The sequence below is a fragment of the Brachyistius frenatus genome, unplaced genomic scaffold (genome assembly GCF_029030835.1).
Source record: "Brachyistius frenatus isolate BFR_SWC_R1_liver_20210118 unplaced genomic scaffold, ASM2903083v1 Contig_30, whole genome shotgun sequence".
NCBI lineage: Eukaryota > Metazoa > Chordata > Actinopteri > Embiotocidae > Brachyistius > Brachyistius frenatus.
The window spans coordinates 2,798,786-2,870,874 of NW_027210629.1; the positions used below are offsets into that span (position 1 = coordinate 2,798,786).

At 40.3% G+C, this 72,089-nt stretch overlaps 5 protein-coding genes across 8 annotated transcripts in view; 2 read left to right on the top strand and 3 right to left on the bottom strand.

The window, feature by feature from the left end:
* The first annotated feature begins 5,255 nt into the window (after positions 1-5,255).
* On the top strand, positions 5,256-6,148 carry LOC138621354 (transmembrane protein 252-like). Its single transcript, XM_069699342.1, has 2 exons — positions 5,256-5,512; positions 5,902-6,148. Exons 1-2 carry the CDS (start codon positions 5,256-5,258, stop codon positions 6,146-6,148), a joined length of 504 nt encoding a protein of 167 aa, XP_069555443.1.
* Positions 6,149-8,338: 2,190 nt separating this feature from the next.
* pgm5 (phosphoglucomutase 5) lies at positions 8,339-35,174 on the bottom strand. The gene is made up of 11 exons (XM_069699519.1): positions 34,577-35,174; positions 32,754-32,916; positions 32,454-32,600; positions 32,041-32,166; positions 31,628-31,818; positions 29,179-29,333; positions 22,263-22,378; positions 19,065-19,200; positions 18,049-18,232; positions 13,173-13,310; positions 8,339-9,301 (listed from the first exon to the last, which is right to left on the bottom strand). The coding sequence occupies exons 1-11, from the start codon at positions 34,832-34,834 to the stop codon at positions 9,212-9,214; spliced, it is 1,704 nt and encodes a 567-aa protein (XP_069555620.1). The 5' UTR covers positions 34,835-35,174; the 3' UTR covers positions 8,339-9,211.
* A 1,023-nt stretch (positions 35,175-36,197) lies between these two features.
* Positions 36,198-37,691, bottom strand: foxd5 (forkhead box D5). Its single transcript, XM_069699356.1, has one exon. The coding sequence runs from the start codon at positions 37,453-37,455 to the stop codon at positions 36,412-36,414; it is 1,044 nt and encodes a 347-aa protein (XP_069555457.1). The 5' UTR covers positions 37,456-37,691; the 3' UTR covers positions 36,198-36,411.
* Positions 37,692-38,640: 949 nt separating this feature from the next.
* cbwd (COBW domain containing) lies at positions 38,641-56,398 on the bottom strand. 2 transcript variants are annotated; one of them, XM_069699539.1, is made up of 16 exons: positions 56,234-56,398; positions 55,286-55,418; positions 55,040-55,126; positions 54,486-54,582; positions 53,791-53,882; positions 51,295-51,354; positions 50,344-50,381; positions 48,447-48,493; positions 47,745-47,831; positions 47,308-47,352; positions 46,695-46,751; positions 44,456-44,507; positions 40,143-40,211; positions 39,974-40,039; positions 39,714-39,840; positions 38,641-39,238 (listed from the first exon to the last, which is right to left on the bottom strand). In XM_069699539.1, exons 2-16 carry the CDS (start codon positions 55,398-55,400, stop codon positions 39,165-39,167), a joined length of 1,113 nt encoding a protein of 370 aa, XP_069555640.1. In that variant the 5' UTR covers positions 55,401-55,418; positions 56,234-56,398; the 3' UTR covers positions 38,641-39,164. The 2 variants fall into 2 exon arrangements, with proteins under 2 accessions (XP_069555640.1, XP_069555641.1); XM_069699540.1 differs by having other exon boundaries at positions 55,286-55,454.
* A 2,471-nt stretch (positions 56,399-58,869) lies between these two features.
* Positions 58,870-72,089, top strand: part of dock8 (dedicator of cytokinesis 8) — a 54,309-nt gene continuing 41,089 nt past the window's right edge. For 2 of the 3 annotated variants that reach the window (XM_069699520.1, XM_069699521.1), the window contains exons 1-2: positions 58,870-59,130; positions 67,864-67,963. In XM_069699520.1, the coding sequence (XP_069555621.1) occupies positions 59,078-59,130; positions 67,864-67,963 (153 nt within the window). In that variant the 5' untranslated portion in view covers positions 58,870-59,077. Of the gene's footprint in view, positions 59,131-67,863; positions 67,964-69,719; positions 69,740-72,089 lie in introns of those variants that run through there. The other variant, XM_069699522.1, reaches the window with a different exon arrangement.

Below are 72,089 nucleotides of genomic sequence, written 5' to 3' on the forward strand. Positions count from 1 at the left end.
TGTGTGTGTGTGTGTGTGTGTGTGTGTGTGCGCCTCAGTGAAAGAGAGAGAGAGAAAGAGAGTGAGTGCTTGATTTGGACAGCATGTTTATCAGCTGTTTACATGTGCAAAGCCTCGTGATGGTGGATTAAACCTGATTCACTTTCTCAATACTTAAGTACAAATCTGATGTACAAATGATATACAGGACCTAATTTCAAGTGAATTTTACTTCAACTCCACTAAAATGTGTAAAGAAATACCCCACTATGGTTACTTTACACATTAAGATTTGACACACAAAACATGTAATGAATAAATAGGATCAGAGTTACTGTTACAGATTGAACACCCAACAGTATAAATAAGTTTAAATTGGTTTATAATTCCTGTCCATCAATGGATCAGTAATAATTACCAATTAATATATAATGTAATGGGGTGATACACACAGGGGACACTTTTCTGTATAATAAGTACTTTCACCACTTGAAGTACATTTTGCTGTGAGAACCTTTGTGTAATTTTACACACATCTGAAAGTTGACATGATGCAGCTTTATACTGCAGAATCAGTTCTTTTACTTAAACAAAGTATCTGACCTTTAAAGGCTCAGTTCATCCACAGTAGAAAAATGCTGTGAAACACCTTTATTTTTCCTGAACTAAAAGTCTACATAAAAACTGAACTATGTTTTATTGATTGTTCAAAATAAAGGAGGCACTGTGTAGAGACAGACGTGTTTTTATTGAGTATTCTGAAATTTAATGCTGTAACATTCATAAAAAACTATATTGACTCAACTGAATTGAGGTTAAGGAAAGAAATTTCCATACTTGATCGATGTTTTATTAGGAGTGGACAGATCATAAGAAAAGAGAGAGTTGGGGGACAACAAATGCCCACAGCTGGACCAAGACTGGGGCTACCAAATGGAATGAAATTGTTAATCAAAACTACCAAACAGGAGGCAAAGACAAAACTTAAGTAAAAACACTGAGAATCATTACTGATATAAAAGTTCCTGTACAGGGCACGAGGGACCACTGAAACCTCTGATTAGTATGAAAATGAATCAACGTGCTACAACCTTTGAAGTCATCGGATCTCAACCTGCTTCCACACATAACACTAATTATAATAGACGATCCTCTCTATTTCCACCATTATATTGAAATAAATATCTGTTGGAAGAATGGTGTTCATTTAACTTCACAGACTCACAATCTTCCAAAGAACATTGGAGCTGTTCAGGAGGTGTTTTCTTTGCCTTTTATTTTATCGCCAATCAGAATCGTCATTGTTCGTTGCTATTAGTAAGTGAGAAAATATGCTTTCTTGTCATGCCGGTGAACCAAACATTACATTTTAACGATTTATGTGGCTGAGACAGATGAGCATGTGAAAAACATTCACTGTAATCTTTTAGCTACCATATGGAGCAGCTGTAAACCTTTAATAATACTCAAGATAATGTCAACTAATCTGTTAATGATAGGGGCCCCTCGCTGTTGCGTTGTGTCTGATTAGGAGGGTCCCTATCAGTTTGTTGTTGTTGTTTTTCCCTTGTGGTCTGCTGCAGTGGGCTGAACAGCTACATATCGGGCACCTGTGGCTGCATCCAAAGTACCAATCAAAGGCAACGAAACACATACGCAGTGATTTCATACAAATCAAACAAGTCACCAGAGGAAAGCAGGAAAACACTTTGAGATAGGATTTCTCACCTACAGTGTCTCTGTTGTAATGACACAGACACTGACACCCCCTCCCCCCTGGGCAATGCACCATTCCCAGATGAAATTTACACACAGCACTGCAGAGCACTTGTTTGTGATTATTTGCTGACTAGCTGATATATGGAGGCAGCAAATCGTAGTGTCAGTCTGCGGGGTTTTTTTTTTAGACTTCAGTTTATTTCCTCTTACAGGTCAGCTCATTCATGCTATCACTCCAGACAATTTGCGTTAACAGTACTGAAGATAAAGTTGTCCGAAAATACACTTCAGTCATCATTATCATCTTGAAAACAAGAGTAAAGTCCCTTTCCTGTTGAAAGCACCACCGTTTGACATTTCACAGAGCTTTACATATTACATCAGGCTGCTGAACGTGGGGATCAGCCAGAGATTTACAGTCTGCTTAACGTGTATAAACGCCACCATTTAGTCTCATTACTTGGTGTTTCCTGCATATTAAGAAGCTGATACTGTATATGACGTGAGCATCAGACACAGGGGTGTGTCAACCTGTCAAAAAAAACACATCGCCATGGTGCAATGTCTAGACACTACCCAAACTGAGTTCAGGAGATTAACGTCACACTGATAAGACTGATAAGATTCATAAAACCATGATACTCTCAGAGTGCCAAAACGAGCTCCGATGACTTTATAAGAAGAGCGGGGTGTGTGTGTGTGTGTGTGTGTGTGTGTGTGTGTGTGTGTGTGTGTGTGTGTGTGTGTGTGTGTGTGTGTGTGTGTGTGTGTGTGTGTGTGTGTATGGACAGATTTCATTCACAATACGATTCAAGAATAGCCTTCTGTGCCATGCATAGTGAAGCGTAATTAAGTGATGACTTATGATGATGTTGACCAATAAACAAAGCTTCATGGAAGAGGCTGTAGATCAGGGGCAAACAGAAAGGAGAAATAGTCACGACTGCCACATGACAGAACATATTTTATTTAGCTCAGTATAAAGCTGTAAAAAAAAAAAAAAAAAAAAAAAAAAAAAATCCGTTAAATTCTGCTGTAGATATTTGGAGGGATGTCTGCACAATATTTGCTATCATAAGGCAGTTCACGATAGATACGTTTGTTCCTCCTCCTTCCCCTGACATGACGGGCTGCTTGTTATTAAATATAGAGGTTAGATTGGTTCACGAACCTGACACGATCACGCAGGAGAAACAACGAGACTTGACGGGAGTTAGTTAGAGAGTCTTTTTTTTTTTTTTTTTTTTTTTTAATTTTTTTTTTAGGTTGAATGGTGATCACGGCTCATCGGGTGGACAGTGCAAACTGCTGTCCCGTGCGCGAGCTAAAGTCCACCACCCAGTACCACCGCTGGGCCTGATGCGAACAGCTGTATGTTCTGTACTCACCTGCTGCAAGTTCAGTAAAGTTCCATTGTTCCTTGTCGTGTGAAAGTAATTTCCACCCGCGCGCATCCAGACGAAGCAGCCTGGCGTCCCACAAACAGCGAACAAGACGACCCTGTATTTGTTCGCTATCTTCCCAAAACTTGAATATCGGTGCGTTTAAAGAGCAATTTCCTAAAATATTGTGAATTACAAATAGCCCTACGATTTGTCTGCTATCTTCGATACAACTCTTTGCACAATTTTTTTTTTTTTGCAGGTTATAGACCTATTTTGTTGCACTGAAAATACAAATAGTCAAAGTGTGCAAAGTATTGTACTGCAGAGGACCGTAAAGAAAAATATGTGACTTAGAAAATGATTTTTGAGCCCCTGACCTTGGTTCAGGTCTGGCCACTTGACCCATAGTTTATTATTCTTCGTTATATAACAAGGCAGTCATATTTTCACTGTAAAGGATGTTTGAACATTGCAGTTTGTTATAAGAATCAAGGCCAAAGTACATGCAGAGCATTCAAGGATTTTATTCACTGAGTATGATTTAATCAAATCCAAAAAAGAAAATGTTATTATGTTACTGAGTTTATATTATATATTAATATAATATATCTTAATACATTATATTAAGAGTTTATTTCTAATTCAATGGTGCAAATTATTCCAACTACATGTAACTTTATCTTCTCCATTTAAAAAAAAAAAAAAAAAAAAAGAATAGAATTTGTTCACAATGGTATGAGAAGCTGAAAAAAACCCGTTTCAATTCAAACTGCTAATTTATCTTTTTTTATGCACTACAGCAACCTGAAAACAGGTTTGTGGAAAAAAATACCTCAACTTTTTCAGCGTTTTGTCAAAGCTCAAACGGTTTTGAGAAAAATGTTGTGCAATACTGTAAAATTTTACAGCACTGACTGTCTCATGTGGTGGGCTCACTGCCAGAAATACAAATGTTTCCGTGTATGGATACATCACTAGCTTTAAATCTATTACAACACATACAGCCGTCTGTTACATGCAGATCATCTGCTTCATTCAAGTGGGTGACATTTCACAAAAACTGTTAGACTGTAGGTAGAAATGAAACCAGTGGTTGAAATGACTAAACTAGAGGAAACAAAACCATTTTTAAAAGAATACAAAAATAAAAGAAGACATTTGAGTAACTGGCCCGTACTGTTTGTACCATGGTTTGTAATAGTGTTGTAGGTTTGTGCTGAATAATTGAAAAAACTTTAAATCTAATTCATCAAACATGTAAGTTTAAACTGCCTTTCTGTTTGCAGCATCATAAATAAACTCAGCATGGTTATTTGTGTGCAGTTTGGTTGACAGTAGGTCAACTTTGACACACCTTACAGAACAATTTATTGCTCCAAGTGACCTCAGCCATACACGTTATGGACATGAATTGTGATCAGTTCTACGGAATGTCTTTGTCTTGAGTCTATTTTGAGAGATTTTCTGGGACCTGAAGATGTTAAATCTAGTATTTCAGAGGAATAAAACAATAAATATAAATAATATGTGTAACAGATTATTTCATTTTAATACTCATACATCTGGAGACCCTGCAGATTCACACCATATTACCATGCTGGTAACCACTGACCTATAGTCTTCACCACCAGCAAATTAAATCAGTTCACAAATTGAGAATCAAAATCAAATCCATCATTACGAAATCTATGGAACATGTGGATTTTAAAGTCGATGCTTCTCTACTAAGTTTAGTCTGTTGTTGTCTTATCAGCTCTCAGCCTGAAGGATTCTCTCTGGTTGTTTTTCCCTCACCACCAGGGCTATCTCTCATTCTTCTGACCCCAGATTAATAGTGTTAATATACAACCAGGAGGCAGGAACATCTCAGACACATCCCCTTCTGTCTAAAGAGGCAGGACAGCTCACACACACCCATCGCTGCAGACGCTTTTGTTGGTAGTCAAACTTGGTGTGGGTATTCATTTATATTACAGCTGAGTGCAGCACTATCTCATCCTGAATAGACACCAAAGAGATACTACAAGACTCTTCCAATAAATTCTGAAATAAGTACCTCTTGTCTGATATTCGTGTCAGGTAAACTTGTGAAGGAACTTCTCTCCATTAGAGGAAACAAAGAAAAGGCACCTGTAAACTCCAGTAAAGAAGCAACAAGTGAGTTAAATGACCATGCATGTGAAGAAGCAGCTGTGGTCCCTGGTCCGTATGGTTCTGCCTGCTGTGGGATTTGCATTGACATTTATGGGGGCCTACTTGGTGTCCCAGCAGACCAAGTACGCTCTGGGGAACAGTCCTGTCTACATCACGATTGTCTTCGGCTTGCTGGTGATGCTTGTCTGGGTCTTCTGGAGCATCTGCCACAGCATGAAGAGCAAGATGTACCAGAGAGGAGGACGTGAGCACATCCAAGTCTTCACAGTAGAAAGGTAAAATCACTTATGAGTGCTGCTTCTAACTCTTTGAAAATGTGTTTGTGAGACGGTGACAAAGGTGATAAAACTTTTTAGTTTGTGTTAAAAATAGAATTTTATAACTCCCAAACAAGCCTACTATTTGTATAATAAAGAACATTTAGGCAGTTTGTTTCTATGTAAATAAAAAAATACTTGTACAAGAAAAATGTTTGAAATATTTCATAATTTTTTTTATAGATGTTACCTCAGCTTTTTGTTGCGTGTGCATTTTTAACAATTGTCCAGGGACAACAGATGACATTTTTCAGCTCTCATTTGTCTGTTGGTAGATGTGGTTTGTCACTTTTAAACAAAACTGAACTAAACTAACATCCCTAATAAATCATGTCTTCCCTCTGCAGACCGAGTTTCTTTCCTCCCTCTTATGAAGAGTCCCAGGGAAACCAGGTCTGTCCTGAGTGTGTGGTCGTAGTCGATGGAGTGGAAATGGTGGTGAGTCTGGCTCCTCCATTGTACAACCATGACAGCTCAGAGGCCCCAAACTGCACGTGGAGCTGGGAACAACCACCACGATACAGTCAGGTTGAGCATATTCAGCAGGGGCAGATGGATGCAGAGGAGCAGACGGAGGTACTGTCTGCATACTGAGGAAAGAACAGCTTTTGCCTCAATGGTTGAGAGAAAATGGAGGAATGTTGACATGTCGTCCAGACTGAGCTCAAAGAGAAAGTTTCAGAAAGACTGTAAATGGCTCGTGAGGTTGGACAACTCGACTGCCAAATGATGGACCACAGAGACGTGTTGGCATCATCTTTGTAACAGGCAGAGGTATGGCCTGTTGGGATGAACTGTATTTTTTTTCTGTGGTCTCACAGGGATTAGCTGCACTTTTGTATGTGACAAACCGAGAGAGTGTTAATCCAGTTGGATCCATGGATGTCGAAATAACAGAGGGAACTTATTTTTATCTGCACTGTAGCTTCAGTTTGTGCACTTTTAAAATCAAACACTCTTGTATGTAAGTATGATGTAGCTGAGTGTATCCAAGTGAATAATGCTACCCCTGCTCTGGGGTGATTTGTGTTATACAGTGAAATTATCATGTTGCTAAACCAGTACTGTGTCATTATATTGCTTTGGTTCTAAATGTTTCTTTCCCCTCGGGGATTAATAAAGTAACTACCTAACCTAACCTAACCTAACCTAACCTTAATATATAGCCAACCTTTGGAGGGCTTGTTTTTTTGCTTTGTAAAATAATGACAATGTCTTTTAAAAAATTGTCAAAATATGTTTCGAAAATGTGGAAAATTCATAGTTATAAAAGTAAATCTTCTTACAAGGAAGAGTGATATCATTTCAGTAGGATGAAAGTCACTCCGGGTTGTAACCAATTAAGCTGACTACGTCATGGCCTTGTCCTTCTGGGAAAAAGTTGTTTTGACAACAATAAAACTGTATTATTACACAACAATGAGTAGAAAGTAGTTTAAGTGAAAAAGAGATGTGAGAGCAGCACACGTTTCATCTGACTTGAACAGAGTACTACTAAACCATACTACTTTTTACTACAGTTTCATGGACAGTATCTGTAAACCTCAGCCCACTACGATTATCTTATATACTTGTAAATTCAATTTGTAATTCTTTTTTGTAATTTAACAGGGAGATTCCCATAAATTTTGAAAAACCTTTCTTGAAAAACACTTGCATAAAAAGTTGAAGATTAAAAACTACAAAATCAGACAAAAGATAAAACAACAGAAAACAGATAGTAATATTAAAATCGGGGTAAAAGGTCAATTTAAATTGATGATGAAGGCTTCCAGTTTCTGTCCACACTGCAGATTGGCATAAAGTGCCCTGTATGTCTTGTGACCTGACAAAGTTAGGGCAAAAAAGAAAATGTATGGCGAGAGAAAGCCAACAAATTATGAATAAGTGGTTTTATTTTGGTTACAAACCTAAATTATTTGGTGATCCATTCAGTATGTTACTGTTATATAGCTGTGTACTGTGGTCCGGTAAAAATGTCCAACAGCTGAGGCAAAAACAAAGTCCCTCCAGGCTGTGCTGAATGTGCACATGCTTGCTGTGTATGACATCATGAGGTGTCCAAACAAACTGTTTTAACAGATATACTCTGTGAAGCACACCTGGCAATAAAAGTGCTAGAGGAGCAGTTACTGCAACGCTGCAGCTTATCCAGTTTCATGCACATTATAAATGAAGTCTGTTGACACTGTTTTAATGATGTACTTTAGTGGAATATATTCATATAATCATGCTCATAGCTATTAGACATTATATCTGTGAAACATAAACAATTTCAGCTAAAACCTAGATCGTCCTCTTAGCAACATATTTAAAGGGGATAAACTGCCACTGATCAGAAGTAACCCCTGACATTACTAAACAGCTGAATGGGGCATTAAGCTGTTATGGCCGACAGGTAATGTCTGGCTGACTGAGTGAACACATCCTTGCGGATATCCACTGGCATATCCTCAACTCATAATGACGGCAATCAGTGTTTTATGAGTTCCTGCTCTCTGTGTCTTATTCTGACAGTGTAAAGATCAACTCTCTTCATTTTTTATCTCAACACAACCGCTTCAACACATTTCAAACTCGGTTCAAAAGCAGGTGCTGTGCTCGACAAACAAAAGCCTTCTTTTTCCTCTTGGACGATCAATCGCCACCTGATGTATGGTATCAGCACAATATGGTACTCTTAATTATGAAGAATTTGTTTAATTAAAATCCAAACATGCTCAAGGGCAACATATCTGACTCTGATGTATTTCTATGTGTTCCCATTAGACCGGTCCAATTCATTTTAAAGAGGCAAACATTACACACAAAAATGTTTATTTGTATTTAAAAAAAAAAAAGATGAAATAATAGATTCAAATATGGTTATACAGCATTACTAGCTGACAAATGAAAGAAAACAAAAGGCCAAAAAGAAATATCAGTTTAGAGTATATTTTTCTTCTTCACTCCTCATCTTGCCAAGGCAGCTTAGTTATTTTACATTTTGAATACCCTGTCCTTAAGTAGTAAACATAAGTGTGATTACTTCCTATTTCTTCATAGAACAAAATTTAACCTCATTTTATATCAAACATTGCTACTCTCTTCACTTTGTTTTATTAATTGTGGTGCAATGCCTGTTATAATTTAGACTTTGATTACTCCTGCATGAAATGGTTGAAAAATATTTTTTGACATCTGAGAGGACAGATAGAAGCAATATGAGAAGTAAAAGGTCCAACCTTTATATAAAGGCAGCATGGTGAATAAAAAAAAATGGACACCACTGTTTGGCTCCCTCATTCAATAGGTCTTTATATGAGTCAGTCTGCTCATTCATCATTTGTTCAATGCTTACATATTTTTTATTATTCATCCATATAGCAAAAAATTAAATAGCCTTCCTGGTTTAGATATATATCCAAAGTTTTAGTAGCTGACAGATGATGGTGGTCAATAAACAACAGAGACAAGTGTGCAACATTAATTTGGTTTTTGAGAGATAAACTCTGTCAGTAAGCAGTTTAATCACCATTTAAAGAAAAGTAAAAAATGAGGCCGAAGCTGCACAGAGATGGGGTTTTATAATTTGCAGAGAAGTACAGGAGTGGATATTTTTCTCTGTGTGAGCAGGTAGATGCATGTTTGTGTGCGAGTGTGTGTTTTCCTGCTCGCTCATGTGATGACATTCGGGCCACGGCGTCCTGTCCTCTCGTGAATGTTTGAGATCTTCAGAGCGATGGCAATGAGAGGACCCAGCACCACCTGCAGAGAGAACGAAAATGGATCACAAACCAAGATGATGCCGATGAGTCGAAACTTCAATTGGTTCACAGTTGTGTTTCTAAACGTTAAAACTAGGCTGGGAGGTAATCTGGAATTTTAAGTGCAATGAGGAAATCAAGCATGCACGTTTGTTGATCTCACCTTAAATATACTTTCCATGAAGAAAACTGGATTTTTCTTCATGGAAAGTTACTGGGAGGCCGAACATTGAGCCTTTCACAATAAATGACTGTGCTTAATAATCATTTCACTGGCCTGGTCTTTGTATGGTTGTTCAACCCAGCACATAACAGATAGAGAAATCATGTGAGTTTCGACACGATGTAGTTAAACAGATACTAAAACAGATTCCAGAGCAGATAACCTAGTTAGACTTATGTCATCCGAGACCTTTAAAAACAGTTTCAACGTGAATGTCAACAGGATTTTTACTGGCTTGTAAAACAGTTCTTGTTACTTGCTGAAGATAATTCATGGAGAAAATGCATACAAAGGGATCATTTGAATGAACCAATTGTGAAGATTTTCGGAGTTGCACAATGTGATGGTTTTAAACTAGATAAGGTACAACAAAATATTTGGAAACATTTAAAATTGTCTTGATAAAAATCTACAAAATCTGAAGAATGAATAAAGACTAAAAACAAAGTGTGCAGCGTGTGCTGTATATGAATATTTTCATTTTGCACGTGCACAACATGCTAGAAATATACAGTGCATCCGGAAAGTATTCACAGCGCTTCACTTTTTACACATTTTGTTATGTTACAGCCTTATTCCAAAATGGATTAATTAAATTTTTTTCCTCAAAATTCTACACACCATACCCCATAATGACAAAGTGAAAAGTTTGTTTAAAATTTTTGCAAATCTATTACAAATAAAGAATGAAAATATAACGCGTACATAAGTATTCACAGCCTTTGTTCAATACTTTGTTGAAGCACCTTTGGCAGCAATTACAGCCTCAAGTCTTTTTGAGTATGATGCTATAAGCTTGGCACCTATTTTTGGGCAGTTTCTCCCATTGTTCTTTGCAGGACCTCTCAAGCTCCATCAGGTTGGATGGGGAGCGTCGGTGCACAGCCATTTTCAGATCTCTCCAGAGATGTTCAATCGGGTTCAAGTCTGGGCTCTGGCTCGGCCACTCGAGGACATTCATAGAGTTGTCCTGAAGCCACTCCTTTGTTATCTTGGCTGTGTGCTTAGGGTCATTGTCCTGTTGGAAGATGAACCTTCGCCCCAGTCTGAGGTCCAGAGTGCTCTGGAGCAGGTTTTCATCAAGGATGTCTCTGTACATTGCTGCATTCATCTTTCCCTCCATCCTGACTAGTCTCCCAGTTCCTGCTGCTGAAAAACATCCCTACAGCATGATGCTGCCACCACCATGCTTCACTGTAGGGATGGTATTGGCCAGGTGATGAGCGGTGCCTGGTTTCCTCCAAACATGACGCTTGGCATTGAGGCCAAAGAGTTCAATCTTTGTTTCATCAGACCAGAGAATTTTGTTTCTCATGGTCTGAGAGTCCTTCAGGTGCCTTTTGGTGAACTCCAGGTGGGCTGTCATGTGCCTTTTACTGAGGAGTGACTTCCGTCTGGTCACTCTACCATACAGGCCTGCTTGGTGGAGTGCTGCAGAGATGGTTGTCCTTCTGGAAGGTTCTCCTCTCTTCACAGAGTAACACTGGAGCTCTGTCAGAGTGACTATCGGGTTCTTGGTCACCTCCCTGACTAAGGCCCTTCTCCCCCGATCGCTCAGTTTGGCCGGGCGGCCGACTCTACGAAGAGTCCTGGTGGTTCCAAACTTCTTCCATTTACAGATGATGGAGGCCACTGTGCTCATTGGGACCTTATATAGACAGGTGTGTGTCTTTCCAAATCATGTCCAATCAACTGAATTTATCACAGGTGGACTCCAATCAAGTTGTAGAAACATCTCAAAGATGATCAGTGGAAACAGGATGCACGTGAGCTCAATTTTGAGTGTCATGGCAAAGACTGTGAATACTTATGTACATTTGATTTTTTTTTCTTTTTTTCTTTTTAATGGATTTGCAAAAATTTCAAAAAACTTTTTTCACGTTATCATTATGGGGTATTGTGTGTATAATTTTGAGGAAAACAATTAATTTAATCCATTTTGGAATAATGATGTTACATAACAAAATGTGGAAAAATTGAAGCGCTGTGAATACTTTCCGGATGCACTGTATATGTAAATATATGATGACATGACTCAGGAGTTTTGTGTTGTGTTATTTTTTAGCACTTGATTGCACAAAGTTGTGAGATGGAATACAATATACATGCACATTATATACAGAAGCATACAAACTCGACTATGATGAAAAGCTACGTGAGAAAAAAAATATATATATATGGATTTTAATGATGGTTGCATTCAAACACAGACAGCCTGTAGTGTTTGTTCTTGGTTTAGGTTGGTGTATATAAAAGTATAAAGAGTCCTTCTAATCTAGCTGAATAACGCGATGTCTAATCATGTATTTCCTCCCTGATAATTCATACGTGTCGGGTAAGGAGAAGAATGATTAGATGCTGAATTTATGATCAAATGATAGCTGATCTACACGTTCAGTCTAGGGTTCACACAGGGGGAATAAGGATATTAATATGACACTGCTAAAAATGACACAACTTTATTGAGGCAAATATAGCAGCTAAAACAGTTCAGGTTTGCTTATTACTCATCATCAGGTCAGCTCAGGTGATGTTAATTCTGTGTCCAAAGAAATTTTGGTCCATTCTTGATTTTCCTGAGATATATTCTTTTTTTTAAGTTAAATTTGAATTTGTGACATCACTTTTATGTTAAATAATAACATAGGTGTTGAATAAACTAATGGCTATGCTGCCCCATAATTTTTTAGATGTTCTACCTGCATTTTACTGACAGATCAGTCAACTTTGATGCTTAAGTTTATTATTTTTATAGCCCTGCCAGCTGAATATATGAATCACTGTCTTTTTTACATGTAGATGTAAAACAATATGGCATGACTGTGGTCAATAATCTGAATTTTTTTTAATTTATTTTCGATGACATTGTCTGGTCAAGATGCCAAAACTTAATGAGGTTGTCAGCAGTGACGGCAGCTTTACAACCCTTGGTATGTTTAAAGTACACTATCTATCCCAACATCCATAACCAACCTGGTGTTCCTAATCACTCCAAAGTCTACAGGTCAATCAACTTTAATAGTATCACTTGAAGTCAAACTCCACAATCATGAAGGGACATTTCACGAGCGCAGGCTGAATGAGCACCATCACTGTGTTTTCTCCTTGCTCTTCAATCCAATACAAAAGTACTAGTAAGATAATTCTGTTGTTGAGTAGACATGAAGGAAAGGAAAAGACAATTTTAGACCAAAATCAAGAGTTTCCCAACACCCAAAAGATAGTCGGAACATTCTATCTATTTTATATATACTGTATATATATATATATATATATATATATATACTGAATAGTTTCACGATAAACCATCATTTCTGTTAGTGTCTGAAATCATGGAATACAGCTCTTTTTAATGGTGGTAAAACTGTCTGAACACTGGATATCAAAGGATTCACGTTGGGTGAGTGTATGAGCGGTTAACAAGTGATAATAACAGAGTACAATTTAGGAAAACATTTTAGGTTTTCCCATGTAAGGTGAGACGTAGGGGAGACATACAAATGCCTGTGCACACACACACACACACACACACACACACACACACACACACACACACACACACACACACACACACACACACACACACACACACACACACACACACACACACACACACACACACACACACACACACACACACCCTCTGTACCTGTGTCTCTCTGCTGTGCCTCTCGGGGTCTCTCTCAAAGCTCTCGGCATAAATGCGGACGGTGGCCCCCATCCCTCCACCGCTCCCGCTCATCCGAAACACCAGGCGGGACGCATCAGAGAAGACGATTCTTAAACCCTAGAAATAAAATTTAAAAACAAATTTTTCTTTATGGAGAAATTTGATTCTTTTTCAATAATTAGGATTTCATTTTATTTTTAAAGTGTCGAAATTTATGACAAACACATATCACAAGTAAACATGGCTGCAAGAGATGCTTTAACAAAGTATTTACTTTATGATAATGTGCGACAGAGAAAGTCTCTCACATTATTCAAATGCCCAAAGCATTTAAATAGAAATGGTATTATTTAAATAATTATATTAGCACCACGTACATAGCCAAGCACAACTTAATTTGACATACCTTGTAAATATAAATCTTAAAGTCTCAAACCTGTAATATAATCCCACTATCAATGTGCAGTAATGGAAAACCTCCACTAGATGTCAGTATCATTGTTGTTTCGTTGGGACTGTGTACAAACTGGATCTCTACTGCATACAGAATACTTCCATCCATCATAAGGTTGACTATATAGTTACAGAACTACTGCTGTGCTGTATGAACTCCAGCCCTAAATTGATTTCAATCATTTTGAAAATCATTTCAAACATTTTGTTCGGTAGCTCGTGCTTCCTCAGTACTCTGAGAGCAGTTGTTTTTTTAAAAGCCTGACTGAATTCTGCTCTTGACTCTTTAAACTTCGCCTGAGCATTTTCAGCAAAAACAGGATATTGTAGCATGGGGGTAACCAACTGCATCTCCTGCTGGCTGACATGAGGAAGATAAGACTCTTTGACTAATGGATGTGTGATGACTCTTATCTGTCCGAAATTCCACTGTGTCTCTTTCCTTATCCCATTAGAGTAAAAGACAAGCTCGGGGGAAAAGACAGCAATATGTTTGGAGAAAAATCAGAATAAGAAAAATGTCCGTGTGGTTTTAATAAAAACTCAACCTAAGTACTTTTTAGAGGATCCAATTACCTCGAATGACTCTGCTGTTATATTTCACAGCAGTGTTGTCACCATATTCCCATGTCAGGCCTAAAAAAATGTCCTATGTGTCTAGATATGGACAAATATGATCTTTTAAGTACAGCCCACATGAGTGGTATGAACAATTACCAAAGTAAAGGTGAAGCAGATGCACTGCCCCAGTAAAACAGTAACCTTGTTTCAGACCAATAACCTCTTCAAACTGTGACTCGGCTTCATTGTTTAAAGCTCTGGACCACTCGCCTCTCTCCTAATCTGACTCTGGCGAGGGAGGATAACATGTCAGAGTCCAAGAGAGGAGAAACAGCGATAATGAGAGATGTCCCTCCGTCCGCCCGGCAGTCTGTCTGTCTTTCTATCTGTGAGTGCGTCAGCTCATCTCTAACAATAGAGAGGCAGTTATCAGAGGGCTGACTAATGCCTGTTAAAAACACCATTGACTGCAGAGCTCAGAGGCCCTGAGCGGAGCACATACCAGCCATGTATGAGTGTGTGCCTGTCTGTATTTATCTATCAATTCATTTATCCATAGGGCTATACCATCTAAAGGTGTTTAGTGATTTTGGAAAGGTCTCTGTGTAAGTGCTAACCTCCATCAACAACTTCCACGCAAACTCTTTTTGCATTCTATAATTGTAAAGGAACAATCTTGGAAGTGCAGAAAAAAGAAAACAAGTTAAAGTACTAATACAGCAATGTAAAAATACTCCATAACAATTAAACGCCTGCATGAAAAACACAACTTTAGGAAAAGTAAATAAGTATTTTCAGCTAAATGTAGTTAAAGTATATTGGTTTGGTCCCTCTGCCTGATATATTATTATAAATGACATCATTAGATTATTAATACTGAAGCATCAGTGTGTTGGCAGCATGTTACCGTTGTAGCAGCTGTAGGTGGAGCTAGTTTGAAATACTTTATATCCAGTTTTACATACAGGGATAGCAGATAAATCTAAGGTGTTGCCAGATGATTACTGGGAGAGGAAAAAAGAAAAAAAAGTTCTGATCCACAAATCTGTTTTCAGTTTTTGGACTTTTTCTCTAATCTTTAAATTTTTAGTGAGATATTAAATCATTTGAACTTGTATTGAAATGAAACGTGAGAAGTTTTGGGAATAAAAATCCCGATTTGTTGAAAGTGTCAACTCAGACATCTGAAATGTGACCCTGACAACACACTGATTTGTGTAAGACAAAAAGGTTTGAGACAACTGGTTTCATCTTCAACAACGTATTGTATTTTAAAAGCTTGTTATTATCCATTGTGTCAAATATTCGTCTTCAAAGTAACTAAAGCTGTCAAATGAATGTAGTGGAGTTGAAAGTATAAAGTAGCATCAAATGGAAATTCTCAAGTAAAGTATAGCGCAGAAAAGTTATTCTTAAATACAGTACTTGAGTATATGTACTTTGTTACTTATCACCACTGTGTGTAAGTAGGCTACACTTTACAGGACAAATTGGTGTGAGATTTGTTGGCGGGTGTTTTATGACAAAAGCATGAGAGTTGGCTAACATGATGCAGCTAATGCTATAGCGCGCTGGAAAGACAGCCACAACTGGCCTTCACCGAAGCTAAATTTACATTATTCCCCCTAAGCTGTCATCTGTATGTACAAAATAGCAATTTCAATGAACTCTTGGTAATTTATTTAGTCATTTATTACACATAACTAAATGAAGCAGTTGCTGAATCCAGCCACCTCAGGCAAAACAGATGCATTTAATTTCTAGATAATACTGTAATAATCATTGCTTACTTCATATATATATATATTTTTTATCCATTATATTAATTATCCAATAGCAGAAAGGAGTATCTACGTTTAGTGCACAAATTCGTCCATGCATCGCTATCTATCTGATACGCAGACAGTGTGGCATGAATTCAGTAGCCGACTACAAAAGGCTGCCATGCCACTGCTGTGTAAATCCCTCAAGCTTTGTCTTGTGTGTTTGAGTGTGTTTGTGTCTGTCTGCCAGCTTCTCCCCCTTCAAACACACTTGTAGAGGAGAGACTGCATATGAGACGACAGCTGATATAATTCTGTCCTGGGAGGAATGTGCGCTGGAATAACACTCACTGGGGTTACTGGGATGCTTAGGATTTACCAGTATTTTGGGGTGACTGACTAACTAGCTGTGGACCTGCTGTATCCGTGGTAACACGGTGGAGTATTCACAGCAGGATGGCGAGAGACATCGTCCCTCCCGTTACGCTCTTTAAAATACGGTCAGGTGAAGTTGATGGAAAAAGGCATCGGCAAACAAGTGTGAAAACGGGCAGGCCAGGAAAGGGTATGCATGTGTTCACGCAAATGCACATGGACAACTGGACGGACGTACACACCAAACTGTGCAGTGAGAGAGTGTGTGTGCGTGTGCGTGTGTGTGTGTGTGTGTGTGTGTGTGTGTGTGTGTGTGTGTGTGTGTGTGTGTGTGTGTGTGTGTGTGTGTGTGTGTGTGTGTGTGTGTGTGTGTGTGTGTGTGTGTCTGCGGTATTAGGTGGGGCATAAGGGAAGGAGTGTCGACGCCAGGGAATGAGTTTCCACACATTTCTGGGAAGAAGAGAGGAATCAGCTGGGTAAACTTCACAGGGAACGAGGGAGAGAGAATGAAGTGAGGTTATACCGACCGAGCGAGTTATCAGTGTTTGTTGGGATATGTGCTTTATGTAACGTGTGTGTGTATACATATGTTTATGATTTGAAATGGAAGACAGCCTTTCAAGTCCAAACACTGAAGATCGGTGGGTGGTCTGGCTCCCCAGACGCTGACTACAGGTGTATGAAAGATAGCAAGAGAGTGTGTGAGTGCGTGACGTCTTCAGGCAGACTTGACCACGTGAACTGAAGTGAAGCAGCTTTTGGGTCATACACCCTAGTCTCAACTCAATCCAATGTTTGGTTTGACCTACATTACCGAATCTTATGGTTCTTCTTTCCTTTCTTTGGGCAAAATGTGACGCAGAGGCAATGTAAACAGTTGTCATCTGCTATCTTGGTTTTTATACTTCAGTTTGAGCCTTTCACAGCCAACTAGATTTTTGCAGCCAATATGATATTTAGTAAAAACAAGAATACAACAAATATTATTTTCTTTTCTTTAAATAGTGATTTGTTTTCTCTTTTTTTTTAAATTGTGACCAGGGATGCAAAACACTGGATTTTTTTTTGACCATATTTTCCAAATCTTTTGGCCGATTGCACATGCAGATAACTACATTGTAAATATGTAAATATGTGCTGGACAAACTATGATCACAATGTTTCAAAACATATGTTTGCATTTCTGTACTGCGGTCTACTGTTATCAATACTGATATCGGTCTAACACTAGGAACATTTCTCGTAGTAATTACCAGTTAATGTGTGAATTGTTTAGAATTTGAAACACTTTGAATTTGCATCATTTTGACACCAGGTGAAAAACCTCTCACAGTGAAGTATACATATACATATACAGTATAGCCCAACAGTAGTATGTTAGCATTGTGTTACAGGAGATACATATTGAAAATATAAATCAAACTCTCATTTAACGTTTTATATTCCTCACTAAGTAATTATACATTTAAAAAGCAGACGATATCTTTTAATTATGGCCTAAGTAGTGATGATGCAGCCAACACCCCAATTAGCAAATGAAAAATTCCCTTTTAAACAAAATCTAGATCTAAGATCTAAAGTCCAGTTACAAAAGAACTGATTGTTCCATCCTCAAATGTTCAAACTAATTATTATGGAAATAATAATGTCTTCTTCAAAACCTGTCATGTAACTTCCTGCATTTACAGTCTTCTCGCACTGACCTGGTTTCGAGCCACCGTTCCATCCACGGGGTCAACGTACTCGAAGTTGTCGGCCCTCTCCACGCTGTACATGTGGTCCCCTACAGCGAACTTCTGGCTGGTGAATGCTTTGTCTGAGATTACTCCCTCTAGATCCCTCATCAGGTAAAAGGCTGCCCGAGGGTCCAGACCTTCATAGTCAAACCTGACGATCACAACACACACACACACACACACACACACACACACACACACACACACACACACACACACACACACACACACACACACACACACACACACACACACACACACACACACACACACACACACACACACACACACAGGCAATGAAACCATGGTTGACATTATAAGGCAGCAAAGGGAAAGCTTGGTGAGGAAGCTTTTTTTTTATTTTTTTTTTTTATTATATTCTAATTGATTTTCTTCTCAAATAACTTTTTAAGCTGGTTGCTCATCAACTTTGATAAGTCATTAAAGCCAGTTTATGGTATTACCACGCTACTTAAAAGGGCCCTAAACTGCGAGAGAGCAGCTTTGCCAGTGTAACTGATGTATTTTTTTTTCAAACGATGACACGTGTTTGTGTTTTGCAGACTTTTTGAGGGTCTGGTCCGTGATGTCCTTTCCGTCTACGTGTTGTGGGAAATGTGCGTCAGTTTAGAAAAGCTCTCTGTGGGAACATAAAAAGCTGCAGCAACTATCAGTGGGAATATTAACTGCAGCAACTATCTCTGCGTGTCACAGGGGAGAGGTTATGTAAAATATTTAAATAAGAACAAGTGACAACCAATGAGAAGGGCTGGAGGAGAGATGGATGAAAGTTGAAGGCCGGGGAGACATATTTGGAAGAGAAATGAGGGAGTGCTATCGAGTGACATGATGTGTTCACTCAAACATGGAAAAAGCCATGATGAAAACAGGAAAACTGGGACACAGGTGGTCAGATCAATGGGCAGACACATGGATGGAACAGCTGTCTGATTGTATTTCAGAAAGATTGCTTGTCTGGTTACCTGCAGAAGTAGTTGCGTCCAAACTTTGCCCAGTGCTCTCTGACAATCTGCTCCACACTTTGTTTCCTGGCTGCCATGATGGACAACCACACCAACACCGACCACAGGCCGTCTTTCTCACGGCTGTGGTCCGAACCTGGAGGAGAAAGAAAACACGCAAAACACCACAACTCTTGATAAATTGAACCCCAAACATAGATCTGCTAATTTGATTTTGGTGCCGTGCAAGATGTCCAAAAAGTTTTAGGAATCATGAGAAATACATTGGCAGCCTTTCAGCTTAGCTTAGCACAAAAGCTGGAAACAAGTGGAAGCAATTAGCCTGGCTCTGTCAAGAAATCGTCCAACATTTAAATTTCCGTAAGATGAACAAGACATAATGCAGCAGTTAGTGATCTTAACAGATGGTTGTCTGTGGTATGTTTTATCTTTGGACAGCGTCAGGCTAGCTGTTTCTCCCACTTCCAGTCTTTGAGCTAAACTAATCTAACTGTCTCCCAGCTCCACCCATGTTGAAGTTGTATTGATCATCTAACTTTCAACAAGACTATTTGCCAAGATGTCAAACTGTTGCGTTAAATGTCAAATAAATAAATTCGAGCTGGAGACTTTCTTCAGAAACCTACATTGTACTTTAAAATACTTAATTGTCAATTTTACTAATAATGTAAGAACAATAATGTAAAAATTAAAAAATGTAGTTTATATTAGTGTTTGAATCTACTGCATGTAACAGAAGATCAGGAGGAGTGTTTCGGGTTGTAGAGGTATCAAACTTCCACACGCGCACGCACGCACGCACGCACGCACGCACGCACGCACACACACACACACACACACACACACACACACACACACACACACACACACACACACACACACACACACACACACACAGAGGACCAGATCTCACCCCTAAGTCTTCACTGGGGATCCATCAGGCTGTTCACAAAGACAGCTGCATGCATAGTAAAAGTATCTTTTAAAGTTAAGAATGTGTTGGTGATGTTTGTACAACAAGAGCTTAAAGTGGAAAATGGACTGAGCTAGTAGAGTATAATTTAAGTTGTATCCACACATATTTTATAGAACAGAGAGAAAGAAAAATCTGAAAATACCCTGATGTCTTTATATTGTTTTTCTCAGCAAACACTGAATCTAATAAGTGTATTTTGGAGCTCTGTGTCCGGCTTCTGCAGTATTCCAGCTGCTTGGAAACTGACACCTGTCATCAACTAATCCCTGCTTCACTGTCTGGCTCTTTTTGTCTGTCTGTTACTTACCCTGAGAGAGAGAGAGAGAGAGAGAGAGAGAGAGAGAGAGAGAGGAGGCGACTGAATTGGTCACCTAATAAAATAGATCTAAGAGTTGTACCAACACAACACAACCAGGCCTCATTCATAAACTCTCAGTGCTCCAATCTGTCACTCTACAAACTGTTGGCATGATTTAAAAGTGACCACCACAAGATTATTTAGGTGCAAAATTATATAACAAGGACATGCTATGAAGTCAATGCTATACATATGTGTAGGTGTCCCAAGGACTTATGTTTTCTGACATTGTTGGGGAAAATATAAAAAAAATTACAAGTAGAAAATCCCTCGAACATTTCTTACATTCATTTGTTTTTTTTAATGTTGCTAAACACAGATATCTATGAAATATGTCTCGTGTACAAAGCAACACAAACACAACCTGCAAAGTTTGACTCAACTGGCTAAATTAACACTGTTGGTTGTGAGACTTAGTAAAGTGCAGGAGTGGTGTACAGCTCTGATGATTTATAATGCAAGGCTCCCTCTGAGCTTTTTGCCTTACATGGATAGACAACTAGTAAGCTCCCATAGTCCTCTGTGCTCCCTCAGTCTCTGCTCCTTCCCTTTCTCTCGTCCTCGTCAATACCTCTCATATTTGGACTCTCACACCATCCTCTGCTCTCTTTCCTACAATGTTCTTTTCTCTCCCGTTCAAATCCACTCACACTTTCTCTTTCCTGTGTTGCTGTGTTTCTAAAAAAGTTAGCGATATCCTCACCAATAAAGATAGTGATTCACTCAGGTGAAAAAAGTAGAGAGGAAAAGAGGCAGAAAAGTTCACAGCTAAATAATGACTAAACTTCGGGTGAGATCAGATCTGTGACGAGACGGACAGAAAAAGTGAACGTCAGGGAGTGGGAGGGTGAATATACAGACGCAGAGAGAGGGAGAGACAGCAAAGACAAATGAGCGTGTATCATTTGTGCATGCACATTATTTATATTTTCTGACCATGTATGTGCTTGTCTGTGTTTGCATTCATAGAAAATATCGCCACTGGAGGCCTGTCGGCATGTTGCAGTGGTTCAGGGAGCCCCTGTCTCCTTTTATAGCAGAAGAATGGGGATTATTTACACATGCAGTCAGGGTCACAGCCCTCTCATCTATTAGTCGACTCTGACTGGAACTACAGGCAGTCAGGATGCACTGCTTACAAATCTAGAGCTGGAATAGACTGGAAGATAAAGCAATAGGGAAATTGTGAAAAGGTTTTCACCTTTAAAGTAAAATGAGGATTCTACAAAAAGATTTGTTGTCACTCCCATCAGTATTACCCCATTAATTTTTATTTTTTATTTTTTTAACAATGTTGGGACACGTTCATTTTTAAGATCTAGTTAAGATAAAGGTCCTATATTGTACACTTTTCCTGTTTTATATTTAGTCTCGATAACCAGGAGAAAATATTTTAGTGTTTTTTAGCAACATGTTCCCAGATTTCAGTGATTATATTAGAGATTACCATAATTATGTTGGACAACCCTAGAAAAATAAGCCCTAAATTGTGATAAAAGCTATTTTCCCTTTACTGTTTGAGGGAAGGTTGACTGGACAAACTTGATATTTAAGTGTTACAGCCAGTCCTTATTCACAGCTACAACAACAGCTGGCTGGTGCAGTCCTCCAGCGATGGCCTTGATTGAAGGCACCTCAACAACAGTTGCGGCTGACTGGAGGGGATTTCTCAGTAACACATGCACTAAAAGTTTCCAAGCCAGTCCAGAGATCCAAATCAGTGACCTTCTCTTCACAATCTACCAACCTGTACCCCTTTAACTTGTATTCATTAGATTTAAGTATTAATGGCATTCAGCAATCACATATATGTTTTTATGAGCGGAGTGTTTGGTTTTTGGATTGTGAGTGACTTATATCATACCTGTCCCAAAGCTCTCCTCCCCGCAGAGAGAACAACGGCCAGAATCCATCAGGTTCCCAAAGTACCTCCAGCCTGTGGGAGCCTCATACAGCGCCAGTTTCATGGCTTTAGCCACCCTACAGACACACAGAGCAGGAAAGAGAGAAACAAAAACAGAGTTTTTACTTTTTGCTCACAAACACACTTTGTATTTATCTCTTTCTAAAATCTAACATCAGCCTTTTCCAGTTCTGATATAGAGATAAGCTTACACACAAATACTCTGACCTTTGAAATAAAGCAAACCAAATGCTGTATGACAAGCGTAATCTGCCAGCAGCTCATCCAATAACTTAATAAGGCAAAGGCAGCAGGAACAAAGTGAGTTAACCTTTTAGTTGATGCTCGCTTTGAACCTGAGCCATGTACTCGCATAGTGAGAGGAGGAGAGGGAGTGTGTGTGAGTGTGTACGTACGTGAATGCATGTTGGGGTCGTGGGCAAGAATAAAGGTGCAGACAGTACAATATGTGGGAAGTGAGGGAGCATAAAGACAACATACAAGAGTGGAAAAGAGCAAAGAGAAATTCTTATAAAACTTTTCAGTGCAGTTACAGAAGAGTAATTACAGTGATGTAATAATAAAGCAGCACATTTGGACAAAAATAAAACTGAACATAAAAATCAGCAGCTATTAAAATCATCCGACTCGGCATTTCCCCTCAGCGCTATGGAGCAACTTTTGGTTTTATGGCCCACAACTGCTTTAGTTCGCTCACATTGCTCAGGCTGCAGTTTCCAGTATGGAAGCCACCTGTTGTCTGCAAAGAAGCTCTGATAAACACTGTAGACTACTTGTCCAGCACCGAACAACAGACAGACAAAGATAGCTGGAGCAACTAAAGAGCTATCTATTTCCTTTAGGAGTAGGTGGAGGCCGTGAAAAAGCAAAAACTACGACGCAATCATTAGGTTTAGTTTGTAGTAAGAGCAATAAAAGATTTCGTATTTTTCTACAAGAATTATACTCACAAAAGTGAGGAAAATAAAATGAATTGGAGAATGTTGTTTGTAGTGAATTTGTTGGCGGTGGACTGTACTCAGTACTTCTAAAATCCTGATAAATGGCCCTGCTGCTCCTGGAGCAGGAGTTGTGTACAAAATAAGTTTGTTTTTGATTTTGACCCAACAAATACTTGTTTCTTACAAATTTTTTCTGCATCCAAATGAGTTTTTAGAATTTCTCCATCATCTATTGCTATTTTGTTCCATTATCCTCACATGAACATGGAAAAGCTGTACCAAGGAAAGTGGAGACTTGTTTGTTGAAAGACAATTGCTGGTCACTAAAGGGGGACGTTCCCGAGAACAAATACAGCCAAAATCATACACATGTACATTTTAGAAGTAAGTTTGTACATATCTTAAGAGTAACAGCCACATTTAGGATTAACTAATATTCACTCTATTAGTCAAATACGTATGTATTTTCATTATTTATTCATTTTTCAATTAAATTAAAAAATAATAATTCTAAAACCAGATTCAAATTCAGTGTAAAAAGAATAATAAGGTCCACCTATTTTGCTTTGAGAGACAGGTAAAAAGTAAAAATGTTGTTGCCCATATGATCATTGCCACATCCTTAAAATCATCAAGTTCTAACATTTTCTGTGCATTACAGTGTAAGATACCCATTTAGCTCTAAGGCAATAAACAAAAAGACAAAACAACATGTTTTAACAGACAAAAGTGAGAAAATCCCCTGAAGAAGAGAAGCTTGTGGAGCAGCTGAAGAGAGGAAATCAGGACTTTGATATTGTATTACAAAGGTTACCGTTTCCAGCCTGCAAAAAGAGATGTTTAGCTTGCAGCAAAGAGGAGTGCAGTGTTTTCTTCCTGTTGCCCACAGACCGCTCCTTAATCACAACATCATCCACAACTCCTCAGTGATCACCGCAATATGTAAACACAATTCCCAGCACTCAGCTGAGAGATGCTGGACAAAATATTCAAATCAACACAACAGATGTTGCTGCTGAAGAAACAAAGATCTACACATGTCAATCTCAAATGCTTGTACTATGATGCTGTTGAAATTCACAGTGCATTATATGGGAGTGTGGTTGGGTTACAGGGTTTTTAAGTGGTGGTATACACGTACACATAATCATCATGCACATAAATAAACCCCACAGTGCCCCTCTACTGCTGTTTACATGAGGATGAGATGAATTACCAAATAAGAGTAAACCAGTTTTATTCCCCTCTGGGGAAGCAAGCAAGAGCTGGAAAGGAAAGCCTGGCATTCCTAAAAGAAAACAGAAACTCCGGCGAGTAACTTCTGACGAGTTTTTGACGTTTCCAATGGCACGTCCTCGGCCAACATAAGCACTGAAAACTGACCGCAGCTGCACTCAGTTTTCAAAGAACATTGGACAAAACAGTGTGAGAATAGTGAGAATCGTGTTTTCTCAAGTTTGATGAGTGCATCAGCTGTGCTTTAACTGAACAACACATATCGATGCATAGCCTTTATAGGAAAAAAATAACACTCAGCATGGCCTTTTCCATACTTACTTGTGATATGACATGCTTCAAACAATATCAGAAATAAAGTACTGTCTGCTCAAGCTTCTTGGAGTCAAGCAATGGAAGCAAATATATACAATCATACAGGAACTGAAAAAGTATATTTAAACATACAGTACACAGTGTATGCCTCAGTGGATGCTTTGCCAGGACAGAAAAATGCTGGCAGATGAATACGACTGGAGACACAGGGAATAAACTTGGAAGGTTTCTATTTAGGGCTGAAATCCCCCCATGGGTGGGTGTGACATCTCAACTGTGAGGCTCCAAGTCCATCAATGTCCATTTTCTCACAGTAGATGAAGACTAAATGTGTTGGCAAGAGCCTTCATCAAATACAAAGCAAGTTCAAAGCAAAACATTGCAACAACAAGGTTTTTTTCTGAAAATGCCACAACCTTTAAGATGATGAGACGCAAACTGCTGTTTAAAAAAAAAAATCATCATCACCACTACCACTGCATGTGAATACTTTCTTTAAAGTAGAATTCCTTATCATAGGTTAGGTTGGATAAGTTCCTGAAATACATTTTTAAGGGTTCTACCTAATAGCAGAGTGGTTGGTGCATACCACGAGCAAAAATGCACTCAGCAGCTGATTCCCCCCGGTTTGACCCCCGGCTGCTCGGACCTTTACTGCATGTCACTCACCTGCTCTCTTTCCACCCTCATTTACTGGAACTATCAAATGCAAAATGCTAAGAACTAAATACATTTCACAGATTTCTATTCAAGCTGTATGTCTAGACTCTTGTTGCTTTTACCTTTACAGTCTGTCTTTTCTTTCACCTTTTCTAATATGCATTGTGCATTGAAGAGGTCTTACCTACAATGTATTAAAAAAAGCTTCAAACTTGTTTTTTAGGGTTGAACAATACTGACTCTGCTGACTCTCGATATTAAAATAAGACCTCAAAGCAAACACCGATCTCCTTTCTTTTCGTTCCCTTTTTGCCTTTGTACACATCAGTCCTCACATCAGTAAATAGAACGAGTGATGATGATGAATGATTCTCTACATCTGTGGGGTGAAATATTGCCAGCTTTTGGCCCTGGTTTGATATTTTACCAAACATAGCATCCAGTGCCCTTACTCCTCACCTCCCCGTCTGAAGAGAGCTCCGTTTGGATTTAAAGGCTTAGCATGGCATTTAGACAGAAAGAGCAGCATGGTGGAGCTTTACTTGAGTTTGACCTGTATAGGAACCCTTGGTGGCCAAAACAGAAATTTAAAACTAATAATTCAAGATGTTGCCATAGACATCAACACTAAAAACAGTTAAAAAAAATTAAGAACTTAAAGTTAAGGAGATCTCTGTAAGTGGTCATAGCTGTTATCAACATTGTTTTGTCGAGCCAGTATCCACATACTTTTCTGACATCAGCTGAGACGTTTTCTGTGATTTTCCAAAGCTGTGTCAAAAAGATATTTACCATCTAATAATAGTATAACAGGGGGAGAGTGTGCTTGTTGGGTCAGTGTTTAACTTGGCTTCCGTCCGCATCTCATTTCCTATCAAAATATTGTTGTATAATACAACATGTGTGCCTGCATTTCAGTTTTCTTATTAACCTTTTTTAGCATCTTTGTCAGGGATACAAATGAACTAAACCTTGGAAACAATACAAAGACACACAAGCACAGCCCTACCAAAACTGGTGTAGCATGGTCAAACAGAGCGATTGTCTAAAATCAATCCTAATGTACTCTATTACAGTAAATATATATACAGTACTGTGTAAATGATTTAGCCCTTTTAAATGTTAGCATTCTTATTCATCAGGCAATACCACAAGTAAGGTGTCCCAAACTCTTTCTGCAGCAAGACAATGACCCCAAGCATAAAACCAGAGAGCTAACTTCTTCCACAACAGTCATTAATACAATGAAAATAAAAAAAATAAAAAAACAGTTTTGTTAGTTGCAACATTCAACATTTGACCTCTCTACTTTGTAGTGCTAATCAGTGACTCAGTACAAGGACTCCTACTTCATCCTGGTAACGGGCGCTCCAACGGATCAGCCCTCTTTTCTCCCTACATCCTCCCATCCCTGGAACTGCTGAAGGAGAGGCAGATGTTTCCTTTACCGCAGTTTCTCTCCCATTTTCCTTTCCTCCCTCGCTGCATCAGCCTTCACTTGGTGTTTGCACAGAGAAACACATGCACCCACGCACACAACGCAAACAGACGCCCTCAGTCAACCCAAGAATGATAGATTTAACACATGCAGCTCCCGCCTCCTGTCCATCTGAGTCCCATCAATTTCCTCCACACAATTCTCTTTCTCTCACTCTTGTTTTCCCTTCGTCCCTGTGGACATACACGGTATATACACCATCACATTTATCAAGGCTTTTATAACACAGCCTGCTTGACTATGCATAAACACAGCAGGGAGGGTTGCTCAGTCTAAACACTCAGGCCACACACTCTCCTAAAAAGGCCTACACTTGGGCAGGCTCCAGGGTCTAACATCACACTACTAAGTACCTCAACACTTCCTGGGGTTTGTCAAAGACACGCAGATACGCACATCAGTGTCATGTTAGGAACTGAAGTGACATTTGTGAAGCTAAGAGTTCAACAAAGTGACCCTGTCCTGCAACAGTGTCAGTAATTATCAGTACGTGATCATAAAGGAAGTATAGGTGAGACCATGAGACCTCATACACTGGAGTACACTGATGAAATTGTGTTTAACATGGAAAAAAATAAAAATCTTATACAATGTAATTTATTTCTGACAAAGCTGTTTGGAAACCCAGAGGATGATGGATACAGATATCATTCTACTTCTCAGCAGATTGCACATCTGACTTACAGTCTCCAGGAAATTAAGTGTATCTATCATGAATACAAAAAGAACAAATGCTGAGAAAGCAGACCAAGAAGAAGAAAAAGGGGGTATTTTTTAGTATTAACGAATAAAAAGTCTGTTAGTGTGTGTACTGCTTAAGAGGTCCTTGGCTCAGGGTTGTAGTGGGACATGTGACACTTTTATCTCAGGTCTCAGTCACTTCGTGTGTGTGTGTGTGTGTGTGTGTGTGTGTGTGTGTGTGTGTGTGTGTGTGTGTGTGTGTGTGTGTGTGTGTGTGTGTGTGTGTGTGTGTGTGTGTGTGTGTGTGTGTGTGTGTGTGTGTGTGTGTGTGTGTGTGTGTGTGTGTGTGTGTGTGTGTGTGTGTGTGTGTGTGTGTGCGTGCCTGATAAGGCATGGCTGACATGGGAGGCAGTCTAAGCAAATCTTTCAAGCAGCTCTTTCACTGTGATCATTACCATCACCATCATGAGACACAGCCTTAGGCAAGTAATACAGTACAGTACGTGTGTGTGTGTGTGTGTGTGTGTGTGTGTGTGTGTGTGTGTGTGTGTGTGTGTGTGTGTGTGTGTGTGTGTGTGTGTGTGTGTGTGTGTGTGTGTGTGTGTGTGTGTGTGTGTGTGTCTGCGTGAGCACAGCTGGGTTTGTGGGAGTTGCTTCACAAATAAAGACGTCCAATAACTCTGTGACGTAACCCCCCATTTCACATATCTAGGCATCACTTGTAACTGTGAAACCCAGAGAGATCAGGATTGGCAGTGAGGTCACTTCCTTCATGTCTGCCAGTGCTAACACATAGCAATCCACACGCTCACTCTTCCCCTGTCCTTCTCACACACTAACACACTAACACACACGTACACACACAAGAAAGACTTATTAAATCGGAATAAAAAAATATGTTCCATATTTACATATTCAATGAGCTATTACATAACTAATTTTGAATGTGTTTAATGGGGTCTACAGGTAGTTTATGGAGAAAAGTTACACTAGGATCAAATCTATCAGAGCTTGGTGAGTGTGCTACTTTGTTGAAATATAAATACACATCGTCTGAACTAACTATAGTTCATCTTTTCTGGTTCCCTCAATGTACATAGTGACATGCTTCCCTTAAGAAGCATTCTGCTGAAGCCTCAGTGGGGTTCTCCTTCTGGAACAATGTTAACGGGGATGACTTTAGCTGTGATCACATCCTCTCACTCAGCACCCTCTGCTCGGTTCTAGGCTTACATAACAGACAATATTTATGTGTGTGTGTGTGTGTGTGTGTGTGTGTGTGTATATGAGGAAGGCGTGTATGTGATCTCACAGTCTTATTCATAGCGGGTGGTGTCCCTCTCCAGAGATCGGGCTGCTGCAGGAGTTTGTGGAAAGAGACTAGCGGTGTGACAAGACCTCTTAGTGTGTGTGTGTGTGTGTGTGTGTGTGTGTGTGTGTGTGTGTGTGTGTGTGTGTGTGTGTGTGTGTGTGTGTGTGTGTGTGTGTGTGTGTGTGTGTGTGTGTGTGTGTGTGTGTGTTGTACCTGTCAAGGGCAGTACTGGTGGCCATACTCCGAGCGAAACCTCTGACGCCGTGCTGTCTGAAGTAGGGGATGGTGGAGAGGTTTGCAGCCATGATGGCCACCGAGTCTGACGGGTTCACAAAGAAGCCGTTCTCTCCAAGGACCATATAGCGGTCCTGACAACATCACATCATATAGTACAAAGTCAGTCTCTGGTGTTTAGTTATAGTTTTAAATGTAATTATGGGAGGAACTGGAACTTGACTGATTTACTTTGATATTTTGCTTATCGTCAATACAGACCAAAATTATTGCTGAACAGAATATTTCTCCTCTGTGCCATAAACCTCCTTTGTTGTCCAAAAACCCGCTTTAATGGTAAAATGTTGTTATTAAACCATGGAAATAAGTTGTAAAAAAGTATGATGTATGTGTATGAATATAATAAATTCATGGCACTTTGACTGCAAATGTCTTCATAAAACATAACACATATGAGCTACAAATAACTGTGAACTACGTTCTCTTTTCCTAAAAGTCTCTGTTACTATTGACAGTTTCAGTTGCAGTATGTAACAATGAGCCCAAAAAAGAAACATTCAGTCATTAAGATTATATCTGTTGGTGCTAATCGCTGTGAAGATACTCATCCTTGTGGGAGAAACAGAGCAGATATGATGTAATTCTCCTGATGTTAAGCTAAGTTAGTTAGCAAAGGGTGTGTGTGTATGTATACATGAGAAATGTCTGTTGGATGACATTGTGGAAAAAGTGAGCTGCTGGTTGGATCATCATGTATACACTATTATTTAACCCACGTTGCTTTTCTTACTGTTATCAACGTGCAAACAAAAACATAAAAAATAAATAAGGCTCTCTCTGGTATCTATGGGTGGAGTCGCTATCACTTGGACTTACTTTTTATAGTGAAATAAAACTTTGAATGAATCAATTAATGTATTGTAGAGTGACTTGTCATAACTCAGGATGCTTGATTTAAATATCATAAAAAGCATCTATCTGACATAAAGCTTTCATAAACCAAGTGATTTTCTCAACAGATTATGCTGAATGGTGCAAAACACGTGAAGAGACTATAAATATTAAAGCTTTCAAACTTTTAAATCTGTTCTATTTTTGCAGAATTAAACCCTATTTTACATATTTTGATGGAACACAATGGGGTTCATGAAGTAATTCGGCTCTTCTTCATATCACAATTTTTAAGTCAGAAAGATATCCATCAGCTCCAGAAGTGCAAACTGACCTCTGGTCTTTTCACGCATCTTTTATCTTTGGTGATATCACTATAGTTTATTTTGAATATGTACAATCGTGCAGGATTTAGCAAAACCTGTACTGATAAGTGGAGGATATTTAGTCCCTTTAGAGAAGAACTGCTCAAATTGTTCTGTAGAAACTTCCATCTGTGAAGCATAGTTCCGAATAAAAGTCCTAAAAGATCTCATTAATGCCTCTTCTGTCTGTAATTATTTCATAATAATAATCATTATGATGAGTGTTGTGAATAAATGGAATTACAGGCAATTTTCTATGTTTAGTTGTTTAACCCTGTGAGTAAATAATTGATCCATTACAGTAATAGTACTGTTTTGTGCCACAGAGGGCAAAAAAGCTGTTTACTGGTAGAATGCCGTTCCTTTCCAACCTTCAGGTGTTCATCTTATTCCAGGTTATTTGATCTAGTTATTGAATATACTGGGGCTTTGGATGTTTTAACTGTTGCTTTAATCTAACTGTGTTTCAACACTGAATTAGGCATCCCCTCAGGACACATCCCAGACAACTCCAGGCTCAGAGACAGATGTGACGTGACGTCACCCGTTGGTTTGTGAATTGCAGCTTTGAGGCCTCGACTTTAGCATTTCTGCCGTTGCCATCTTGTTATTTTGGAGCTGGAATGAACCATATTTGGATGAGCTAGGGACGAGCAAGGTTTGGGTCTGACTCTATCTGACTGGGAACCAGAGGACACTACGCCCCGCCCATTTATAGTGGAAAGCTTACTGCACCATAGGCCTGTCAATCAAACTGGCACGCCTCCAAACATACCACTCTTTATGGCTTATCTAATTAATGATGAGATTGTTTTCAGATGGACAGGCATAACCCTGATCAGAAGGAGTACATTTAGCTAATGACACCACATTGACTTGTGGAAAAAACAATTTGACTTTGTATTTCAAATGAGAGGTTGAATGGAAGTCTATAGAGCCAGAGCCAAATTGGAGACAGCCCCTAGTGGCCCGCAGTAGGATTGCACTTTAAGGGACTTCCACATCGGCCTCACTTTTCAGACCTGGAAGCTACGTCCACTTTTATATAGAGTCAATGTTGTGTACCCAATAATAGTCTATGACTGATTTTCTGAAACAACTGAAAGCATAATTTTGGAATAATGGATTGTGCAACACCATTTCTGGAGTCGGCTTGATCACAAATGCCTTACCCCGTCTGCATCAAATGCAGCACCAAAACCAAAGTCGCCTCCTTTCATGGCATCTACCAGAGAGGTGGCATAAGTCAAGTTGGGCTCAGGAGGTCGGCCACCAAAGTCCTCCAGAGGGACACAGTTGACAGCAGAGTTAGCTGGGGCCCCCAACTCATCACACAGGATCCTACGTACATAGGGGCCCATCACTGTAACACAACAGGAGAGGAGAGGAGAGGAGAGGAGAGGAGAGGAGAGGAGAGGAGAGGAGAGGAGAGGAGAGGAGAGGAGAGGAGAGGAGAGGAGAGGAGAGGAGAGGAGAGGAGAGGAGAGGAGAGGAGAGGAGAGGAGAGGAGAGGAGAAATTAACCAAATAATCTTGATTAACATTAACAGCAGCTCCTGGGTTATAAAACGGGATGATGAACTTACCTCCATTCATGGCATCTATGTGTATCTTTAGCTGATCTGGTCCTGTGAGCAGACTTTTAATGGCGTTGAAGTCAAAGATGTTTCGCAGCAGTTGTAGATACACTTCAACAGAGTCTACAATCTCCACTGGGAACACACAGGAGATGTTATTAGTACTGGATGACCATATGGTTCTTATACTATGCATTAAAGAAAGAAGGGTTGGGCAGATCCCACTAAATGTCCACCTCATACTATTGTGTTTCTACATCATGAATCATTTCAGATAATATAGGAAAACAAGAGCGGCACTGCCAGACATTCAGTTCTAGAGGTACCCCACCGTATTACACAATATTCATGCTCATATAAATTATTGATGAATTTAAAAGAATGCAGTAAAAGGTTTGAAACAGCATGCATAAGTGATGTACCTCTGAAAGGTTTGAACTTGTTCTCAAGATCAAACTCTTGTCTTCCCAGCCGAGAGAGGTCAATGCGCAGATCCGGACAGATGGCATACTCCTCGAGCGTTCGGCTCACCTGGTAGATCCTCTCCATCACTGTGTCTGGAGATGGGCCTGCCAGTTGGATTAAAAAAGGCATTCACCAAAGGTAACCCACTTTAGCATTTATTGGTGTCCTGCAAAAAAAACCTCTTTGACTTACACATGGTCTCAAATTACCTTTGACTTGACACATTCTTTAACAAAACAGTTTTTCTCAAGTCTCACCTCCATTGGCCACATTGAACTTGACTCCAAAGTCTCCGCCGGGGCCTCCAGGGTTGTGACTAGCTGTGAGGATAATCCCGCCAATGGCCTTGATCTTCCTGATGATGCAAGACACGGCAGGGGTGGATAGGAGGCCGTTGTGGCCGATCACCAGACGACCAATCTGCACAGCAGATATCAATGAGGAGCAAAGTCAGTTGTACATCACTCAAGGGTGTTATCCGCTGTAGTATCGAGTTGTAATGTAACTTCTAAAAAAACAACAACACTTATTTCTCTCTGGGCTGACCTAAAAAAAGTTCAAGAGTTTAACTTGGACTGAAAGCAACCCTGGCCCAAAGCATCTTGTCATTCTACAGGTGACTAATTGACCGCCCACTTTAAAAAGCAAATGATCTCCCCCCCCTTAGGGCGCCTAAATAACAGAGCTGCTCTCTCTATTTATACTTTGCTATGCTACTTATAAAGTGGTAATACCACCAGCATCCCATAATTCCCCTGCATATCAGCCACTCGAAATAAAAGTGTCCTCACTGGAGAGGAATTCATTCTCTTAACATCCGGGATGTTTCATGTGTATGAAAACAGACAGAAAAGACAAGAGCAGGAAATCCCAAAGAAATGCAATCTGAATGGAGAGTACATTCATTGCATGCGATGTCTGCGAGTGTTGTCATTATCCTTATTTGCCATACAGTGTAACAGGGGATCCCCAGTATGTACAGTTTGGCCCTGGAGAGATGGAAGAATGAGGTGGGGGTGGGGTGGTGGTGCTGGGCCAAAACGTAGGCAGGAAAATAGAGCAGGATGGATGGAAGTGCTGATAAGGCTGACATCAGGAGACATTTGGCTGGGCCAGCAGAAAAATGGACTGATCTCAAAAACAAATTATATTCCCTTTAGATTTTCCTTTGGAACTTGACCAAACCAATCACCGAGATCACACAGCAAGCAATTTAAAAAAAGAGCTATGTAGATTTTCCTCTTCTTCTATTTCTCACTCTGTCTTCCTATTTTTATTTATCTGTTACTGACATTTTGAGATCAGACACTTTTTTGGATGGGTTACAAGTGCCTACCATATTAGTGCAAATATAGAACAAGTAAAGCAATTGTAAAGTTCTGATTTCATATTTTTACATAAAAGCTCTAAAGTCTCACCGTTTTTTTTTTTAAGAGGCAGAATAATCTCTGCTGATAGTAAATTTGACTTAGAAAATTCTAGCAGGCTATAACCATTTCTACCAAAGTTCCCTTCGACACTTATTAATGCAAAGTTTAGGTTTTCTTGTGAGCCCTAACTATATGACTTGCCAGCATTAGAAGAGTGATTTTTTTTTCACTTCTCATGCTTATCTATTCATTTTATTAGTTTTAAAGATCAAAAGGTGTAGTGAAGTATTTAGTAGAAAAAGCTACAATTAGAAAAAAGTCTGAAAAATAATCCTAATTATCTGTTGCCGAATTTTGCTGTTTTATCCACTAATTATCCTCCTCTTTAGATTGATCCTGCGACCCCTTGTGGGGGTCCTGACCCCCAGGTTGGGAATCCCTGCGCTATAGAATGAACATAACAATCCTGTGTTAGTTATTGGTCATTGCAAAATAAGCAGACTGATAAGTAGGCCGACTACAAAAAAAAAAAAAAAGTGTTTTCATAAATGTTTATTTGTACCAGTTACTGAATAGGACGCACCAATGTAAGCTTATTAGGCATGAGACAAATGCAATGCTGATAATCTACTCGATTAAAAATGCTCCCATCACGCTGATGGAGGGGAACACATGCGTGACAGCCTGGTGAACGACCCCTCCCCTCTTACCCCGTTGGCAGCTGCCATCTGCACTATCACCTCGATGGCAGCTCGGCTCAAGTAGCGGCCGTCGCTGCCCACCACCATGGTGCAGCCCTGTCGATCCCGCAGGTCGACGGAGGACAGCACGCTCTGGATGTAGTTCTGCAAGTAGTTCTTCTTCCCCTCGAACACCGCAGTCTTCCTCCGCAGCCCGTTGGTTCCGGGCCGCTGGTCGTCGAAGGGGGCGGTTTGGACCGTCACCACCGGGATGGGGCTCGTCTCCATCCTCCAAGCCAGGGCCCAACGGCACGACGCCGATCACACAACCTGAAGTTAGGTGAAGAGTTTGGTACCGGTGTATCCGACCACAGAGTAAAAGTAGATGTAGTGAGGCGGATTGACAGTTCAAAGTTGGAGCTTCAGCCTGTAAAGTAAAGTTAAGGTTGCTCGTCCCAGCCCAGGAGGACAGCAGTGACAGCAGCCCCACACAGAGATGAACCGGCTACAATGACAGCAAACACCCAATCAAAAATAGTTTCACCTCCAAGACTTTATGCATAAGCCAAGAGAGCTGCATCTCAGTACTGACTGAGATTTACAAGTAACCTACACTCTCCTCTGCTGTTAGTCAACTCCCTCTTTTCCTAATAAGCCTGAACAACTGACTACAAGAAAAAAAAAAATCAGGGAGGGACTGAATCGTCAAGGCCCACAATCAGCTGAGCCTGAGGCCAAAAATAGATATCTGACTGATGGCTGAGGGGGAATTGTGTCGGGGCCCGGTCTGCTGCAACCAGACACTGCTAGTGTCTGTTCTGTCCACACGGCCCGGTGTGAAAACACTGACCGGGACTGTAGCCAGTTTATACAACAGAAAAACTTCACTCATTAACAGCAAAGTGTCCGTTTTTCATTTGAAGCACATATTCTTTCCAGGATCTTAAGCTCTCACTCTCTCCATCTCCCCTGCAGATTATCCACGATATATTTAAGATATGATCGCCTTTTTCATTTAAAAAGTATCTGCAGCATTGCAGTAATAGCGTAAGTATTGGATTGCCCATCACAACAGGTCAACTTTGGTCTGCATGATTTCTGTTCCAATATTTTGGAAACAGTGCGACCTTGAGGCGGTAAGGATGAACTAATATTTTTGTATATTTGACAAAGCGCATGCAAAATCAGTCCTCCAAGACCTTTCAAAATATATATATATATTTTTTTTAACATCTGACCTAAATTTGGACAAAAATAATTTGTTGCAGACATGTCCGTGTCTCTTATACAACTCCGGACGTTTAATTTGTATAAAGAGGAAGAAGTGAAGAGCTTTATTTCTAAAAGTGTGCAATTCAAGTCTCATTAAGGGACTTAAGTTTAGAGTTTTATCATCCTTATTCATTCACTGGTTGGAAATTTATTTTGATGTTTAATTTGTAGTAGAAGTTTACCTTAATATTGAAATCTTATCGCCAACACGTTGAGGTAAAAACTTTCAGTTTTTATTCTCTTCTTCTTAATCACAAGTTTCCGATCAGAGAAGAAATCCTTTCAGGTGTTCTAGTTTAACTGTCATTGATATAGACCCATTCTTCTTTTGTAAGTTCAAAACGACCGACATCATCACACAAACAGCAAATGTATTATCAGACATTTATTTTGACACATTATAATAAAAACATTTATCAATGCGGTTTTTCACTGAAGCGACTTAACAAATATATTACCACTGATCTTATTTACATTGCTTTCAGCGCACATAAATATCATGCAATTAAAATATTTCTTTAAGAAATGAACTACACCTACGTATCTTCACATTGCATCAAACAGACAGACACTGTAAGGTATCAGATAAGGCTTCAGCAGCGAGGGTAAGAGAGTCTGAGGCGCTCATTTATTAAAGGCATGGGAGGAGGGCAGAACGGAGTCCTTGAGGGCTGCAGGAGCGTCGGGACCAAACAGGCAGCAGGGCCCGACATGTAAAGGTGGCCGTATCTAAGAGCGCTGTGATGGCTTTGCTGTGGACTCATAGGTGAGGGTCTGCTCATGATGCTATCGATGCTGAATGAGCACTTTGCCTGAGGGCCAGGCTTTGGCTCAGCGGCTTTTGTTGCGCACTGCTGTGCTCTGAAGTCTTTAGGCCCACTGCACTTCCCGTGGCTGTTCAGAGTTTGTGGTAAAAGGTGGTAGGAAGAAGGAGGCATCATGATGCAATCCTGCAGGGGCATGTACCGAATAGGCGCAGCGGGTGTGTGGCTTACCTGGCCCCGTACACCATAGGGTTGCCCGTACGGCCGGTAGCAGTTCAAGCTGGAATAAAACACGAGTCCGTCTTTGCCGAACTCGGGCTGGTTCCTCTTGAACCGCTTCCTTCGGCGAAGGAAGCTGCCGTTGTCGAACATGTCCTCGGAGGCAGGATCCAGAGACCAGTAGTTACCTTTGCCCGGATTTCCAGGCTCCCTTGGGATCTTGATGAAGCAGTCATTGAGGGAGAGGTTGTGCCTGATCGAGTTCTGCCAAGCAGGGAACTTGTCTCTGTAGTAGGGAAACTTGTTGCTGATGAAGTCACAGATGCCACTCAGCGTCAGCTTCTTCAGTGGGCTCTGCAGGATGGCCATGGTGATGAGGGCGATGTAGGAGTATGGGGGCTTTACCGAGCTGTTCTGGGCTTTCCTGGACGACGGTGCGTCTGCGCAGAAACTGCTCTCGCTTTCTCCCGAGGACTCTGGCTCCGAAGAGTCAAACTCAGCACCAGATTCTCCTGAGGAACCGGGATCGGTGGTGCACTCATTTTGATATAACCGCGCGTGGACAGGATCATCCTCACCCACTATGTCGATCTCATCGCCCTCTTGAAGCAATCCAGCGTGTTGTGACGCTTCAAATTCACTGGAGAGAGTCATGACCACGCGCAGAATGTTCAAAAACGCGTAAAAACTCGACTGTGCCAAAGAGGCCTGAATGGTTTGCTGTGCGTAAAAAAAACCTTTCGTGCGTAAAAGCGCATCTATCGTCTGGTTCTTCCTAAACCATGTGTTCGAGCTGTTTGCTGTAGTAGTGAGAGCCGAGGCATTTTATCCTTGAAGGCTGCTGCCCTGCAGGCCAGTCCCATTAACCCTCCGGACCTATCAGAGTTGCCCCTCACCGCGGGGCGCCACAGCAAGCAAACAGATAGGGAGGGGGGGATGCGCGCAAGGCCCATTCATGCCTAGAAAGCACATGGATGGTTGTTAGTTGAATTTTTTTTTAAATAAAATATAAATATTTCTATGCGATTTATTTGATTTTAAAATGGTTGAAATGAGGCCAATCACAAAATTATATCAAATAAAATGCGCCAAAAAATTTACCCATTCCTACCTAAAGTGTTTTCATCATGATTATTATTTTTGCATCCCTGAATTAAACACATTAACGGCGACTAATTTAAGGAGGTTCGCCTCTCTGGCGGTCCCTGAGATACTAAAACAAACACATTTTTGATATTATAAATTGTACAGCAGCAGTCAGTGGTTGGATGTTCACGGGAATTTTAACACCACGCCTAACACGTGATAAGAAACCAAGTGTTTCCAAACCTTGAAAGCCGCCGCGGGTTCGTTTAGTTTGCCACCTCTGGATGCCCGCAGGTGGCGTGACCATGAAAATGGCCGTCGTAGGGCTTCCCGCAGCCAGCGGAGAAAAGAGGAAAAACTCCCCTGAACGAGGTCATCAGCATCAGAATCGAGTAGGAAACGGCTCAGCTGCACAGTGCGCTCTTTGCTATCGGCTCAGCTTGGCTTTACGACCGGGATGAATAAGTAGAGCCATCCTCAAAGCAAACCGGTCCAATAGCGGATATGTGCTAAACCTTGCCGCTAAAACATCTCCATTGCAAATGACCACGTTGGGAAAACTCCACCTATTTCTTCACCTGACAGGGCCTACTGTGTGTGCCTGCACTTTGTGTGTGAGAGAAAGAGGTGGTTCTCACATGACTACCAATGAAAGCTTAAATAACACCAAAAAACGGTAGAGTGACTGCAATTTGTCAACAATTAGAACTGTTACATTGTTTAAGTATAACAGAAAATCTATACAGTACCATGTTCAAAGAAAAAACTTTTTTTATTCTGAATAATTAAAAAATACAGGGCTTTAAAAAGGTCAGAAACATGAGCAGGGCTACTTCATTTATTAAAGTACAATCATGTACCACACTTGATACAGTAGGAGCATCACTAAAACTGCAGATTTTATAAAGCCATCTTTGCATTTTTAAAAATGAAATGTTTTGATAAAAACTTTTGGACCTTTGCTACATGTTTGTGTGTGCAGTCATTCATAATTTTATTACAGGTTATTTATTAAGGTCATGTTTGGTGATTTTCCATCGTCAGGAGCACATCAAACACTCTTGAAGCTTTTAAAGCAGGTTGTGATCATTATCACAATTTGAAACTATTGCACGGACTACTGCAGTTACCTTCAGCCATCCTCTGACGTACCTCATCCTCATGGAGAGAAGGAATGAATGTCTGAAAGACAACCTCAGAGTTATGGATGGCCAGTGCCACAACATTTGCTCCAGGATCAACCGTTTTTGATGTGAAGAGGAGAGCGGAGCTATTAGCTAATTCTTCTCTGTGCCCAGCACCACTGTAGAAGTGAACCGTTCCTGCAGAACGTCCTTGTCCAGGTTTCTGCCTGCAAACAGAGTAAAGACAAAAGTGAGCATCAACACAGCATGGCTTTATGCTCACACACGCAGATATAGATATGCTGCAAATTTAACATGATTGCTTTTCCAGTTCAACTAAACTCAACTGAACATGGTTTCTGTTTTCCGTAGCAAAGTATATGGGGCATTTACAGGAAATTGAGATTATGGACCCATAAAATAATGCATTATCTAAAAAAACTATGCTGCAGGATTACAGCCAAGAAGTTTGTCAAGAATTTAGAATCAGAAAACAACTTTAAAGTTGTCAATAATATTAATGACCAACCTGTACAAAGTAAATATTAGCACAGAGACTGCTTAACAAAAATGTAATAGAGGGACGTAAATAGAAGCCATTTTGATTAGTGTCATGCATCTCATCGCATTGGCTGCCTTCACAGTGGTATACAAAAACTGCGTAAACACAAATAAAATATGTGTACATGTGTGTGTCCTCACCTATAAAGACCAGCCGGTTGATGTGCGGGTTCTCCTCCCAAAGCTGTGGAGTCTCATTCAGCTCGTACAACTCGTGCACCCCCTGCAGCATAACTTGGTGTGCTTTACCTGTAAATGATACTATGCCCTAAAAACACACATGTCACGAGTGACACGTTAACCTCCACAGAAAGAAGCATTTGGAACTGATTAATACAGATAATAAAGCTGGTGTTATTGATTGCTGCTGCCACAGGGGTGTCTATTGTGCTCTGCTGTACCTTTAACCGGATGACAGTCATGGGTTGCCCTTCTTTGTTACAGAACATCTTTTCCCATAGGAGATCCTGAGACAATGGAAAATGGGTGTTTACTTTTCAAAAGGACTTTATTGTATTAGAGCTAATTAGCAATGGCAGCAGGGATGTGAATGACGCAGAGTGTCTTTACTTGAATGAAGGCATTCAAGGCGTCCTCAGACAGATCTCCAGTCACTTCAAATGTCACAGTTAAAATACTCTGAGGAAGAAACACAAAATATCATGACAAAAGAAATTTGACATTTTCTGGTAAGGTGATGTCAGTCTCCAAAATTTTTCACATGTTGGCATACCATAAAATAACATGTTGAAAGCAAGATTTAAAGAATACAAAATACAATACAAAGATCTTTGAATGCAGTGGAGAGATTAGTTCGTCGGCAGAGACATGTCGCAAAAAGTTCAATATTTTCTGATGAAATGTGGTTTAGTGGACGTATAAAGTACATAAAAAGTACCTCAAATTACATTCAAGTACGATTAAGTGTATTTACATTCACCAATGCTTTAATTTTTTGAGATTCATATTTTTATTCCCTGAGGAAAACTGGTGACATTTACTTAAAACACATTTTCACATCACATATTTTCAGTTTACTGAAACTAGCAGTCATAATGAATGCTAAATAAATTTAAAAAAAAAAAAAAGAAGTGTTTTTTACACTCCCAGCTGATGACTTTATCAATGAACGTGTCAAAAACCACAACTGGCACCTGCAACCAAGCAACACCATCCCCTTTTTATCTGCCCCCCTCCCCCCACACACACAGACACAGACACACAGACACACACAGTCCCTCCTCTCAATACTTCCTTACTGCATGAAAAAGGGCACTTTACAGATATTTGGGGGTTTTGTGTTGAAGTGTTAAGTCTACACACTTCCTTGTCATTTCGTATAACAACGGAAAAACAGCATTCTAATTTACATGAAAAGAGCAACATGAGAGCGGAGCGGTTTCAGTGTGTGGAGGGTCTGAAGGACAGTTGAGCTTAATGCGGGGAACTGATGTTCTTCAGTGGGCTCTGCAGGATGGCCATGGTGATGAGGGCGATGTAGGAGCATGGGGGCTTTACCGAGCTGTTCTGGGCTTTCCTGGACGACGGTGCGTCTGCGCAGAAACTGCTCTCGCTTTCTCCCGAGGACTCTGGCTCCGAAGAGTCAAACTCAGCACCAGATTCTCCTGAGGAACCGGGATCGGTGGTGCACTCATTTTGATATAACCGCGCGTGGACAGGATCATCCTCACCCACTATGTCGATCTCATCGCCCTCTTGAAGCAATCCAGCGTGTTGTGACGCTTCAGATTCACTGGAGAGAGTCATGATCACGCGCAGAATGTTCAAAAACGCGTAAAAACTCGACTGTGCCAAAGAGGCCTGAATGGTTTGCTGTGCGTAAAAACCCCTTTCGTGCGTAAAAGCGCATCTATCGTCTGGTTCTTCCTAAACCACGTGTTCTTAACCCTCACCGGTCTGGTTTCAAGGCAGGCCACTCAACAGAGACGGCCCTCCTTGCAGTCTCTGAGCAGCTCCACAATGCTAGAGCAGCCTCTCTCTCCTCTGTCCTGATCCTTCTGGACTTTTCTGCTGCATTTGACACAGTGAACCACCAGATCCTTATTTCTTCCCTTCAGGACCTCGGTGTCTCAGGCTCTGCTCTCTCCTTGTTCTCATCCTCCCTCAACGACCGCACCTACCGGGTAACTTGGAGAGGATCTGTGTCTGAACCTTGTCCTCTCACTACTGGTGTCCCTCAAGGCTCCGTCCTGGGTCCCCTCCTCTCCTCTCTGTACACCAACTCTCTCGGCTCTGTCATTCACTCGCATGGCTTTTCCTACCACAGCTATGCTGATGACACCCAACTAATCCTCTCTTTTCCCCGATCTGAAACACAGGTAGCCGCACGAATCTCTGCCTGTCTGACTGACATCTCTCAGTGGATGTCCACACACCACCTGAAAATCAACCTCGACAAGACCGAACTGCTCTTCCTTCCAGGGAAAGATTCTCCCACCCTCGACCTGACTACTACCTTGGACAACTCTGTGTTATCCCCGACCCTGACTGCTAAGAACCTCGGCGTGACACTCGACAGTCAACTCTCTTACTGCCAACATCACTGCAACGACGCGTTCCTGTAGATACATGCTGCACAACATCAGGAGAATACGTCCTCTTCTCAATCAGAAGGCGGCACAGGTTCTGGTCCAGGCTCTGGTCATCTCACGCCTAGACTACTGTAACTCCCTCCTGGCAGGTCTACCTGTTAGCGCCATCCGACCTCTGCAGCTCATCCAGAATGCCGCAGCTCGACTGGTCTTTAACCTCCTAAATTCACTCCCACTACTCCGCTCCTCCGCTCCCTTCACTGGTTACCAGTAGCCGCCCGCATCTGTTTCAAAACATTGGTACTTGCGTACCGCACTGCGAACAGATCGGGTCCAGTCTACATCCAGGACATGGTCCAACCCTACATCCTAGCCCGCTCACTCCGCTCTGCTTCAATCAATCGGCTTGTTGCTCCCTCGCTGTGAGCTAAACACTCTACAAAATCACGACTGTTTGCTGTCCTGGCTCCTAAATGGTGGAATGAGCTCCCCACGACATCAGGACAGCGGAAACTCTGTACATCTTCCACCGCAAACTAAAAACACACCTCTTCAGACTTTACCTTGAATAGTAGAACTTTAGTAGCACTTAAAATGGCACTTACTGATAGCACTTTGTAGTTGGCTTTCTTGAAGAAATTGTATTTTCTTGATTCTTGTCATTCTGGGTTTTGTACCCTCATGTTGAAATGCACTTATTGTAAGTCGGTTTGGATAAAAGCGTCAGCTAAATGAAATGTAATGTAATGTGTTCAAGCTGTTTGCTGTAGTAGTGAGAACTGAGGCATTTTATCCTTGAAGGCTGCTGCCCTGCAGGCCAGTCCCATTAACCCTCCGGACCTATCAGAGTTGCCCCTCTGATAGGTAAGGTGATGTCAGTCTCCAACATTTTTCATATGTTGGCATATCATAAAATAACATGTTGAAAGCAAGATTTAAAGAATACACAATACAATACAAAGATCTTTGAATGCAGTGGAGAAATTAGTTCGTCATCAGAGAAATGTCGCAAAAAGTTCAATATTTTCTGATGAAATGTGGTTTAGTGGACGTATAAAGTACATAAAAAGTACCTCAAATTACATTCAAGTACGATTAAGTGTATTTACATTCACCAATGCTTTAATTTTTTGAGATTCATATTTTCATTCCCTGAGGAAAACTGGTGACATTTACTTAAAACACATTTTCACGTCACATATTTTCAGTTTACTGAAACTAGCAGTCATAATGAATGCTGAAAAAAAAAAAAAAAAAAAGAAGTGTTTTTTACACTCCCAGCTGATGACTTTGTCAATGAATGTGTCAAAAACCACAACTGGCACCTGCAACCAAGCAACTCTTTATCTGCCCCCCCCCACACCCCACCCCCACACACACAGTCCCTCCTCTCAATACTTCCTTACTGCATGAAAAAGGGCACTTTACAGATATTTGGGGGTTTTGTGTTGAAGTGTTAAGTCTACACACTTCCTTGTCATTTCGTATAACAACGGAAAAACAGCATTCTAATTTACATGAAAAGAGCAACATGAGGGTGGAGCGGTTTCAGTGTGTGAGTGTGGGGAGGGTCTGAAGGACAGTTGAGCTTAATGCGGGAAAAGGAACCCGAGAGAAAACAGACAACAATGCCGTTATTTACCCACACAAATAACCCTCATCTCTCCTCATCCTGTGATAAAAGTTTATGGGGATAAAGCATGACTGAAAACAATATGAGGCCTGATTGCTGCCAGGAGTCCTTTGGTCTAATACCTGATGAAAACATCCACAGAAATAGTTTGGAAACTAATCATGGAAGAAACCGTTTAACAGACTGATATCTCCATTTAAAATAAGTTGACTTCATGGATCCCTGGATATTGAAGATTGAGGATACACTTTATATCTCCCATAAAACAGCATACGAAACTCATTTTCAAAATGCCGTACTCAACTGAGAACAACCCTAAAGCCACAACATGCAGCCAAGACTCGCATCGGTCTAGCCAACAAGCAGTCAACGTAAGTCAAGAGGGGTTCAATGTCTGGGAATATGACCCAGTCTGGGTCTATTTGTGATGTAACTAGAAAACATCAAAAGCCTCAAGTTGATCTCAACACAAAAAGCAAAGTATGGGAGGGAGTTTTCACTTCAGTGTTACAGCCTGGGGGAATGCGAGGCAGTTTTAGCCTGAGGAGAATGCATCCTCCTTTATTCTGTAGGAAATGATGTGTGGAAATAAATTAGCAAACAAAACAAGAAAAAAAACAACCGTAGGAGGTGCACAAAGAGTAAGTGCAGGGAATAAATACAATTGAAACAGCTCAGAGCACAAACATCAATACTACCTTGTCGAGATGTGGGGTTGTAGTTTTCACGAGCTGGAGCTTCTCTGTAAGACTTTAAGATGAAAAGAATATTAAAAACTATTTTCTTAAGTTTCACTCAACAAATGAGACTCAATTTCACTTAAGAAAAATTTAAAGATGATCATGGTGCGGATTTATTTAAAAAATATTTAACTTCAAAGTCAGAATTTGAGACAGTTTGTGTGTGTCCAAAAGTATCTGTCGGCTGCAGTACAACAATACTTTTTCAAGATAGACTCAATACGTATTGTTATGTTGAGTCTTCTTTTTATTATTTCTGGAGTTGCATTTACAGTTTGTATCAGTAAAAAAAAGTTGGCACAATAATGACAGTGTGAGCTCTCTCTTCAGGCCACAGATGTTAACAATCTTTTGGTATTAGTGTAAATAACTTACTGCTTCTGATTTAGAATAGTTATTCATATGGTTTTGTCTTGGAAAAAAGTGCCCTTTTATCCGATGCAACATCAGATAAAACAAGAAGAGTCACAAGATCAACAACAGTTTAGAAAAGTAGAAAAAGCATTGCTGCCACACAACAGCGTGGGAATGGTGAGTTACTGGGTGATGTTAGTTCTGCAAAATACTGTTTTGATTTAATTGGTCACAACTAATAGACATAAGCAACCACAGATGAAAGTTTACAAGTAGACACAGTTTTGTTTTTAGGGCTCACGCATCAAATAAGTTGTGAATCCCTGTTTTAAACATGAAACTACTGTACTGTTCAACTGTTCACTATTTATGTTGTTTATCTGTAATTTATGGTCACTGCCGTCTTTTGTTTTATTATTAGGGAAGCTTTCCTGGTTAAATAAAGGTTTAAAAAAACAAGCTGAGCTTCTTATTACTTCCAGCCATGTCCTTTGTCTTTTTTGCAAAAGAAGAGTGGACTTATACAGGGTTTTTTTTCTTTGTGTTTAATCTCACACTATTTTACACTGTATGCTGTATCAGTGCTTAATGACACAACTCTAAATGGACTTGCAAAGACTTTAGAAATGGCAATTAAATCCTACAGAACTCCCACCACCACCCCCAAACAAACTATAGCCCTTGTTCCCCCTCTTCTCCCTGACCTCACAAGGAGGCTAAATGTTGTGTCCAGCTGCTTGAGCCCCGCGTGCTGTTAGTACCACACAGGCAGAGCGGCGGGGGGCCGCTTCAAACAGCCAGCATGGGATTGGAGGGGAGGAGGGGCCGCGACTCTCAAAGGCACAGGGAAAGGAGTTATCTGTTGGGACAAGGGGAACTCCTCGGGAGCCAGTGGACACACACAGCTCTAATCCTCTGCAGCTGGACCAGAGACACTGACTCGGGGCATGTAAGAGAGCTTTAACATGGCGGCCGGTTCATTCACATGAAGGGATGAACACCGACTCTATTCATGAGAATCACATTCTACAGGAGACACAATATGATGACCGTCCTGTGGTGTAACAGAGGGATGCTCAATGAAAGAGTCTGTTAATTAGAGAGAAACATGGACAGCAACAGTATCAAAGACTTCTGGTGAAACAGTTCACACTAACTAGAAACAAAAGCTTCAACAGAATCAGATAAGGTTTTAATCTTCCACCGAAAGTTTTTGAAGACACTGACACTTTTATTCGTGTACACACCTGTACGACACATACGGCATGTCAAGCAACAAGTTATGATAAGTATGAGAAATTGCATTGAATAAATTCCAAACAAATGCAGAAGCACATTCATTTTTCTGCTGTAATGTAACTTTTAAGCAGTGATTATTTCTGCTCATAAAAAATGTAAGGTGTCCATATAAAAACTGTTGAAATCATCACTCAATATTAAAAATGTAATTATAATATCATGAGATGTGTCATTGTAAAATGACTTAATCTCCTGAACAGAAATATTGGTATAAGCTTTAAAAGAATGTCCACTTTGGGTTTTATTTTGAAAATCAGTTTCTTGACATAAAGTTACAATAATGATGTTGCATGTACTTCTGTTACTGAAGGCCATAAATGTGAAATGTCCTCAACAAAACAATGATATCAAACTTTAAAGGAGGGGCAGTGTACTGCATCTGTCAGCTGTGTTTCATATGTACATATTTACACAAATAATTACACTAATAGTAGTCATTGATTTTCACATCAGTTTCTTGTAACTAAATAATTTTTATAACACAACCAAAGAATGAATGAAATTTGAATACATAAAACTTCAATGAGAAAAAAACCCAACTCACTTTGCTCCGTCCTTACTGTCGAAAGAATGCAGATCCAGCACCTCAGAGAGATCCACCCTGCGAGAGAAGATCAACATTTAAATTCCAACCACATCAAAGTGAAAAGTAAATCAGGCCAGAAATGTCTGCTTTTGCCACAAACTAACATGGCAGGTAACCCGTTGAAGTGACTCAAACAAAAAGTTTGGGTAATGTTTTTTCAATTAACCCCTAGATGCACGGTGTCTTTGATCTGCGCACCAGGTTCTGAACTCTGTCGGAGGGCAAAGCAACACACCCAGACCTTTCATACACACCGCTTGTGTTAGCCAGATGCTACCTGGGTTCTATAACACACAACATGCTAACACTGAGGGTGCATGCACATAAGATCTGGGGGTCAGAGAGCACAGACTTGTGGGTAACTGGAGACCATTGAAGGTCTAGTGTTTACTCAGTGTGTTTGTATAAGCACGTGTGTCTCTGGAGCAATGTCATGCTTGAACCGCTTCATCTTTGATACAAAGATCTGAGCAGTAGTTACAGTAAACACGGCAGGATGGCCACAGAGAAGCTACTTAACCGTATCTCACAAAATGATCACTTTTATGTGTTGATAAAAAAAACTACTTACTTTGATCTCTGAGTTTCTAAAATCTTGACAAGACCATTTATAGACCTGAAGGGAGAGAAAACACAAATCAGCCTCAGATTTACTTAGGCTTCAGCCAAACAAATAATTCTGGCTGTGTTTACACCTTGCCTCCACATTGTTCTTTCATTTTCTAACTCGTAAAACGGAATCTTTTGAAAATACTGCTGACCCCGATTTGGTTAAAAACTCAGGGGTTTTGGACTGTTATCAATAAAAGAGTTATAATAATCACCAAATATGAAAAAGCAAAGCTTATAGTAAAGGTAGGGTTGGCTGCTGTGAAAAAAAAACTTTGGGTGTTGCAACTTGGGTGATATAACGGTAGGGAAACCCCTGGTATTAATGAAGATGCAGCCTTACACATGCCCTCTACTGATGCCTCAGATGATATGCAGTATAAAACATGGGATGTTGACCTGACAGTGTCTCTGACTTGGTTTAATTCGTCCTCATTCACCAGGTCTGTCTTGTTGATAATGGTCAGGTCAGCAACAGCAATCTGTCTGAAAAGACAACATAGTGTTTACATGACGTGAACTTGCTCTTCAACAATCTGCACCAACAACAGAGAAAAATTCAGGATGACGTAGCCTTGTCAAATTGTTATTTCTGTTTATTAAATCCAATTAAGTCAACCCAAACTCTAATTTCCAACTGTATGTATTTATGTTTAGAAGTCTTAATGGGTGGCAGAGGGAAATGCGTGCCGAACTCAAACGCAGCTGAGGACTGCTTAGTTTAGAGGTGAAAACACAAACAAAGACCAAGAATGCAAAGGGTCATGCCGCAACTGGTCTTTTTTCATCATTTGTTCAACAACAACACAACACAGCTGCTGGAGGAGACAAACTGAGAGACGAGACGAGTGGCAACAGTCCACAGCAAGCTACGAAACCTGGTGTAGTTAAAGAAATAGTTCAGCATTTTGGGAAATATGTTCACTGGCTTTCTGTACGTACGTATAGTAAATATAAAGTTACTACCATCGGCTTATCACAGAGACTGGCTCTGTCCAAAGTTAACAATACACAAGCAGCATCTCAAAAGATCACGAATCAATCACAAATAATAATTTTTATATAATCCATCACAAAAAAATAATAACAAAAAATAAATACCTGGCTGCTTCATTGACGAGTCCATCTGCTTTTTCCTCTATCAGTTGCTACGAAAAATGGACATAACTTACACTTGCAACCACAATATGACAACGATGAGCATGGTTTTGAAATAAATATCAGGAAATAACCAACCCAAAATGTGAAAAGTGATAAAAGAAAGGCCTGTATTTTCATCTCAGTGAACTAAGTGACTTTCTTAACACATGAAACCACAGGAGATCACTTTTCATTTTCTGTTTGAGTCTTGTGCTTCCTCTGGGGACGCTGCATTTTCCCAAAACAGTTTAATATGTAAGAGCATACAGTGCAGGAGGTGTTAATCAGGGTCCTGACCCCTGAGTGTCAATCTGACATGAATCTGTCACTGTCTGAATCCCCACAGCTTTATCTCTGAAGGTTTCAATGACAAAAATGTATTAAATAAAAGTTAATGGAATGGCCGATTGGTGCTTTTATCCAACAACCTATGCACCAAGAGGAAAAGGCCTTTCAGAGGGTGTGCGGACAAGGGCAGATAAGATGTGGATATAGTTTTAGACAGATATTTGATGGGACAGATGAGAGAGGGGAGGCAGGTGAGTGGATGTGACAGTCCCATTATAACGGTCACATCTTTGATATCAATTACCCCATTCACTATGAGTTACATCCTCTCCTTCAGTCTGTCATGAATCCCTTCATCTTGCCTCTCTGCGCTCTGAGGACAGAGCAGCACCTATAGGCCAAGGAATGTGTCACCTCACCGAGCATGACACCTTCAAATTAGAGCCCATTATTTCGGTGTCACTTCGCCTGTTCTTTTTAAATACCACAGATAGAGCAGGACGTGTCTGAGGCCCGTTTTACACAGAGGTCCAGCAATAATGCCGTAAAGAAGACCTTTCATTACGCCGTTTTTTCTGTTTTACACAAACATATTCAGCCCCAGTGTGGGATTTGTAGATAGCATGCCAGCGGTCTGGAATCAGAAACGTGATGTGACAGTGTCAATGTCTATTCCCATGCCATGCCGGCTCATGAAGCCCGTGTATAAGGGAGATTCAGCTCTGACTACCTTCTTTGCCAGCTTTATAGCGGAACAACAATGTATTGTTGGCAACGATATGATTAATTGTGAGTTCAGGAAAATTGGAATCGGGAGAAGTTTCCATTTGGGAATGTCCCACTTTCTAGCTGAGAGCCTTATTACGAAGAAAACAAACAGGCAACATGATCGCCCCAGAAAAATGTCTCTATTTCTGTTATCAGAATACAGAAAAGTGAGAAACAACCTCGTCATCATCTATTAGAACCAACACAAGGACTAACTGTAGCTCAGGAGGTCAATATTATATGTGCACTACATTTCTACACATCTTGATGTACTCTTAACACTAGTACCAAACCAGGCAGGTAGGCTACCCAAGTCTGGCTATTGCACCTTATTTTCAGAGTAGGTATAATTTTTCCTTTTACCAGAAACGCTGCCATGTCAAGTGTTATCAAACCAACTCCTCTGAGCTTTCAAAAACTTCCCACTTTCCTGGCGAGATATTCCTCATTCAACAGGCGTTCAGATGTATTCTCCCACTACCCAATTGCTTATTAACGCACCACTAGGCTGCAACTGCTACTTCAATACTATATAATGTTCTGATAATAGTTTTGATTAATTATCATTCAGACTGTATTTGGAGTCAATCATGATTTCCTGCAGTCCAAGGTGACAACTTTTAACCAGCCCAAAACCCAAAAGTGTTTAATTCAAGTTGTTCTTTGAAGAGCCGGAATCACTAAATGTAGAGCATTTGAAATTGTTAAATAGTTTCCTATCGATCATCTCATCCATTTTGACTCAATGTTTTAGCATGAAATATATACATATACAAATATATACATATTTTTCATCACATACCTGTAGTCCGTACTTGGCATCAATGACAGTGACGATGCCTAGAAACAAACACACCAGATATTGAGGATAAGTGGATCAAAGGCAGCACCACAACTTGTGTCAAATTCTGTCTGTCTGACATATTTAAAAGAAAACTTTTGGTCTTCTAGGCTGTCACAACAGAGCGGACAGCTGAGTATTTATTGTGAGGAGCAAGACGCCATTCATTCAAAACACACACATACCACTACAGCAGATAAATAAATAAGCAAATATGACACCCCTACTGACAAGACAGACACCATTTGGGCAACTCAGATGAAATGTTGTTCCATATTGTAGTGTGATGGGAGCTTTTACAGGCTCAAAGTAAGCCCGTTGAGAGTATCTTAGTTCCAGAAAGAAATGGTTTATTTCCACAGGTTAAATGACAGTAAAATGGACCAGAGGGGCCTGCATTAATGTGGACCTTTAATAATATTGGCCCGACGACATGTACTAATGCTAATTAATGGAAAACTTGAGCTATGCTGGAACTTTCTGTTAATTGGTCCTACAGTACAGGAGTTAAAGGACCAGGAAATAGGATTTAGTGGCATCTACTGGTGAGGCAGCATATTGCGACCAACTGAATATCCTCCCTGGCCAGGTGTGTAGGAGATACAGTGGCCTTCGGCTAATGTGAAAACATGAAAGGCCCTCTCTAGTGCCAGTGTTTGGTTTGTCCATTCTGGGATACTGTAGAAGAAATATGGCAGTGCAACATGGCGCACTCTATGTACATAAGAAGGGCTCACTGTCAGGTAATAAAAGCCCAACAGGTCTTAGTTTCCGGTTGAAAACATTGATTATGAATATTACATTCCATTTCTGCCAGTGGATCCTCCTGAATACCACACACTGCTCCTTTAAAGCCTTCAGCTCAAACAAACATGAAGGACAAAAAGTCACACATCATTACCAATCTCTTACCGTCCAAATAGATGTCGCTGCCAAGCTCTGCATCAACCCAGAACATGGAGGCCACAGCTCCTGCCAGAATAGATATGTCAGATAGAAATGACTGATGATGCAAAGTACATACAACTCAAAAATGTGTCAGAAGGATAAAAGTTGTTTCAGACAGTAACAGGCCATGTTGGTCTTTTTTCAATGCAACACTCTGGGCAGATATCAGAAACTTTTAATTTACAATCAATTATAACATAAAAATGTATGACAACTATTCTCATCTAATAAACATGCAATAATGAAATGTTTTCTTAGAAGTTTCTTAAATTAATGCAGGATTAAAAGATTATGGAAACTGGTTCTTATTTATTTCTATAAATGTATATCTTTAGTGACATCCACATGTAAAGTCTGTGTGTTTTTAAATTCAGTAAAGTACTATTTTCAGCAACCTTGCATGCATTTCTCTGGTCTGGCTGAGCTCAGATAAAACCAATATCACAAGCCTTCAATAGTTTATGTCCTCCTGGTACATTTGGGTTGTTTCCTGCAGATACGGTTATTATAAGACCCTCTGTTACCATCCGAGCCACAGCTTGTTCACATAATGCACTTTTGTCAAACTGCCAAGTGAGAATAAGAAAGCATTGTAAATATTTGATGGAAGCGTAATGAAAACACTGTTTTTGAGTGGCATGTTTCACATAACTCATCCAACCTCTTCCTGAATGGAAGGACAGAATCCCCCGGGGACTCTTTATGATTGACAGCAGTGCCAGAGCCAATGACAGACCTGTCCTCTTCGATAACAAGCCAATGACATGCCAGTGGAGTGAAGACAGCCCCAGTCTGAGCACGCTCTGTTGCTTCTGTCTGTGAAGCCAAGTGGTGTGTGTCTGCCCATGCCGCTACCTCCTGACACCTGTCACTTAGCGACACACCCCAATTGTCATACACTCGCCCTGTGATTCAAATTTCCTGATTCAAACCCGAGAGATTAACGGACAGTTCGATTTTTTTTTTTTTATGCATGTTATTTTTTTTTGGCTACCATTGGATGGGTCTGTCACTGCAACACGCGTCTGGTGTTCAATTAGTTACGAAATGTTGAACTTCTGATATGGGTTTCACAAAGTAATCAGAGGGGGCTTTAATCATTATTCATGCACATAAACAGAAAAAAGGCTCTGTGCTATTACTGAATCTATAAGTCATAAAGGCGTCATCCCTGAATGTTGGACCAGGACTGCTACCCAGTACTGTATATGGTAAAAATCATATTACTTAGGCTATATGAGGTCCTGAGTGGAAATGTTATACGTATTGAGGGCTAGGTATCGTTCTATACTGATAGCAGTACAGAGACATTGATTTTGATACCGGTTTCTGATTGATACTTATTTCAATACAAATTTTTACAAAAACTATTTCAAAGAAAATTGATACAATACAATTTACAGATGTTCCCTAAACGTCTCACACTCAGGCTATCGATGGACGCCAGCTAAGAGCCTGTGCATCAGGAAGCTTCTAGTCTCCACTCATTTACTGCAGCTCACGCAACTCGGGTATATGACCAAAAATTTGTATGAAAATAGTGAAATAAGGTGTTGGAATGTAAGATTTACCGAACCTGACACCAAGTGATGTTATCTCAGTGGGTGTGGTTATCACAACGTGGCTCTCTGACGCTGATGAAATTTACAACTTAACTTGGGTAGGAAAATTTGGTACCAAGTTTCAAAGCATTTTTCAATACTCGAAAGCTTGTTGACAAGTTTGTATCCCCTTAAAATTTGGCCTCTTAAAGCAAAAATGTTGACATGGATACATGAAGACCCGTGTTTGCAATTACTTTAATTCTGTCTGCCAAGCTGTCAATGGATGTGCAGAAGTTGGTCAGTCTTGACATGGTCCTTCTGGGAAGCTCTATTGATCACTTATTAAATCTGGTCTGACCCTGTTCTGTTACTCATCAGTATTGCTACCTTAAAAAAGTTACCTAATCATTGCCCTGTACATAAACTGTGTAAAATCACTTAAAACACTGCATTCCAGATTTCTGTTGCTGAGAAATGAAAACTATAAAACAACCAACCCCCAAAAACAGCAATTGTTAAGGGGATAATGTGAATTTAGTTATTCTTATTTCAAATGGATACTGCCAGCTGACTATGAAATGTGTGTACACTAGTGATGTACGTGTGTGTGTGTGTGGAGGGGGGGGGGAGGGACTGGAGTAGCCAAGTCACTTCATTGCCTCCAGCCCACACACACACACACACACACACACACACACACACACACACACACACACACACACACACACACACACACACACACACACACACACACACACACACACCAGGAGAAACAGCTGCTGGCTGAGATTTCACAGGAGAAAAATAACTGCCTATTTGCTTCCCAGGCCAGAGCTTGAAAAACCAGTGGTCTATAATCAAATACATATTTATATGAGAACTGATCCCTTTCTGACTTTGCAAAAGCTTACATTACCTGGATCAGCGAGTCCCGTGGTTTCTAACAGGATGTAGTCAAACTTTCCTTTCTTCTCCATCAGGTTTTCAATAGCTTTAAGACCATTGTCCCTAAAAAAAAAGAAAAAAAAAAGAAGGAATAACCATGATGATTAAAAATAGCATAGGCTTAACTCTTCAACACAAATTCAACAAGGCACCAACTTACATGTTGTCTATAGTAACAGTACAAACTGTAATATGCTGTAAATACAGGATTTAATAACAGACAGGGTTAGCTTTATGAGGTCGTCAGCTGGAGCTTTTCCAACCGTCTTAGAGGAGCTCCTACACATGCTGAGCACTTGTTGGCAGTTTGTCCTTCACACTGCCATCAAACCCAACCCAAACCATCTCAACTGGGTTCTGGTTGGGTGATTGTGGAGGCCAGGCCATCTGATGCTGCCCTCCATCACCCTGCTTCTTTGGAAATTATCCTTCACAAAGCCTGGACAAGTGTTTTGGTTTATTGCCCTCCTGAAAACGACGTTTGCTGCAGAACGTTGTGGTAACCAGGCTCCTCATCTCCTCCTCAGTGCGTCATGGTGGGAGCCACACATGCCGATACAAACCATTCATCTTCCCAACCTCTCACAGTAAGAGCCAAAAATCTTTTTTTTAAATTTTATTCATTAATACTGTAATTTTAAATGAGCTATAGTTATTTTTACATACTTCACAGAGCAGCAGAGGCAGCCATTCCTCAGTTCCAGCCACTCCTCATACAGCTCTCCTGCCTGGCTCACTGCAAGGGACTTCTCAAGGGCGCTGCCTGTAGGGAGAGGAAGATGATCCAAGAACCATCAGAGAGAGGTTAGCTGATCCAGACTCAGCCATTTCTGTTAAAGATGCCAAATTACTGTATATTTGGCAATATCTATACAGATTTCAAAAAGCCAAATGTGAGGTTTTTAGACCACTTTAACAAAGTCAAACAAAAAAGTAAATTGTCTAAACCAGCCTCTGCATAATTAAACATAAATGATACTGTAAATCAAACATATTTTCTGTACCAGAGTTTGTGGATTTAAAAACTCTGGATACATGTTTTTTTCTATTCTAGTCAAAGTTTGTTACCATGCTGCTCTCTTGTGGAGAGCTGAGGAAATAACACAACAATAGTCAGCCTTGTACTAAGTTTATAGCACAAGGCATCTTTGTTTGGCATGAACCAAATCTGCTTAAACAGCTAATACTAGTGCTTTCTGTTAAGGACATGACCACTTTACCTTCTCCAAATTCATTGAGAATGACAGCAATCCGCTTCTTGTGTTGTTCCGTTAAGATGTAGTTCAGGAGTGTCGTTTTTCCAGCACCTATAGAAACAAACACATTAAAAACAATACGGGATAATATTGTTCATATCTTAATTTACTCATAATGTAAAGGAAGTGGAGTGAACTACACCCTGCTGACAAGTGTCTGAGACTATAATCTCCTTTGTAAGCTCATTAAATCTGTAACACAGAACTCACCAAGGTAGCCGGTGATGATGGTGACCGGTATCTGCCCTGCAGGACGACCAGGCTGGGTGTCGATGGGCACCAGCTCTGGGCAATCATCTTCTTCCTCCAGCATCATGCCATCCATGCCAGAAATGATGTTTGTCTACCAGCACACAAAGCGGATCTGATCTGATCTGATCTGAGGAACATGTGTTTTACTGTTGTCTTTAGTCTGCTTTTAATATGTCAAACATTCAAAACACAAGCAAACAAGAAACACAAAGGACTCTGTACATACTGTATGTACATGTATGCACTCCAGGCATGTAGACATATAAAAAGGAGACACATTTAATGCATCGACATACGAGTATGACTGAATAAAAAGCAGAAGTATATGACTTGAAGTTCATGATGTGCCTGAAGGAAAGCATAAACAAAGCCATTAGAGCTACAACAGTTTGTCAACTAATTGATTCGGTGATCGACAGAAATTAACCACCGAATATTTTGATCGTTAATTGATTGTTTGATCAAATAAAATGAATGGATTAAAACAAAATACTTTACTTTGGTTGTGAACTTTTGGGTGAGACAAATGAATACTTTATAGGCTGCCTCTTGGGCTTTGGGAAACACTAGTAGACTAGCAGTAGGCTAAGTAGACAGTTAATCGATTAATCGAGAACATGATCGACAGATCAATCAATAGTGAAACTAATAGTTAGATCCAGCTCTCCATAGTTTACTCTCACATGCAGATGGATTTAATATTTGAAAATGATTTGTCAGTGCTACAGATGTTCGTAATGTTCAGCAAATAAATAGACTGAGGAACTCTGCAGAGAAGATCTTTCCAAGTCCAAACAACACGGACAACATAAAAGGATGATAACTTTCTCGCCACAGTATCAGCAGTTAGTACGAGATATCCACTGACTCTGTAATCACCAACATGGACTCTCCCTCTCCTCTTACCTGCTCAGTCGTCACAACAGCAGATGAAGCTCCGATTTCCTTAAGTTACGAAAAATGTGAATAAATCACCCGACTGATTATCTAAAAATGGACAGATCGTCAAAGTCTAATCAATTAAAATGCTACCCTCCACCCTGCTGTTCTTTTGCGTTTGGACTGCGTGCCACACCATGGACAGTCCGTGGACATCCTGAGGCGGAGACAATGGTTCCGCTTTTATTTTAAACATTGGTTGAGACAGAAAGTACAACTCTTAAATAACAATCACATTCATATTAAAATTAACCAACGAAGCAGTGATGAGCAAATACAACTTTTCTGTGACAAATAAAAACATTAAAAAAAAAAAAGTGTTCTCAGAACGGACTGAATGTGTGAAGGTGTGATGACAGACGTCAACCACAAGATGGCGACAGAAAACTGTTTATGTCAGCAGTAAGCAATTCACACGCCCGCCTCAATTTACACAATTTAGCAGATGTTAATACAGGAAACAAGCGATCAGAAATGACATCTTACAGTCGATATAGAAGTGGTATAGTGGATAGTGTGTAATAATACAAATAAACTTTTAGGATTTTGTATATTAGAGTTAAAAAGTATGAAGACACTCAACTGTAAACTCGATGTTGAATACCACAGACCTTCCCTCCTGTGCTTTCAGAAATGTTGTAGTTCATAACAAAAATATTTACAATGAATTTACAGCACTCTCTTACTATGATAATGCATTTAATTAATAATCGTAACTATATAGAAATATTGCAGGACTGGTAGACTGTTTTGTGGTTGGCATGATATTAATGTCTATACTCGGTTTCTGTCATCAATTGATAGGAATTTGATAGGATATGCTACAATAGGGGTTGTGGGGTCAGCTGTAATATCTTCCCCAATTTTCTGTGGAAAGCTCATATTCATATGCGAGTACAAATCCTCTTCATATGCAAGATATAGCATATCGTATATGCTATGTCATGCATATATAGTGAAACTTGTTTACAAACTACAAGGCAAACCTTGGGTTTCCCCAGGAAAAGCTAAGAGAAGTGGCTGAGATTTTGTCTTCATAAATAAAATGGAGGAATGGATGGATGTGACAGTTGAAAGGCAACTGCTTCGTCTCAAAACCATTTAGCCATCAAACACTGCACCTGTGACACTTGAAAGCCATTTCCACATTAGAACCAAATGGTATTTTTATGTTGGATACAGTAAATGTGTCAGCAAGCCTGTCCTAGCAAGTGAAACACATCTATAAAACAGGTCCTTGGCTGTTTCGAATATCAGTCCTGTAAATCAATCTTTGTGTTTTGTTGTGTAAATGCTATGGTTATTTCTCCTCCAGCCTGCTTTTAACTTCACTCTGGCAGTAAATTCCACTTGCAAGAACCAGTCTGACGCTCACACTCTCCATGAATGACAATTCATGCCCTCGAGTTGTAAACCATGCTAAAAAAATCTCTTGTTGACATCACAAAGGTAATTTATTCACACTTCCTCCAATTCCACAGAGGATATTACACGACTTGTTTGTGTGGCGAGTAGATGGCTAATGTTACTTCCCGATAAATTAGCCAGCTTTTATACAATGAGGGAGATGCCCCAGAAAATATGTCAAAAATATTGTATTTCTGTTTATGTAGATTTAGACACAAGCAAAACTTGATTAGGTTCAGGGAAAGATCAGTGTTTGGGTCAACATTGAGGTCCTACATGTTAAGGTTATGAAAAGGCCATGGTAAAAGTAAAATTTAGTGTGGACTATGTGGCGCTATAACTAATTCACCTCACCTGCTTTTTAAGGGAACTTTAGAAGTGGTTCTTTACAGGACAGAGCCAGGCTAGCTGTGTCCCAGAGCTCTATTCTCATGCATGGAATAGAATAGGCCTGCATGCAGGCTTGTAAATTGGATGCATTGAATATATCTATATTCACGGGTTGTTGTCAAAACACAACCTGCTCTCAGACTGCTTTAAGCAGCCTGACCGGGTTTATCAGCTTACCCTACCTGGCCCTGAGGTAACTACTGCCCATTCATTAGACTATTTCTGATGGAAATAAAAGGAGTTAGGAAATAAGGCATTAGGAAATAAAAGGCAGCTGAAATAAATAAAAGTAGGTCTTTGAAAAAACAACAACAACAACAACAATGTAGGCCTTATTTAATTTGTTGAACTCTATTGACAAATTCATAGAGCCTATTTATATTTACATTCAGCTGTACATTTGTTTATTGCCACAATTATTTATGTCGCTGGCACATTTATTAAATTTGGACTAGAATGGCATTCCATACACACGACGCCTCACTAATAAAAAAAAAAAGAAGTATTTTCTCAAAACTAACAGCCTGTTCCTTTAAATTACACAAATCAAACTGTGTCTCAAGAAGTTCACGTTTTTAACACACACACACACACACACACACACACACACACACACACACACACACACACACACACACACACACACAATGAAGACCGCTGCTTGTTAGAGCTCGCTTCGGCAGCGAGAGAGCGCGCGCGTCTCATCCACGCTGCCCCATCCTCCCCTCCCAACACGCCTGTGTCCCTCCCTCCCTCCCCCCCTCTCTCTCGCTCTCTCTCCCTCTCTCTCGCACTCTCTCGACGGGATGGCTCCGGTCAAATGCGGAAGTTTACACCCAGTAAAGCTGCTGCTGCCGCCGCCGCCGCCACAACCAAGATGAGCGTCGGAGTGACAGTCGAGCTGTAGCGAGGGGGAAGAAGCGGCGCGTCGGTGACATCGAGGCGGCAAGACCGCAAGGAAAAAAAAACAAAAAGCTAAAGCCGCCGGCGCAGGGCTGGACTTCAGACTTGCGTATGGCTTCTCTGGGGAGTGCAGAGCGACGAGCGTTCGCACTGAAAATCAACAGGTAAAAAAAAACACACACAAAAAAAAACCTCCCCTCGGAAGCGCCCTTGTTGTTTTCCTATCAGGTTTAGTTTAGGAGCGAATGTGAACTCTTGTGCCTCTTCGGAGGGAGGGAGGGAAGGAGGGAGCCCTGTCTTGACAGCAGAGGGATTCCACAGTGGAGCAGGCAGCCACATGTTGTGAATGTTAATGCTGCAGGTTGATTCACTCTGTCCGGGACACACACACACAAAAAAAGGCAGCATGGAGGATAGTAAACAGGCAATTTTTCTTCAACTTTATTAGAAGTCTCTCAGGACATGCTGGACGCTTTTTTTTTTTTTTTTTTTAATTGTTTTCATTATTTTTGCATAACTTACAGTAATACTCTGGATATGAGCAACGTTGTGAACTGACAAATTTGTATAATATTAATATCATTTCCTCCTCACGAGTGGCTGCTTCTTTATCTGACGTTTCTAATATGATCATTTCCTGTGGCGTAAGGACTGACTAGCCCATACGGGATGGTTTAATGAGGAGGGACGTGGTCATAGTTCCTGCTGTGACTCTGGCCAGGTGTGGAGGAAGCATGCACATGGAAGTCTATTGTGTACCGTGTGTCCTCTGTAGGACGAGTCATTCAACGAAAATATACAAAAAGTGAACTGTGATTAGCAGCACGGGTTTATAAAGCTTCTGTTGTATAAGAGCAGGTCAAACATTTTGTGCATGATGTACCACGAGTGCACTAGGGTTCATTCACACTGTTAAAGTGGTTAATGGCAAAGCGGATACAAAGATTCTTTTTGGTCCAGCTGAAGTTATTATGATGAGGAGACCCTCGCTTTTGTTTACAGTCCAGAAGCCACATATTTTGAGGTTGTTTTTTTCTTCTACATCTTTTAAAAGTTCCCATAAGTGCACAGTCTAACCTTTGCAACTTGGACTGATGTGTATAATTTGTCATTTTTACATGAGGGATTTCTATAAAGTACCAGTCATGCAGTCATACAAAAATGATTTGACAAAGAAAAAAAGCAGCAATAGTTAAAACAATAAAAATTTCCTGTGGGCTGACTAATCAGTTAGCCTCCCAGTCCTCTGTCCACCACAGGAAATGTGCCATTCTCTTGTTGTTAATAGCCAGGAGAAATCCTTCGCTGTGCTGTGCAGAGCTGAGCTCAGCTGTTGAGGGGATGAGAGGGATCTTGGGTCACAGCCTGAATCCAATGATGAGCCAGCAGAAAGACTGGCTAAAAGATGCTGTTCTGTGGGAAAGCACGGTGTTGCGTTTACTGGTGTTAAACAGTGAGGATGTGATACGTTCACACTCGTCGGCAGTTCGTTTCTTTAAAAGTTGTTGTGAGTTTTAGTGCGGACAAAAATACTATTATATGAAATGTAAGCCATCTGGGCACAAGAAAATGTAAGTGTCATTGTTGCAGACTCCTGAAGAAACAGTTACAGATACTTGAAAAGTGGGGTTATTATGTTGGCTTTAATGGCTTAGAGTTTATTCAGAGTTTCCATTTAGATTGATATGCAGTTGTCTGTCAACATGATAAGTGAAGAAGTTTTATCTATCAGGGAATTCAAAGGAAGTTGGTTTAAATTAAGTAATTACACTTTAAAAAGCAAACAAATTAGAAAATGTTAAATGGTAGGCAGAGGAGCACAAGTGTTTTTCAAAGACTGAAAAAATAATTTGAATGGTGAAAAATGAATCCTTTATGACAGCACAGCTGATCAGAAATTTTCCTCAAAATTTACAGTAGATGTACATGATTTGTTGTCAGTGATCAAGAGATGAATTCATGACCAGAACCTCTGAGGATTCAACACGAGATAAAAACTTATGAAAAGACCCCAAAATAGAAAAGGCAGGTTGCAGTTCACAAAAAAATACAAAAGAAACAGCGAGTTCTGGAAAAAAGTTTAATGAACTGATAAAACAAATATCAATCTCTGTCAAAATGATGGAAAGAGGAACATGTGGAGGACAAATAGAAACAGTCCATGAGCTAACCACACCACTTTGTTTAGCTGCTAAAGCAATTGCCGCTTTATTGATGATTTCACTGCTGACATAAACAACACAAGGAATGCAGGAGAATTCTGTGAGCTGAGATTCAGCCAAACACATCAAAAATGACTGGATGACATTTAATTATTCAGTAGGACAATGATCTAAAATGAGCCTTTATTTTGAAAGAACCTTTGAAGAGGTAGTCAATCCCCAATCTGATTGATCTGCACACCACTTGTTGAGTGAAAGCAGAGAGGTCATCAGTAGAGAATACACTCGCATTAAAGCTGAGATATGGCACGTTCAAGTACTATTCATTATTTGTATTTCATTTTAAACAGAAAGTGCTGAAGCACAGAGCATGAAGACCAAAACGTGGAACTGTTATGTTATTATTCAGAGAGAAAACTTGTGACCTAAATTGTAGGTGTACTGGTCATTTAAAACTGCAAAAATCACTTGAAATGTCAAGGGGAACAACCATTAAACAAACTGCATGGACAAAGAGGAACAGTGGCCATAAGTTCTGAACTCAAGTTTGAGTAAGCTAAAAAAAAACAACTGTTATTTGTCACACAAACAATCCATATTTGAAGAGTGGTTTGTGTTGAGCGTTACTTCTATCAGGGTGAAACGAGCTTTGCTGATCTACCCCTAAATATTCTATATATTCTCCTGAGCACTTCCTCCCTCGATATCTCTATCAGGATGGAGTGTGAAGGAAATCCTGTAAACGAAGGACTCTCTGTCACTCACTGGTTTCACTTCGCTTTTTGTTAATGGCAGTTCAAAATCAGGAAATGTGTTACTTCATAAATGAATCCAAAAAAAAGGGGAATAGAAATGTATAAGAGTGAGAAATGTCTGTCAAAACTGCTGAATCCTAACATAATGGTGAGTGTTTTTGTTAGGTTTGTGGAAGTCTTAGGCCCATGTATGTGGTTATATATTTATATATATATAACATCATTTTTGACCACTATTATTGCCATATTTGTGTACAGTTTTACAAAATTTGGACAAGCAGAGAAGCAAATGATTAACACCAAAAAAACTTCATACAAAACAAACCATTTCCTTTCGATGACACAACAATTTTACTGTCATTCGGTTTGAGTGGTGGCCAAAATGGCTTGATGCTGCGCCTGAAGCTTATAATAGTAGGGAAAAGCCTGATTGTGCAGTGTGGTGTTTAGTTTTGGTTCGTAGACTGACGGTAACACACTTAATGCGCTACAGTCGCACATGATGTGACTTAAGAGCATATGGTAACAGGTGTGAGGACAGCTGTGGACATGGAGCCTCTGCCGTTCAATACTCTTTAAGTGGGGAGGGGTCCTGGATTGAGTTTCATCTGATTTCCTCTGGGTTTCAGCTAATGACATCTGTTAACCCTCGTGTCTGTTGGTGGGCCGTTGAGTTGTGAGGTGGGTCGGTTGTCACAAAGACACACGACTTCTTAAAAACTCACGATAAAGGACTCCCCCCCCCGTGGATGAAGCGTCCAGACTCGGCTTGGCGTTTGGTTTTAACGTTTCTTTTAGTGACTTTTTCTTGCTCGCAGGCGCCTGTGACCCGGGTCCTGCCAAATGACTGCTGTGTTTGTGCGTGCCTCCCTTTTGACAGGAAGCTGAGTCGTGATGGTGCTGATAGCAGTAAGACCCATTATATCTGGAGACATATGATAGTATGAGACACACGGTGGGGGCATCCCTTTGGTCTGCTTTCCTTCTTTTGTCATGTGTACCACAGTGATTTTCTGTTTCCCTCTGTTTCCTCCGTGGGTCAGATTAAGACAGAAGAAGAAAAGACACTGTAGGAGGGAGATGGCTCTTTTTAAAAAAAATATAAAAAAATTTAGGGTTAAAGGAGTCACCCACCTCCTAGTGGGAAGGCTTTGTAATACTGATGATAGTAGGGATAATTGTAGACTGTCTAGCTGAACAGTATGCCTAGTAGGAGTCATGAGTAGAACTATAAATCCTAAATGTAGCTGTGAGAAGCAGAGGTAAAGCACTTTCAGAGTCAGACTCCATCGGAGGAGCGCTTGGGCAATGACTCCAGAAATGCTGACAGGAACACACCAGATGCACACACAGCAAGCGCAGGCCTGCCATGTGTGACACAACAAAAAAAGGGCCGACCTCTTTCTATAAGGAGGAGATGATCACAGGTGTTCACTGCTGAGCTCCCACTGACATTTCTTATCTTGTAGGAGGGTCCTGGGACCTTTCACTATGAGGTAATGAAGTTGCAATGCCACATGATCATATATCAGTTAAAAGTGTGTAGTATTCATATGAAATTACCTTCTTACCGCATTATGGTCATATTAGGGGCATATTTGACCTCTTATAAAAAAAACTTCAAAAACAAACCTGCTTAAACAGCTTAAGCTTTCTTTCTGATTAATGATGAAACATTTTTCACTACTATCCTTTCTCAGCTTCTTTGAATAAGAGATAGTTTCCTTCTTCCTTTGAAGCTTCATTTAATTAGTACAGTGGGAAAATGAGATCATTGATTATGACAATACCATAACCATTGACCAAGGGCTGTGTTACAACCAGTAATGATGAACATCTGCTTCATCTAACATGTTACCGTTTACCAGGTTGTTGTCTATTAATGTGCTAACGAATAAAGTAATAATTCAAACATACTTTACCCAAGTTGATTTATAATGTCTACTTGAGAGCCATGACTTGACATATAATAGCTATAATTGCAGTATTTGATGTGTATGATAGGATTCATTATATATTTTTGGCGCCTGTACAAAAGCATGAGAATAATATTTGTTTTTAACTGTGTGCCTAATCTGTCATCAGTTCTGATTTATAGCTGCCGTCGGCCTTCAGCGGTAATTCTGGCTTGATGTTGACTCCCTGGCAGCAGCTGTTTTAATAGTGCCGTCCTCATCAGTGTTGATTACCTCCGTGTTCAGCTCATATAATGATTTTTAAGCAGCATTTATTAACATTTTCTCATGCTGTGATTGATTGTTTGTGCTTTCAGCTTGATTTCAAGGCCTTGAAGGACGTTATATAGTGACAATCAAGCTTACATGTACACAAGATATTAGGTTCCATGAGAAACTGGGCAATGTTTACGCATACACTGTGGTAACCTGAATACTATAAAACTGCATATACATTCATGCAACATGTACCGCTCCTAACTGGACCTCATTCTGAAACCATGGATTATGTTATTTTTACATTTTTAGTTTAAGAGTCTTTGAAGTAGCTAGCCACCGTTAGTTATGCAGTTTTGCACATTCTCTCAGCCAGTTTAATGAGGTGTGTACAATACCTTCTCTTCCCAATCCCACAATGCATTGCACCACATTTTAGAGGCCTGAAAATTACAGGTTCTCAACAACTCGACAGCAGCTTTCAGCAATGATGCAAAAATGATGATGACATGCAAGTGTATGAGGGCACAATTTATTGACACTCTGGGGAGCCCATTGTATAGGGAATAGTTAATGATTGAGCAAAGACATCATTTTAGACGTAGAGCTAGAATAAATTTTGATGTTTTGGAGAACCTTATGCTTTGCTCAGTTGAGTTGCAGCATCAACTGATTTGCTGATGTTAAGTCAGTTAGAACGACGTCAAATTGAAAGAGCAGTGGCGAAGCATGTGCGTCTTGGGAAAAGGCACTGTGGATATTCCCAGAGATCTCAGACCTGAAGTTCTCTGTCCAGATGAGGCCCTGAAACCTCAGAAGCTGCTTTAAAGACCACAGTGGTCAACTTCAATAGCAGCCTTTTTGACAGCAAGATCAGTCGTAGCTAAAGAAAGGTGGTGCTCTGAACTCTCTCGGTTCAAACGGTCTTGACTTTCATTCACCATTGCTCATGAACTTTTTCTCCTGTCAGCTACAGTCAATGCAAGTATTATTGAAGACAACATTTTTGTCCCACTGAATTCATCATTTCTCCAGTCCTCGTGTCTTCGTGGTTTCAGTAAAAAAGTAAGAAAAAAGACACTAGTCTCTGCCAGGCTCATGACACAATCTGCTTTTAGTATTATATCTGGTAAATGACTACAAAAAAGCCAAAGCTCTGGTTTTTTTTCTTCCCGACAAGAGCGGCTTTGGTTTTATGTAACAAAGGATGCCGAGTCAAAGGCCTGTTGAGGAGAGAGACAGATGCTGTCTGCTGTGACAAGCTGTTTGTCTACTAGTGGTAAAATAATGCCCGCTTGGCTCCGCTGGCAAGAGCTGATTACTGTTTTACTTGCCTGGCCTTTTTATAGACCGGCCTTAAATGTGTACGTATGCAAGATAGAAATTCCATGTGTGCATGTGTTTGCGAGACTGCGAGCATATGCAAATCATACTTTAATATACAATTAATGTTATGTGGTTTCAGGGGTTGAATGAGCTTTGTCTCACCAGCGGTAATGAAAGAAATAGCATGAGGGCACATATTAGTAGCAGAGTGGTTAAGGGCTCAGTCTGTACACAGGGTAGGGCATTTCTCTGTCGAGAGTCGTGTTATAAGACGTTTTACTGGGTTTAAATTGTCCTGAGTACAAACTCATTCTAGTTGGCTATCTTACAAAGGTCTTGCGGACGCTACCCTCGTGGGTTGTGTGTCGTTGTGTGCTGGCTTGTTAAAGTTGTTATTTAACATCAGAATCATGGAAATATAACGGTAGCCCGTTCTCATTTTGAAGAGAAACCAATTGGAACAAAGAGGATGCACAACTCTGTTTTGTCAATAACTTCTCTACAGATAACTGTCTGGAGCTGTGAGGAGCGTCGTCATACCTTCTGACGACCTGAGGCTTTGTGGAGCTCCAGTTTCTTACCTACTGCCCCTTTAAGCGCCATTGGATCGTGCACGTTGACACATTGCGTTATACAATAAGGAGAGTAACTCGGAGCATTGCCTTTAGATATTCGTATTGTAAGCAGTGGGGGAGTGAAGATGCTGAAGTTTGTTGAAGTGCAGGTACAAGAAATTGATTAGCATATGAGATGTCTGCAACCGCTGTCTGCAACTTACTGCTCTAAGAGAGCTGTTGGTAAAGCGCTACATGATTGTGGTTGTACTGAGCAGCTATCAGGTGTGAGTGTATGCGTGTACTTTATTAGTCTGTAACTGCATAATTCTGAATGAAGTAAGGATTAAAATAGAGTTGAAACTATGTGGGTTAAGACTGACTTTTGCGCAAGTTTGAATTGCACAATATCATTGTTGTTGCAGGTGATAGAAGACTCACAGTTGATAATGGAGCCAGGCTTACCAGAATGTGTGAGTCTGTGGAAATCAGCATACATGTGTTTACTGTAATATGTCCCAAGGTTTTCTTTTTCATGCCTTTTGCAGCAATTTATTTCATAAATATACATCGTAGTGATGGTTTTAAGCTTTAGTTCTTACAAATATGCACAACCCTTGTCTTGTTTTTGTTTTGTTTTTATTTACAGGGGAGTAAATCAGTACGTGTTTAAAAGACTTTTACTCTTTGTGTACATTTGGGTACTCTTCTCCCACCCGTGCCATGACCTTCCCTGGCATGCAGTTATTCTATTGACTCAGCATGTTATGTGATTGAAAAGGGGAGGGGAAAGTGTTATAAACAGCGTGACTGGACTAGGTTGCGGTTATGCAGCGTAGAATTTATGTCAGTCTGCTTTTTGTTTATCTTTTGAAAAGCGTACTTGTTTGATTTTAGAGATTAGCATGACGCTGCCTTATACATTTGACATGCTTTATGACTCTGCAGCTTCAGTTCTTTTGACATACTGGCATTCCTCCATTGTGCTGTTGTTTATTGCTTTGGGTGATAATTAGTAACAACGATGTTGCAACAATGGCCGTGGGGACTTAATGAACCCATGAGATTGATTAGAGGGGAAGCTGGCGGGAATGTGACCCATTTGCTGAAGTCTTTGCCCTCTAACTGTTCCCTGTGTGGCGGTCTTAAAATGAACTGTTTCTGTCACATTCACATTTAATAATACATACAAAGGCAATTTGAACACGTTATACAAACTAAAATGCAGACACAAACTAAACTCGCATTTGGATGCTTAGACACAACATAACTGTCCTTTTGTAATTGAGCTGAAGACAATAAAGCACTTGTTGTGCAAAGTTTGGTGAGGCTCCAATGATATGGTCGATTAATTACAAAAAAATAGACAGTGCGTGAGCTCGGAGTTGCATGGAGATGGAATGTGTGCAACTAAATGGGGGCACTGTCTCTGTTCACGTCCTTCTCTGTTCTCCCCTCCTTTTGGAGAAAGCTACAGGCAAGCTCACACAATTGCACACACAAACACCATCTACCCGACGTATTTGAATACTGCTCCATTCCTGTCATGTTGATTTCCTGCTTGGCCCGACCCTTAAATCAGGGCACCATATTTATCCCACTGCCTGTATGGTTGCCAGCATGACAAAGCGTTGACACTGCCAGCAGAGATGTGCTTCTGTAGAGACTGAACAATAGTTTGAATAGAACCACCATAGCTGACCAATTCAAACTAATGCAAATAGGAACAATGGTCATATTGGTGTTGCATCTGTCATTAAGAAACACTTTGTGCATGTGATGGGTTTACACAAGGTTGTACATGGTTTTAATGCCTGTTTCTATACAGATATTAACTTTCAAATAGCATATAAACATGGTATACTTTTTTTAAATGATTTTTTTTACCAACTATGATTCTGAATCTGTGTCTCCATTGTTTTGTTTCAGGCACTCTTCTGCAGAGATCAGACGACACTTTAGTGGGAGCTATGGCCTTCATCACAGCCGAACCAACTCCAACGCTTCGGCCTCAGTGTGCCTCACTGTGGTGAGTGTTCCTCCTATAAAAAGAATACATTTGTATCCAGTAAAATGACTTTGATGGATTCACAGCTACCGTTGAGCTAACATGTGCCACTAACAGGTTTCAGAAAGCAATGTAAGCCATCTTAACACATTTTTATTTTTTTTTGTATATCCTTATCCGGCTGGATAACATGTTGAGAGTGTTTAAGAAGATTAAAAACAGACTACAAATCAATGCTTTATCTATAAAGTAAGTTACTTCACTTGTACCGGCGATCTAATGCTTGTTGAGCGAAAAAAAAAACACTGTGATCAGAGGGTCAGCGCTACGGGTGCCTCTAATGCAGCCCTCACACAGCTTTAGTGTTTGTGCTTACACCACTTAACGGTTGTAAGCATATCGTCTTCACATCCTCTTTACTGTCATTAAGCCCTGAGAACGTCTGACTCAGCGCGGTGGCTAGTCTTGAAGATTATACTTGGAATTCTAACAATTGCTGCTGCTACACAAGTTACTACTTTTTGCACAGACAGGTGTTTGCATTTCAATTTTTTTTTAGGAAGAACCTTTGTTCCCTTCACAGTTGATGAGAATAAAGTCAAGGATTCATGTGCCTCTGTTGACATCGGCGTGACGCTGCTCTTTGGCTTAACATGGTTTGAAAAACCTAGTAGTTTATGCAGAGAATTTAATGTCAGTATGACAGGTTATTTTCTTGCCTCTTGAGCTGAAGCCTGGCAGACAGTTAGAGTGATTCCTTCTCTCTCAAGCAGACAGAATGATGCACAGTAATCTTTTGCAGGGATTTGTTCCCACTACACTCTTGGTCTCTCTGTGCTACCCTCTGAACCTCTGTTTCTGCCTCACAGATTTATGTATTCCGCTTCTCACTCTTCCGTCTTTTTTTTTTTTTTTTTCTATTTCTGTCTTTTCCCTTACATATCTCCTCTCTGCTGCCCTACATTTCTCTCATTGAAAGTTTTCTAAAGCTCCTGGGTGCTAAGTCTCCTGACATATCTGTGTGTATGAGCGACTGAGCTGAAGTCCTTTGATACTTTCCCAGCGATGCTCCTTGAGCTTGTCAGCTGACAGTGTTGGAGGAGCAGTACTTGGACCATCCATACCACGCCGGCTTGTGGCATGCAACACGGTTAATCTCCAACCTGCTTGGGAAATGGGTCAGTGCCTTGGCTGACGGGCTCTGGATGGGGCCTGCTTACCTTGCAGCTTACGCGGGCAAATCTTTAATATGTCCGGATTTGGGATGCGGGAGAGGGGTTTAAATGTCGTAATCTCTGGGATGATAGTTTCCCATTATTCAGCAGTGGCGTCTAGAACAGGGATGCGGAAGGGATGTTTGTTGTTGTAGTTGTGACATGGATTGCAATGTTCCCTCTCTCTGTTATTATCAGTGCCTGTTATTGTGAATGTTGCCTGATCAGTGTGGTCGTTTAGGTTTGGTACATAAATTGAGAGAAAAAAAGGAAAAGCTGCGTGTGCTTTTGTGCTGTTGAGCAGCGCCACTGTGTGTTTTTAGCAGAATGCACGTGTGTGCGTGTGTGCACGTGTGTGCGTGTGTGCGTGTGTGTGTGTGTGTGTGTATTTTCTGTTCCTGTCTGTTGAAACACCAGTTGATGAAGGGACGCCTTACTGATGTCACTTCCTTTAATGTCTTTGTGGCTTCTCCTTTCTAGACGTAAACTGCAAGGCTTGAAACTGCTGTAAAGGTTTTGTGGTTTGAAATCGTGACTTTCAATCTTGAATTCTTAAGGACTATTGACGCCTCCTCTACTTTTGGTAATGCTGATGGTTTCTCCTCTGCTTTACTGGTGTTCTCAGCTTCTAGGAATATTTGGATCATTTTAAAGAGGACCTGTGCACTGTGTTGCGGCTTAGTTTAGTTTCAACCAAAAGCATTCAGCGGCAGTAGGTGTGCTCTAAAGGTTCCCATATCCGGAGTGCGCCATTTTGTGCACTTCCTTTTTATTGTGCAATTTTCAGTTTTCAGCAGGGTAAGTCTACAATATCTGTTTGAGCACGAGAGTCTTTCAATGAAACTTGAGAATGAGATTATTAACATGCTTACATATCATGGGTTAGGTGAAATGTGCCTGTATTTTTTTAAGAACTTGGTTTGCCTTGAGTTTTTTAGATGTCCGTTTTCTCTCCGGGGTCATTTTTTACCATTTTACAATAACAACAGAGACGTTGGTAGATGCACATTATTTTCAAATAGATGAATTTGACTTTGTACAGTCCACAGCCGTAACTGATATAGCATGTCTTGATTTAAAGAAAACCATTTTTTTTATTTGATTCAATTTTCGATGCATACTGTATGTCTGCACCGAGTTTTGTGCAATGTGTAGTTTCCAGTACCTCATGCTCTTAAATGGTTTTCTTCTTCCTAAATTGTCACGAAGTAATCGTCTTTATAATCACCACCGAGTAAGCTGGTTAAAAGTCTGGCTTTTGATTTGGCAAGGAGAGGCAGTTTCTTGCTAGCTCCTCTGATGTCTCCACAGAGCAGCAGGTACTGATCAGAGGCATGCATGGATTTGCATTCATTTGTTTTCGTTAGCCTCCATACTAAACAAGAAAAGAGGCCAGGCTGCAATGATCGTTTCAACTTTGAGGCACGGCGCCAGAGAAATGCACAGAGTACGGTGAAGACTGTCGTGCCACTGTTGAGGTTCAGGTTCACGCCTCCACGGAAAGGAGGGGAAGGTTTCATCTGTACTTTCCGCCTGTCATTTAAAATAATAATGTTATAGTTGTTCCATCTGGCTGGCTGTGTGTTCTCTCCTTCTTGTGTTGCATGCTAAACATTAATACTAAACCATGTGCTGCAATTTGCTCTCAAGTGCTTCATACAGAAAAATATGCCTTTGTGTGGACTGATGTGCAAAAACATGTCTGAAGGCAAATGGAATTTGCTCTGCTTTTAAAAGTTGAGTACTGCAGTGACTCATGTTGCTGCTGCAGTTATACCTCCACTTTATCTGTGAGTGTGTGTCCCTGTAATTTTATTTTTTCTCGCTCCTGCACACACACACACACACACACACACACACACACACACACACACACACACACACACACACACACACACACACACACACACACACACACACACACACACACACACACACACACACACACACAGAGTCTCTCTCACGCTATCATTCTGTAACAGAATACAGTGTGCACGATTTAAGGCTGGAATATTCTAAATATTATCGTGCTAAGTAAAGGTTCCTCTTATAATACTGTAATATGTTATGATTATGAGGAAATGTTTTAATTATTTAGGACATTTTTCATTATGACATTATGGTGCAAGTTTCTAAGCTTTTTCCTACTTCAGCTGCTGCCTGCAGACTGTAATCAGATTGGAGGTCTGCCCAGTTTTATGCCACTATTCACAGGGACACCTGCTCCATGTAGGTTCCTCTTTGACAAGCAAAGCCAGGCAGGCACCACAAAGGGGATGCTATCTCATCAGTTAGGCTTTTTGTTTTCCTCCAGAGCATTTTCTAATGATGAAATGCTCATCTACTCCACCCCTTTTCAGCTCGAGTGGGGATTTGTTACATTGTGTGTTGATGATCATAACAACACGTACTACTTCAAAGACATGCATTAGAAAATGTTAACCTTTTTGTACAGTACATTAAAATGATTGCAGCTTTGCCTTTGATCTACTGTAGCAGAGTGTGGGATGTGAGTTTTGGTCTAAAAATAGTTCACTGAATTTTTTTTTTTTTTTTTTTTAAATGCCCGGCTGTCTGATAGGCCAGATTGTTCCAGTTTCTATTTGTGTATGTGCTTATATCATTTGTTCCCAGACAGGTATGAGGTATTAGAAAATAGTCATGATTCAGCATGTTTGGTCTCAGCTCCCTGAGACCTGTGTTTCCTTTTTCCTCATTTCTTCTGTGCACTAAGACTAAGGACTGCACAAACACACCAAGCTGAAGTCTTGCCGTTTCAACGGTATTTTCTTTTGTTTGTGTCGCCCTAACACTAAAGCTCACTAGACAGTTCTATACAGATCTATATTTTTCTGACAAATGATTCATAGTTGCCCTTGATGATCTCTGTTGAATCTTTGCTCCAGTGCTATGTTTAGATACTTCATCGTGAT

Coding starts and splice junctions, on each gene's coding strand:
- LOC138621354 (XM_069699342.1), top strand. CDS start 5,256: ATGCATGTGAAGAAGCAGCTGTGGTCCCTGGTCCGTATGGTTCTGCCT. Junction 5,513..5,901: donor CAAGTCTTCACAGTAGAAAG/GTAAAATCACTT, acceptor TTCCCTCTGCAG/ACCGAGTTTCTTTCCTCCCT.
- pgm5 (XM_069699519.1), bottom strand. CDS start 34,834: ATGGAGACGAGCCCCATCCCGGTGGTGACGGTCCAAACCGCCCCCTTC. Junction 32,601..32,753: donor GTTCAATGTGGCCAATGGAG/GTGAGACTTGAG, acceptor TCCAACTGGCAG/GCCCATCTCCAGACACAGTG. Junction 32,167..32,453: donor CAAGTTCAAACCTTTCAGAG/GTACATCACTTA, acceptor GTGTGTTCCCAG/TGGAGATTGTAGACTCTGTT.
- cbwd (XM_069699539.1), bottom strand. CDS start 55,400: ATGGATGGCATGATGCTGGAGGAAGAAGATGATTGCCCAGAGCTGGTG. Junction 54,583..55,039: donor TCTCAATGAATTTGGAGAAG/GTAAAGTGGTCA, acceptor CTCTCCCTACAG/GCAGCGCCCTTGAGAAGTCC. Junction 50,382..51,294: donor CAGCGACATCTATTTGGACG/GTAAGAGATTGG, acceptor GTTTGTTTCTAG/GCATCGTCACTGTCATTGAT.
- foxd5 (XM_069699356.1), bottom strand. CDS start 37,455: ATGACTCTCTCCAGTGAATTTGAAGCGTCACAACACGCTGGATTGCTT.